This window comes from Eschscholzia californica, unplaced genomic scaffold (genome assembly GCF_041429995.1).
Source record: "Eschscholzia californica isolate CP2 unplaced genomic scaffold, dmEscCali1.0.p SCAF_6, whole genome shotgun sequence".
Taxonomy (NCBI): domain Eukaryota; kingdom Viridiplantae; phylum Streptophyta; class Magnoliopsida; order Ranunculales; family Papaveraceae; genus Eschscholzia; species Eschscholzia californica.
Genome location: NW_028238483.1, coordinates 7,603,397 through 7,674,958, shown reverse-complemented (window position 1 = coordinate 7,674,958; position 71,562 = coordinate 7,603,397). Strand labels below are relative to the sequence as shown.

Below are 71,562 nucleotides of genomic sequence, written 5' to 3'. Positions count from 1 at the left end.
GGTGAATATTTAACCGAGTCACGTGGCACCGGATTAAGACTTGAGCCGCACTCCTTTTTGACCAGCCGCGAAGCACTGGAACCGGAGCTTATAACCTCCTTAACGACCGTCGTCTTTTTCCTTCTTGTTTCTCTGTTTCTAAAAAAACAGAGCAACCGACTGATGAAAAAAGTAAATAACCGACTGATGGAAAAAGGAAACAACCGACTGATGGAAAAAGGAAACAACCGACTGATGGATTTAGTAACTGACTTGAGGAGCAAGAAGGCGAGCTTTTCGATTCTATAAAAGGGGGGGAGACACAGAGGAGAAATCATCCTCCATTAAAGAACAAAACCGACGCTAGAGAGAGAGAGTTTGAGAGCTTTTCTGTTTCTGTTTCTTTTTCTTCTTCTGATTCTTCTCTTTGTGAGAGAGAGAAGGTCAGATTGAAAGAGTTAGAGAGAGAGAAAGCTACTGGTTTGTAGAGAGAGAGAGATTGAATTAATTATAAAAACTCCATAAAAATCATCTTTTTCTTCTTTTTTCTTTTCTGTTACTGTTAGATAAAGAAAGAGAGAGTTACTGTTCTGTTAAGAAAGAGAAAGAGAGAGGATAGAGTTATAAAGAGAGAGAAAACAGTGGGTTAGAGAGAAAATCGAGAGGTTGAAGAAGACCGCGTTTGGTTTGCATGGGAAAATTATTCTCCTTGTGGGAAAATTATTTTCCTTAAGGGTCTGTTTGGCTGCGCAAAGGAAAAAAAGTGAAAAAAAGGTGTTTTCTTCTCCGATTCTTTTTCTTTCTTTAATGTTTTTTTTTTTTTTAATTGGTCAGCATGTCTCGAACCCTTAACCTCTAGGATGGTAGACTCTACCTCTTACCACTCCAACCAAGGATTGTTGACATGTTATTGTTTTTATTCTCTCCCATCATTATTATGCTTTCTTCCATCATGAGTAACTAACTTTCCCAATCTAGGGTTAGGGTTAAACTTTAGTTTTGTGCGATTATCTGACTTAATCACTTTTACGTACTTAATACTTTGATTTCTTCGCGTATCTTTCACGATAACCCCTTTCATTAGTTATGCTTATGTTTGATGTTTCATATTTAGGCTTTAGGTCTTTAATGTTTCATGCTTACGTTTGATATCCGTCAGTTTATGTTCCGAAATTGAAAGTTTTAAAGTAAGTGTTCTGAAAAGTCTAAATCATCCGAGGTTGGTCATCCTTCCTTGAGTTATATAAGAAGAAGATCTGAATTGCATAAGTCAGGTTTCGTACGTGCTAAAGTAGATCCCGAAACTCTAGGTTCTCCCTTCTCATAAGTTTCAGTTTATCATCTTTTTCTTGTTTCTGTTTTAGTTATTTTACTTTTAAGACTATCTTTAAAAGAGGAAATTGCCATAGATACGAGTTTTAGAATAGATTATACTTAGTCCCTGAGGATTCGATCTTAGTCTTATCAGGTTTTACTACTTGACGCCCGTATACTTGCGGGTGTACCCTTTTGGGCTCATCACTGTGCCCCCTGCTTCAGTGGTTCGTTCTTCGAGATTCAGCTCTGTCTGTCTAGGGGCAACTGGCCTTCGAGGTGGTACGGCTACAGACAGCTCCGTGATCTTTTCCTGTAGTAATTGATTCTCGGCTCTGACCAGGATGTTATCCTCTTCCAAGGCTTTGTACCGTTGCGTGTTCTCTTGCATTTGAGTTGTTAGCGTTGCAAGTTGGGATGCTACGTTGATGGGCCTAAAAGGTTACCCTAAAAGGTCTCCACCCGCAAGTATACGGGCGTCAAGTAATAACCCGGTAAGACCGGGATCGATCCACGAAGATAGGAAGGTAATACGAATATCGAGAAAGTCTAACCCACCGGTTTAAGTGTCAGTCACTAACTCAGACTAAAAACGAAAAGATAATAATTGGGGTTTTGATTGGTTTATAATAAATAAACAAATAAAACTAACTAAACTAAAGGTGAGAGATTCGGGAAGAGTCGAGCAAGAATCGAATGAGAGGGATACTTCGATCCACAAAATCGATAGTGACTAGTACTAATGATCTATAAGCATGAAAAGTTAGTTAACTTCACCCATTTACTTGGATTGGTCAACGAACTCTTTGTTTAACTCAGATTCCAGTCCATGAACGGTCGGAAGATTTTATCATTAAAAGCAATAAAACTCTTTTGTCACATCAAAACATGTTTCACGAGTATTCGACTACAAAAGCTAGCTAGACATGGCAATACAAATAATAAACGGGAAGAAAACAAAGAAAGACACGAGTTAAGGTGAGAATCTCCCTATTCCAATGAGGCGCGAGACTAAGATCGACGGGAAATATAAGTGTTCAAGTGTTGTCGATCTCCCTGTAACAGAATGCAGGGGTCCCCTTAACAGTGTATAATAGGTGTCCTGTCAGCAGAACTTGACCTCCCCTTATCGGTCAGTATCATCTTCTTCCTTTAAAAAACAATCCACCATTAAAGCTATAACTAAGCTTTCTCTCTCAAGAAATATTAACCAAAAACACAATAGGATAACAAAGGAATCAAGGTAATGATCAAGGGAGCAAAACCCCTAAACTTTCCGGCCAAAATAATGGCCGGAAGTACCCCAAATAGCTCCGGTTAGGTGCTGTTTTTCCGGCCACGAAGTGATGGATTCCGACCACGAACTCGAACCGAGATGCTTCCGGTTTGCTGCCGAGCCACTGCCTTAATACCGAGCTTTCAAAAATCTCGAGCTGGTGAAGGAGACCCGAGCTGGTGAAGGAGACCCGAGCTGCTGTTCACCTCTTCCCGAGCTGCTGTAATAGCGGTCTTGCTGTGCACGTTGAAGGCTGCTGGTCTTCTCGGCTGCTCCGGTCAGCTGATGTGCCGGCCAAGCTTGTCCGGTCTTTGTATGACGGTCGGCCAAAGCTTGGCCGGTTTCCTCCCTCCTATCTCTTTCTTTTCACAAACCCTAAAACTCTAATGTAGAAGATGAAGTCTGACCCTCTTTTCTTTTATCTCAAAAACCCCCAAAAAGACCAGCCCTTGACTTGCTTAGCCTAACTTTGACTTGGGCTTGTAAAGATGAGTGCCCTTAAATTTTCTCATTTGGTCTTCTTCCTTGGGCTTTTGGGCCTGACTTTGAGTCTTATTACAAACCAAGGGGTGCCTTCAAATGTGTCTCTACTTCCTCTAATTTTCAGAAAGACAAAAATGACCCTCGACTTCTTTCTTACATAACTTTTCCGTCCGAACTCCGATTCGACTTTCGTCTTCGCCGTCGGACTCACCATTGGATCCACTTTCCATTTAACCTCTGAATTTCTCAAAATGACCAAAATACCCCTGATGCTCTTTCCTTCCGGTCTCTTCCACATGAGATAAAAATGTGATAAATGTTCCGTTTTATTCCGAATGAGCGTCAAACTCCAAATAAGGTACCTACCAAGAAAAATACATAAATTATTAGAAATAAAATCCAAAACAAACTAACTCATCGAAGTTAAGCGACCTAAATGTGGCATTTTAACGCCACATCATACGTCGAGTGGAGTGTTGGTCATCTCTTGTGCCCTTGGGTTAATCTCAGTAACTAGTAGTCGGGCCCCTCCTTCTAGCGCCAAACTGTGAGGGTAAGAAATCGTGGGTCAAGAAGTCAGCTGGACCGGGTCGTTGACCGGATGTCGAACCTCCACCTGTTAATAATTTTGCGGGCACCGACGACGTCTTTGGGCTTAACCTGTGACAAAAGTGGCAACAACACACGTGACCGTAAGGTCTTAGGGGACACCAGAGGGGCTCCGACGGTCAAGTCAGTAAGCTTGCAAGGGAATTAAAGTGTACGTGGATATTAGCCTTGGAATGTTACGTTGGTTGGTTAATGGTCAGAGCTTGGGCACGGCTCGTAGAGTGGCCGGAGCTCGCTCTCTACGGAGGGTAAGAAATCGCGGGTCAAGAAGTCAGCTGGATCGGGTCGTTGACCGGATGTCGAACCTCCACCTGTTAATAATTTTGCGGGCACCGACGACGTCTTTGGGCTTAACCTGTGACAAAAGAGACAACAACACACGTGACTGTGAGGTCTTAGGGGACACCGGGATGGTGCCGGCCTAAGGGAGCTCTGACAGTCAAGTCAGTAAGCTTGCAAGAGAAGTAAAGTGTACGTGGATATTAGCCTTGGAATGTTACCGTTGGTTGGATAATGGTCAGAGCTTAGGCACGGCTCATAGAGTGGCCGGAGCTCGCTCTCTACGGATGACTGACTTAGTTGGAGATTGATTATGACAGCCTATGAGGTTCGTCCTTACGTAAGGCAGCCCTGGAGTGGCTTGCCTTGTCCAAGCGTATGTATCATAAATAAGCGGAAAGCTTTAAGGTATCAAAGGGTATGTATCGTAAATAAGTGGGAAGCTTTAAGGACTATTGACCTTGTAAATTTTCACGTGGGTGAGATAAGGAGAGCCTGACCTCCAGGAGAGGTAAAATAGCCTGCCTACTTGATTCGTCAGGAGAGATAATGGTAGGTCGCCTTAGAGAGAGAAAGTAATGGCGGACCTTCCTTGGTTATCTGGTCACCATAGAGAGAGAGAAAGTAATGGTCGACCTTCCTTGGTTATCTGGTCGCCCAAGAGAGAGAGAAAGTAATGGTCGACCTTCCTTGGTTGTCTGGTCGCCCAAGAGAGAGAGAAAGTAATGGTCGACCTTCCTTGGTTGTCAGATGATCGAGTGTGTTAGTCGGGAATTCGATGACGATGTTGAGTCTGTACTCGATGTGTTTGCCCGGAATCGGATGATATTGGAGTGTTTGATAGTGATATCAGTGGAGTATGGGTATGTTCGGCGATCCCCAGATGATCTGTATCATCTTCCTCTTGGTCCTTTTATAGTGTTTGTGGTCGGTCGTTACCTGTCGTGAGCTGTCGCCTTCAATGTGGTAACGTTTGGAGCTATCACCATTAATACGAATATTATAGCCCGTTAACGGGTATATTCGGGATTGTAACGTCTCCCAACGGATATGCGAAGGGAGGTCTGTTGGTCAGGACGGACCTCTTCTTCCAGGGCTGGAAGTAGTTACGTATTTCAGCCTGGTGAGGAGGCAAGGGCGGACCTCTTCCTCCAGGGCTGGAAGTGCATATTTACTTTGGCGTTGCTTCGGGGTGCCCGAAGATAAAATGGGTCGGGCCCATTAGCCATTAGTTCATGGGCTTGGTCACCGAGTAAGCCCATTAATCGTGAATTTTTTAGGGCACCCCTGGTGACGTATTTTGGCCCATACAACGTGCTTTATATCTTTCAACGTTACCTTTTGAGTTCCTTTTGGTTTTAAAAATCCATTTGCAACCAATTGGCCTCGTCACTTTTGGTAACTCGGCAAGATCCCAAACATCTTGTCAGCCATAGACTTTAACTCTTCCTTTATGGACTCAATCCACTTTTCACAATTTGAGCTTGTTTTGACTTCATTAAGAGAAGTTGGATCGTTTTCCAACCCTAAGTCATATTCATGCTCATTAAGATAGACAATGTAATCATCAGAAATTTCCTTTCTTCTTTCTCTAGTGGAACTTCTAAGTGGCTCCTCAATTTGAGGTTGTTGATTTGAAACCTCCACAATTACTTCCTCTGTTTCCAAAGGTGCTTGTCCAGCTTGTATAGGGAAGGGTTCCTCATCTATTACAGGATTAGTTGGCATGATTGTATTTGATGAAATACCTTGATTCACGGGCTGAACAATGAGAGGTACAATGACTTGATCATTGTCAGTAGTCACTATAGGAGAAATATTTGCATACTCCTCCTCAATGAACTTAACATTCCCTGTTTCGAAGAATGTCTTGTTTGAGGGATCATAAAATTTATAACCCCTCGATCTTTCAGAGTAACCAACAAAATAACAACTAATTGCCCTCGTGTCCAGTTTCCTTTCGTTAGGCTTGTAAGGCCTAGCCTCAGCTGGACAACCCCAAACATGCAAGTGCCTAATATTAGGTTTCTTGCCTGTCCATAACTCGTAAGGGGTTTCAGTTATTGCTTTACGTGGTACTCTATTCAATATATAAACTGCAGTTTTTAGGGCATCGCCCCATAGTGACTCTGGTAAAGAAGAATGACTAATCATACTTCGTACCATGTCTTTGAGGGTACAGTTTCGTATCTCAGCGATACTATTTTGACTTGGAGTTCCCGCATGGTGTATTGAGGGACTATAACACACTCACTCAAATATTGGGCGAATGGTCTTGGACGTTGTTCTCCTGAACTGTCGTATCTACCGTAGTATTCACCTCCACGGTCAGATTTGACGGCTTTAATCTTCTTGCCAAGTTGGTTGTCAACTTCAGCTTTGAAGGTTTGGAACTTGTCTAGTGATTCTGACTTCTCCTGGATAAGGAAAAAGTATCCATAGCGCGAGTAATCATCGATGAAACTAATAAAATAACGTTGTCCATTCCATGATGCCTTAGGAAATGGACCACATATATTTGTATGTATAAGTTCCAACGGTTGAGTAGCTCTATATGCGCCTTTACCTCGTTTGTTTGTTTGTTTTCCCTTAACACATTCTATGCAAATTTTATATTCAGAATCGTTAAGGGAGTCAAGAAGTCCTTCAGACACAAATCTTTTGATTCTCTCCTGAGAGATGTGACCTAATCGTTTGTGCCATAAGCTGGAATCTCATTACCTAATCTCCCTTTGTACCCAAAGTGCTAATATGTAAATTTTCATCACAATTAGACTTTATGGTGTTTAATAGATACAATTTATCAATTAAGTTACCAGTACCAACAATATCAGACTTTAGAGAAATACTAAATAATCCTTTTTCCAAATGAACAAGTAAAACCATATTTGTCTAGACAAGAAACAGAAATTAAGTTCCGTCCAAATGATGGTAAAACAAAAGTATTTTCTAAATACAGATAAAAACCAGTATATAACTGAGTTCTAAAAACACCAATAGCTTCCACTTTAACCATATTTCCATCGCCTACGAAGATGTACCTTTCACCATCAGACGACGTTTTGTAGTGGAGGCAATCCTGCATAGTGACACTAATGTGAGTAGTAGCTCCTGTATCTATCCACCATGTGTCACTTGGTACAATAGCTAAATTAACTTCAGAACAAACAAAGTTCATAAATATACCCTTCTTAGCACGCCAAGCGGCGAATTTGGAACAATTCTTCTTCACATGACCAGTCTTTTTACAAAAGAAACAGGAAGGTCCTGAGACCTGTATTTCTTTCCCTTTAGTCTGTGATGTTCCACCAATTGTAGTTGCTTTATCTTTAGCTTTGTTTCGCTTAGCAAACTTCTTGACTCCTGAGGTTGAGGCGAAGTAAGCACTTTCAGATATTTCCCGATTGATCCTTTCTTCTTCCTGAACACACTGTGCTATAAGCTCATTCAAACTCCATTTATCCTTCTGAGTGTTGTAAGAGATCTTCAGTGTGTTATTCTGAGTAGGAAGTGAAATGAGGATCAAATGAACAAGGATGTCATCTGATAGTTCCAACCTGAGTTTGGAAACCAAATTAGACTTCTCCATAATGTACTTTCTTATGTTTTCCTTTCCTTTGTACCGCATGGTGACAAGCTTTGTTAATGCGGTGCTTATCTCCACCTTCTCACTCGCTGTGAAGCGATCAAAAAGTTGCTTAAGGAACTCCTTAGCACTCGTCTCAGTCAAGCCACTGCTTATTGAGTCTGGAATTGGGTTTTGCATGATCATTAAGCTCATACGGTCAGACCTTTCCCATTTTTCAAAAGCGGCCCTCTGTTCAGAGTTACTTAAGTCCATCAGAGGTGCTAGGCTGTCAGTCCTGAGAGCAACAGCTAGATCCATACAACCAAGCACAATCATCACGTGCTTTTTCCATTTCTTAAAATTTGTGTCGTTAAGCACAGGAATGTTGTTCATGTTTGCAGACACTCTAGATACTATAAAATAAAGAATAACAAAAGTTCATAGACGCTCAATTAGAGTTCAAATTACATCGTACAAAAATTAATAGCAATTAAAAAAAACCAACAAAATTGCAATTTGTGGGCCCATTTCAAGATATCAAGTGTAGCATTACTATCTGGTCTTTGGACAGAGATAGTAACCTACTAGTGATACTCTCGGATATTGATACAAGATCTGCCAAATATTGTTCCTTTCTTTGGACCGGCATAATACTCGCATGACAACTAAGTGTACCACATACCCTCGTCATAAAGCAATTTAAGGCTTCCCTTAGACCGGTTAAAGTAACCTTCCTTTGGGCTGATCACTTCACATGGGCTAAGACATGTTTATCTACACTAACTATGACAGTTTACCCAACAGAGGTCACTTTGGCGACATGCAAGGCCGTGTGGTGGGGGGTGCGGGCCGTGCGCCCGCACAGGGCCCCCACCGCAAGGGACCCTCAATTTAACTCAAGGTTGTAGAACTAAATGAATTAAGTATCAAAAATTACAAGATGGACATCAAAATTGTAGTAGCTCCACTGGTTCCTACCTTAGTTTCCCGTGTATAAGGTCTCGAGTTCGAGACTCTGTGTTGCGAATTTGCCTTCCATTTCTTTGAAAAGCATAATACTTGTTTCTTTTAACCAATTGTGTCATATTAAGTTTTATAGTTTAATTCAAAAGTTTTATAGTTTGATTTTAATACTAATTTTAATTCGTATAGTATTCGTTCATCAAATAAGAAATAAAGATAGTAAATCACAAATTTCTCTTCGCTCTTTAGCATATATTTCTCTCCAAAATTTGTCTTATTTTTTTGCTCTTGGACATAACCTCTCTTTCAAATCTGTTTCAAGTCAAAATCATAATTCTTAGAGAGTTACACATGAGAATACGATAGTTCAATCTCTCAAGAATCTCACAAGAAACTAACATTGGATTATCTTAAAAAATAAAAATTTATTATTATGGAAAAATAAAACAACTCCGAATGTGGATTCCTTATTCTCATAGTTTAACTTTCATCTCTTAAATTCCAAGATTATATTTATGAAAATAAAAGACTCGTCAAATGACAAATGTTTTACATGAAAAATGTTAAGTCAATTATATATTGTGTTGATACTTTGTGTTTATATTTATCAATGTTATAATCTAGTTAGGTCATTGCAAAATAAGAAAACTTACGCAAAAGTTTCTTTAAACTTTCGTGGTTTGCATACAAAGGGGCCCTGTTTGAAATTTGACACTGGGCCCCTAAATTCTCAGGCACGGCCCTGGCGACATGTCAGTTCAATGTTATAATTAGTGCAATAACCATCTAAGTTCTTGACAAAATAAAATAATAATATTTTGTACAAGATTAAATTAATAGCCTAACCTTATGTAATAATGATTATCAATATACTATTTAATCTCCATGAATGCATACCTCTTACAGTAGTAATTACCATGTACTCCCCATGTTTTATTATGTACTCTATATTGGATACTTCAAACTACTGGTTGTCAATATAGTAATTTACTATGTACTCTACATGTCTCGTGCTACTTCTATTGTTTTATTAGGTTTTGTTAATTACTACTTCCACTGGGTATGATAGGCTGCTATTTCATATCAAACATAATTAATATGTAACTAGGTTTTCACGGAGCTCTCCTACTTCATTTCAAACATAATTATCTAATTGATATGCTTCTTAGTGGTGATTTTAATTGGCAAGTCTCTAATGAAAGGGTATGTGTTCTTCCATATTTACACACTAAGTAATGATGGATTTTGTATATATCTATAATTAACAGAGATAGTACATATTAATTAAGAAAGAAAGTACACAGTAATTATATCTATAATTTAGGTGTGGATGCATAATAGTATTCATAGTCGATAAGCACAGGCAGGTTATTAGGTTAATTGCATGGTAAAAGTAATGCAAAAGCATAATAAATCATTGTCTAATGTCTCTTTTATCTTTATTGGAATACTAGTTCATTGTAGGTAAATTTTGTGCACTTTCAATTTTTTTTACTAGATGAATTCAGAGAAAAAAAAATATGTGAAACAGACTACAAATGAAAATGAGTTGCTACTCAAACTTGTTGTTGAAGCCTTGAATAGCGGTAAAGATGGTTCAGTGCCAAAGAACTACTATGAAGAAGTTATTATTCCAACTCTAAATAAAAAATGCAACGAGAATAAAAATGGGAGGACCAAAAACTTTTAAAAACACTTCACGATATTCCTGATCTGGTCTACTCAATGAAAATGGGAGGACCAAAACTTTTAAAAACCCCAGAGGAGAAAATGATGTTTTCCATGATGGATATAGATGAGCGAAGAAATTGGATACTACCTGAGCTTGATAAATGAGAGCTTAGAGTTTTAGGGTTTAGGATTTATTTTGGTTTGTTTAGTTTATGATTCAAACATTTTTTATGTTATGTTACTGCATTTACATCACATCTTTATTGAGACTTCGTATGTTATGTTTTCATGTTGATCTTATTAAAGTTTAATAAGTGTTATGGTTTAACTTTTTTTTTGCCTTACATATTTCATGTATATTTTTATTTATTAGGAATTTTCAGATGGATGATGAAGATGAAGTCTAAGTGATGAACACATAACAGTAATTAATAGTAAAAAATAAAACTATTGTTCGTGCAGTTGCAATCACTTGTGGTTACAATATTCATGTACGTAAACTTAATGTTCGACTTCTATGGAGCAAGACATCATTGCGTTATTGATCTTATAAAGAAGATTCAACAAAAGAATAAACAAGGGAAAGTTAAAACTTACTATGTTTTTGAAGTTAAATACTCCCCAAATCTATATGATAAGACTGATAATGAGTTTAGTCCCTCTAAATTGGTTATAAGGTTATTTAAAGACATATGCAGAGGGTTGACCTTTCTGCGGTGAAAGGCATAACTTGTAGAGATTTTTCAACTCAGAATGTTGTATTAGTTCAGGTTAATGACGGGTCAGAATGTTGTTTTAACGCCAAATTAGTCGCCCCATTCACCAAGGGAGTAAGATCGGCAGAATGTAAGTATTCTTTTGTATTAATTATATTTTTAATGATGGATTTTGATTTTAAAGAATTTTACATATTTTATTCTATTTTTTGTAGATTTTCAAGGTGTGATACGTTTCTTTAAATAATTTCCCAAATTCGCTCTCAACCTAGAAGCAAAAGAATTATTACAGAGATTGAAGTTCTTTAGGAATCACGAGAACTGTAGGACTACACGAGAGCTTTTCCTAAAGCAATGAATGTGGAGATCAGAATGATAGTACGACACCCGTTTTTCTTTACAGACAACGATCGCATTGAGTTTCTTCGTCGGTTCACAGATTTTCTTTTAAGTTGGGAAACTACTCATTACTTTTATATATGAGTCAAAAACCCCAAATACTACAAATGGGATACTAAATTTACACCGAAATTGAAAGCATTAAGTGGCAAGCCAAGTAATCGGACTGTTGATATAATACGATTTTACCGAAACAAGTTCATTGCCCATTTTTATAAAACTCTGAAAAGTGATCAGGTAAGTGGCTCTCTAGGTTTAGAAGTTTTCTATTTTTCCGTTTCGATATACTTGCTTCTTATGGTTTAATATTTACTCGTAGATGATTTTTTTCCTCCAAATCGAAGACAAACAGCTTCAATATGGACAACGTTATTTTCTAGAGACAATCCGACATATCAAAGAAGTTCATCCAAATTTATTGATAAAGTTGTACACAAATTATGAAGAGAGAATGTTTTGCATAAATAACATGGTAGAGCCAAATTGTTTAGGTAAATATTTTATCCATAAAGTTTTAATCTTAAAGGTTTTAATATTTAAATTTTTAATATTCAAAGTTTTAATATTTAAATTTTTAATATTTAAAGTTTTAATCTTAAAAGTTTTAATATTTGAAGTTTTAATCTTAAAAGTTTTAACATTTAAGGTTTTAATCTTAAAAGTTTAATATTAAAGTTTTAATATTTAAAGTTTTAATATGTTACGTTTTAATCTTAGAAGTTTAAATGTTGCCCATTTTTATCAAACTGTGAAAAGTTACTCTTTAGGTTTAAAAGATTTATATTTGTCAGTTTTAATATACTTATATCCTATTGTTTAATAATCTGTATAATAATACTACGCCCGTTTTTCTTTACAAACGACGATCGTATTGGTTATCTTCGTCTGTTTATAGATTTTCTTTCCAGTTGGTACAAAACTGATTACTTCTATATAACGGTCAAAAACCTCACGTACTACGAATGGAATATTAAATTTACAACGAAATTGAAAGCATTAAGTGGCAAACTAAGTAATCGGATTGTTGATATGATATAATTTTATCGAAACAAGTTTCTTATGGATTTAAAAGTAATCCGATAAGTGACTCTCTAGGTTTAAGACTTTTCTACTTTTCCGTTTCAATATACTTGCTTCTAATTGTTTAATATTTACTCGCAGATAAATTTTTTTCTACAAATCGAAAATATATAAAATCCGACATAGAAGGAAGTTCACCAAAGTTACTTGATAAAGTTGTACACAGTTTATGAAGAGAGAATGCTTGGCACAAGCAACGTGGTAAAGCCAAATTATTTGAGTAAATATTTTATCTACAAAGTTTTAATCTTAAAAGTTTTAATATTTAAAGTTTTAATCTTAAAAGGTTTAATCTTTAAAGTTTTAATCTTAAAAGTTTTAATATTTAAAGTTTTAATCCTAAAAGTTTTAATATTTAAAGTTTCAATCTTAAAATAATGTACCTTTCGTTTTAATATTTAAAGTTTTTAAGTAAATGTAACTTTTGTTTTATTTATTTAAAGTTTTAATCCTAAATTAATGGTGGTTTTTCTTGAAGATAAAGAAGATAAGTAAACAATTAATATTTAAAGTTGAACTCTTAAAATAATATAACATTCGTCTTAATCTCAACTATAGGTTTGAACGGTTTAGATTTAAAGCAGACATTTTAGAGTTCTAGCAAAAAGTTTGGATTTCTAAAATTTTAATAAAAATGTCTTACACCTTTAAAAGTTTCAAAACTTAAAAATTTTCGAACTTTTAAAGTTTTAAACATTTATGTATCAGAACGCTTATAAATTCTAAGATCTTTAGAGGTTCGGAACAAAAAAAGATCTAATAAAAAGGTGCTTAAGAATAACAGGCCCTAAAAGCCTTCACAAATTCCAATCAAAACCCTAACCTTGAAAAGAACAAAACCCTCATTAACCCATAACCAGAAAACAATTCCTGGGAAGAAGACGATGCCATTGACTTCAATTCATCAGTCAGTGGTAATAAAACCCTAATTCTTGAAAAAGGGATGAGATAGAGAGAAAGAGAAAGAGACATGGATCATGTCAGTAGGTCTTCAGTTGGCTATGTCAAAAACTTTATGAACCAAAAGAATGACGTAATGTAACCGTTAAAGATTTGAGAGCAGATATATAGTTGTCGCGTCATGTAGACCGTTGATTTCAATATAAGGGTTGTTAGTGATCAAATTTCATACTTTTGGCGACATTCATCTACCTTCAGTGACGCTATAAAGGCATCAACATTGATATTCTGCCCATCCAATATCTCGACTGAACCTCTCTAAATCCTGTTTGGATACATACCCCGGTTGAGATTTATCCGGGAGACTTGCCAAAGAGAGAAAATTTTTCTAAAGGCATTTGGGTTTAGCTAGCAAATAGGTGGTTGAAAGTGCATATCGCTACTAAAACAATCACTGAAACCGCCCAACAAAAGCATGTTAAAAGTAAGTGGGAATAAAATCAGAATTGCATGAAAATACGTCATATATGTTGCCAAAAAACTATCTGCAAAGGCACGTATAAAACTGAAGTAACAATACTAACAAAAGTGGTACACTAATGTTTTTCAAAGTGAATGTTCAAAGTGACTCGTCTAATTATCAATAAAAACTCCCGGCTTTCAAAAATAGACCAAACCAATCAATATAAACTTATCTGTAACCCGATACACTAGGTTTCAAATCAAAATGGGGTTTGGTATAGGTGAATTTCTAAAAAATCGAGCGCTTTAGTTTGATAAATGGATTTTTTTTTTTTAAACCGTGAAACGACGTACCGAACCAACGAGGTTCAATTATAATACAAATAATGGATACGGAAGCACCATGGAATGGTTAGTGAATGACTTCAAAATTCTAGATACTGAACCAATCAACACCCATAATAAAAATCATCTTATATAAAGTGTTCGCGTAAATGCCTCTTAAATTACTTTAAAAAATGTTTTGAAATTACTTATCCTCATATTGATTACTCGGTCGCTTTACTTACCAAGACAAGAGTGTTACTCACACTCCACATGATCGACCCTGACCCAAAACAAATAAAACGTCGCTTTAGACCACCGGTTTTTAGAAGCCACCAAACTATTGTTTTCTCAAGAAATACATAAGAAACTCTATAATAAGAGAAAACTATAAAAGCCACCAGTTATTAAATCTTTAAGTAAAAAAGGACCACCAAAATATATGGATCTTTTACGTATAGAAGTGGGCCCTTAGTACTTTGGTTTTTAAATAAAAGATTTTTTTAGTCAAAACCCTGCGTCTCTTTAAACTGAACAGTGAAGTAAACTTCCCGTCCCTCTTTAAATCGTTAATTCGAACATAACATCATTAAAGATGTTTAACTGTTCAAAACTACCTCTTTCTTTTAATGTATCTGTTTCTTCTTCTCGATTGACCATTGTTATAAATTAAAGGGTTAATTCCATTTTGGCCCCCTAAAGATGACCAACTCATCAAAATGATCCCCTAAAGATGACCAACTTCTAATTTAGCCCCCTTTTTTATTTTTCCATCTTCTTTTCTGTTTGACGTTAGTGAGATGTATTTTTTTTACCAAAATTGCCCTTAACCTTGTCAGCCAACTTTTTGAATCCCTAGGCCCATTAATAATGGTCAAATCAAATCAATACTTTTTCAATTTTCAAAACCTTTTGAGACATACTTCCAACTAAATCTGCTTTCTTCTATTTCTCTTTCTTCTTTAGTCACTCTCTCTCTCTCTAACTTTTTTTGATCTGGGTAATCTTCAATTTTTCAAATTCTTTTCCATGCTCTTCTCTATTTAATCAACGCATATTGATTTGTTCATGATATCATCATATATTTCTATATCTAGCTAGAGTTTTCATGAAATTATGATAAGTTAACTTTTTTTTTCAGTTTTATTTGAAGTTTCAGAAATGGAGATTTTTTTTCATTTGAAAAACGATGAAACTCAAAATCTTCCACCTGGTTTTCTTTTCCACCCAACTGATAAATAACTCGTAAATTATTACCTCATCAAGAAAGTATTTGATAGTAGTTTCACAGTTAGAGCCATTGCTGAAGTTGATCTCAACAAGTGAGAACCTTGGGATCTTCCAGTATATATATGTTCATCCATCCTTAGCCCCTAAAACCTAAATTTTATGTACTATTTATTTTGAAATCTTATGAAGTTTCTAATCATGGGATATTCTTTAAAATTTGTAGGAAAAGCAAAGATGGGAGAAAAATAATGGTATTTTTATAGTCTCCGAGATAGGAAATATCCGACCTGTCTACGAACAAACCCTACTTGTACTATTTGATTTTGTATTATTATTATTGTTGTTGTTGTCTTGATGATGAACAGAGATTTTTCCACCATGTTGATGATGATGAATGTGTAATCCTCATTCTTCTCCATCACCAAATCTAAAGAAGAAACAACAAAACTCAATTTCATAAATTAATCATTCATATTCATATATTCATATAAATATATATTATATGAAAGTGTTAATTATTGATACAAGAGGCTTCATTTTTCTTTAAGTGTTAGCGAGACAAAAGGAGATTTAGTAGAGAGAGAGAGAAACTCTTTTAAAGAAGGGAGAAAGGAAGAGGGGGGAGGTATAAGTGTATCGGACAACCTAAAACACATAAAAATTTAGGGTGCATCATCCAAGATATGGGGTAGATATGGGCAGGGGTAAATGTGGCAAGAAATTGCCAGCTCACTAACGACTAACGGAGAAAAAGACGGAAAAACGAAAAAGGGGGTCATATTAGAAGTTGGTCATCTTTAGGGGGCCATTTTGGTCAGTTGGTCATCTTTAGGAGGCCAAAATGGAATTAACCCTAAATTAAATTGTGAGTTAAATAGTTAGTGTTTTGTTTCATAAAGGATAAATGGTAGCTTCATGTTTGGAATTGGTGGTGTCTACTAATGTCGTTAGCGGAATCTCAGACATCACATGTCTAACATTAGTATCCCAGGATCACATGCATAAACTAATAATCAACTAAGAGTTAGAGATTACCTTAGTCGCTAGTTCTCCCTCGAACCTTTCCAATCTCTTTGAGAAGACCAAGAGTTCCAATTGTAGCTCCTATACTTGGGACACCAAATGGTCTACTTAATCTCCCACCTTGTAAGTTAGCTAGAACTCCGATGGTAGTTTGGTAATTAGCTCACTCTCTCCTCTCTACTTGATGTTGTAGAGTAAGAAAGCTTTCAGAGAAATTTAACACCTTATTCACTTCCCTAAGGGTCATTATATAGAACCCTAATAAGAGTCCCACTCAAATTTGATTTTCTAAAAGACCCTTTTGAATAAGATTAAGGAAATAGTCGAAAATACAAACTAGTTGTTGCTTTCTCAATTCCTTGATGAGGGAACGTCCAAACCAGGCAAAATTTGGTAGATATAACCTTCCCTATTAGGGGAACCTACCCTTCAATTTTCATCCCAATCCGAGTCCAAAAAGTCCCTTTTTGGCTCTAGGCCCAAAATCCCTCTTTCGGGTCTTTTGTGCTATCTTTGCCCAAACTTCTTTTGGGCCTATGAGACATATTTATGGGACTCTCCCATGATTATATGTCTCACTCCCACTAGTCATATCATCTGATTAAATAGCCATTCTTATGTGTAACCTGTTGTAGGATCCGGTCGAAGTTAGCCGCGAATTACATCGTAATTCGACGATCGTAGTTGGTTTCTAGCTAAAGACTGCGACCCCTAAATCAACCGGACTTGATGATCTTCTTCATAAATTTTCCTATCCGACAAATTGCTCGCGTTGCATCTTTGGTCGAAGGACAACTCCTTCAGACTCACACTTGTACTTAAAACAAGTGCAATGCTCAATTCCCGTGTCAATTTGTATCTCATCTGATACGTCACGTCTTTCAGACTTTCTTCAGACCGAGCACAACTGTCAAAGACAAACAATAAACTTTTTAATATGTTTGAGCGTAGCCACACATTTTCAGTTGCTACTCATCAAGCGGCCTTGAAACACTTTTCCTAATAGAATTAGGATGACACAATTCATTCTTGTACTCCCACTCAACTTCATGTCTATCATGTCCTTCCCAGTATCCGCCTTTATAACCTCCTTTTACGGTGCGACGTTTAACGGAACTAAAGTCGGACATTCCTTACATAAGATGAGTGGAGCACTCATGTTAATCTCTCCAATTTTGTCAATGAAAAGTGTTTGACGTTCATCACGAGTGATGTACTTCTCATTTGAGGGTTATGCAGTGTATAATCTTCATTACACACCCACGTAGTCGATTCAAATACTCCTATTCCTTTAGCCCATGTAACTGCGCTATCTCATCGACCTCACGTGTTAGTCTTCCTTAGTGATTGTTGTCCATGCGACGACCTGGACTAGAGAGATAATAATAAATATTCGAAGTTCACTTAATAGGGTTTCATTCATCAGATCACTTATGTGACAAACCTATTCGGAATGTTTTATTATCAGTGGATTGTCGTTTAAATACTAAACCAAATTTAGACGACTACGTAATAACTAATTTATTTCCGATAATGAGAGTTTGTAAATTTGAGCCTCTTTCATAAAACTCCTTTTACACACTCAATTTACTTGTCAAAGTTTATTCAAAATATACCTCATGCCTTAGACTTGTGTATGTGTCTCATACTTTGTCTTAGGTGACAGTTTAGTTTGACTACGGATGTAGTCAGTTTAAACTTTGTCAATTATCAATTAATTTGAAGATCGCTTTCTTCAACCTTGATAATTTCTAGTAATCTTTATTAGTATTTAGGCTTTATTTCTTTTGTAGAATTTGCAACAGTTCTCGGCTAGAAACACTTTCAGCCTACTTTCCTTTCATGTCTGGAAAGTTTGCTACGATGACTTGTTCAACTTTAATCGGGTGTCTAAATGCTACGATGACTTGTTCAACTTTAATCTTTATTAGTATTTAGGCTTCATCCTACAGTCTTCTAGGATGCTCTTAAGTAGTGTTTCAAATTCTTCAATCCGAATTTGGATATTGACATCATTTCTCTAGATGTCTAAATGCTAATCATGTCCTACATGACCGACTTTATATTTTGTACATATATGTCTCTCTCATGCGTGCTTGCTCATCGGTGTCTTTTGAACTCCGAGTCTTGCAACGCTCTCTGTCATGAGTTTTTGGGTCGAAGTTCTCATAGACTTTTCCGAGTCATGAATCTTTTGAATTTGGACTTCAAGAATCTTTGGCGTACCAAGGATTTTTAATATTATCATCTAATCGATCTATGCTTATACACCTTGTATTCCCAAAATGACATTTTATCCTTTTGTGTGTGGTCCTTTATTGAGTCTGTTCCTGTCTGTTTTATCAACATTTCTATGTTGTACTCAATATTTTGTATGTACTCTGCATACGGACCTGGAAGGTTTGTTACTCCCACTTACCTTCTTGAAATTTCGTGTTTTAAGACTTTCTTCATTCCTTAGGAATCAAACTACTTTGATTACTTTTATGAATTGAAGATTCCAACTCTTGCGTGCTTCAATCCGTTGATGGATTCCCGAAGCATGCGTATACTGGACTTGAAGAATCTTATTCTTCTTGTCTAGTTTTGGGAAACTCTAATGTTTCCATCCTTCTCAGTTTTCTCATCTTGAAAACTAATTTACGTCTTTCGTTGACTAAATTATCAAGCTTCATGGCTTGATGAGTTATGGATTCTATTGTGTTTCGGCTTGATGCCAAAATCTAGAGTCGGTTTCTGTCTCTCTACGCAGGTCTTTTATTTCTTCAGAAAGAATTTAATCTTCTGAGTTCGTGAGATGAACTTTTGACCTTAAGGGCTTTTGAGCAACAATTTGGATTACTCTCAGTAGCTACGTGAGAATTCTTAGCGAATCATATTCGCTATGTGCGGGTAGGTTTTTAGATTCCATCTTTACCTTTTGTTTCCTTTTGTGAGGAACCGCGGTTTACTGTCTTTTAACAGTTTTGTTGCTCTTGGTCGAACTTATTCGGCATGTACAATTTGCATGATTGTTCCTCATCACTCCTCGTGACTTTTCTCATGGTCGAATTAAATCGACTTGTACTTTTCTCCCACTTATTCTTGTAATAATTAGTACCTTGTTACGCTAACTACTACAAGAATACTATCACGAGCAACAAACACTTTGTTCTCTTGATCGTTTATAAAAAAAGCCCAAATTTCTTTCAAAGAAATTGCGTCAGTATTTTAGCTAATTTTTGTATCCTTGTAAAACGTTTTTACACAGGCTTAGCTCTTTAGACAGAGTAGGTAGAGTGAGAAAACGACCCTTTTCTAGAATGTATCCCAAAACATTCGAAAGATTGGCTTAAACCCATCAATGATCGAATCATGCATAGCAGTGTTCTATTACTCCCACTGAATCCACCATCCTCAGATGTGTTCCATAGAGTGAGTTGGGAAACGTTTCTCAACTCCTTTGATGGTTATCAAGTGTTTGACTCAAGTTTTCACCACTCCAAATCTAATCGGATGGCTTAAACTCTCTTGCCAAAGTGATTCTTTACTTCGGTTTGTACTTTGTTTGAACCTTTCAAACATTCCGACTTACACTTGATGACTTGTACATTTCCGTACTTCATTAAGTTTGTCAGGGCACGTATTGAAGTAACTCTCGTTAGCTTCTGCAAGTAAACTTATAAGTATGAGTCCTAATAGATTACTAGTCTCTATGCCTTTCTGATAAGGGTGACTTTGTCAATTCGTCCTTAAGACTTACGCGACAATGCTGAAGTTAACGAGTTTGAATCTCTTGATTTCAACCATTATCAATGTTTAACCTTCAGTTAATTTACCGCTGGTTTAAAACATCATATGTTTCTAGAAGAACAAAATAATTAATATTAAGTTCTAAGCTAGACCAGTGTCTAAAAGAAGGCTTCGATCCCTTTCAGCATCCTTAGCAATATTGCTTCTGCTCCCTCTTGGATCTTTACTCCTTTTAGTCAAGTATGTAGTTCCTTTGAGCTCCCACTGAGCCGCATATCTGGTCTTAAATACCTGATTAAGGGATTCTATGATACTTGCTTAACTTTGTCAACAAGGATACTTGAACCGGAATTCGTAATTCCGTTCCTTTTGTCTTCCAGGTGATAAGGGTAGTTTCCTCTTAAATGGTCTAGTCATTGTTTGGAAACATTCACAGTAATGAGGAACATTCATGATCATGAACTCGACAACTACTTGCCTTTTCATTGATCAAATATTTGTCTCACTTGGCTGACCCTTTGCCCTTTTTGAATCTCAAGAACCCTTTCTTATATTCCTTTTACCAAATCTCAAGAACCTTTCCTAGATTTGATATTCCCGTGTATTCTGTTCAGTTGTTCGTAACAATCTAAGTGACTCATCTAAGGTCTTATCTATCTTTGTTCAATCGACATTGAACTGGGTGATAGATGAATTCTGTTGTCTTCACTTAGGATGACTTTCAGATTGCCTTAGAGGTTTCATACCTCTCCATTTATGACTTCTGTAGGAACTTCTTCCTCAATTTTTCTTAATGGTCGTGCTAGCATCCATTACTCTTCCAAAGAGAATGTTCTACGATTGCTGGCAAAAGGCTTTTGACCTTCTTCGATATGAGTTAACAATGTGATTAGGTATTCTAGTATGCTTTCCTTTTGAATGTGAGAACCATTCTCGGATTCCTTTTTCCATTCTAAGAAGTTGATCAGCACCTCCCTTAGGTGTGATTCAATGTTGAACTCGTTTCCTTGTGTCATCTTAATTCTACATGAAAGAATTGCAAAGTTTTAAACTCGTTATCGTTTTTGAAAAATTCAGTTTTATCCCACATTATTCAATATAAAACCGTCCCCGATTGAATAACGTGATTCCAAGATCACAGTTCTTCGGAGTAAAGCGGACTAGGGCCCTGCCCTCGACTCTGTCGTTCCAGGTGAGCGAACTACTTAACTGATCATACCCTTATGACTCTCGGTTGATATATTTCATTAATGAATGACTAATCTATCTTTTTGCCTCGAGTACCCAAAACTCTTTTCCTGATCTCGTCGAGTGGAACCATTTAGACGTGTAGGCCTCTGCCATAGGCCTATCCGCATTGTCTCGAGGTAGAGATGGTACTCTGCGAAGGTCGACCCACCATCACGAACAAGGGCGCAACAAGTGTCTTAATCTAGATAGGCACTACACTAAAAATTACTTTTGGGGACTTTTACGCTAGTCTGACATGTGTTATAGTGAACTATTTTGCCTAACTAACATCCACGACATAAAGCGTAAATAAGTAAGTAAATGCGCACGAGAAAGTAAATCAGGCACACATGGATCCTAATATGGCCCCTAACCTAGAAAATCTAATATCCTTTGGCATCTTCTTGTTTCATCTTTGGTTCGCCTTAGATCGACATCTTTGAACCTCCATTGATTTCTCCCACTCGCCTTTCGATCTTATCCTCGAGCTTCTTCAATGGACTCATAGACCCTAAACTCTAATTACAAGACTCTAACGATTCGCAGATCGTATAAACTTGAAATTAAAATTAATTACTCCCTCAGTCCCAAAATGAATGACCTATTTTGAAAACTCAACTTATTAAGGAAACATCATTAATTGGTGTTTGACTTTCAAAAATAACATGGTTTTTCCAATTGTATCCTCATTAACTATTTTAATTTACAGTGAAAAAGTTGCACTTACCTTTAAATAAAGTTGTCATTAAATTTATAGTAATGTGTATTATTGGAAAGAGCGAAAAGTTTCTTTCTTTATTTTTAGAAATATGACACTAAAATGGGACAACCCAAAATAGAAATTAGGTCATTCATTTTGGGACGGAGGGAGTACAAATTTGCACCAATCCGTGCTTAAAACAAGAAATAAAAGAAACAATTTCTATGCGCATACTAGTTTCCCACATTCACATCACATGCATTCATATAATATTTAAAGGCTAAGAATTATATATGCATGATTTGTTGACATCTCATGTCACATTACGGACCTTAAGTCTAAATTCAAAGAACTCGTCTAATGGTGCGTTCCGGTTTTATCTTTTATGATTATTAAAATCAATTTTTAGAAAAACACCGTTTTGGGTTTTTGAAAGTCCGGGTCAATTTCGGAAAAAATTGGGTTGACTCTTAACGATTTTCAAAATCAATTTTAAGAAAAACCTATTTCGGGCCTTCGGGTGGACCGGATCAATTTCGGTAAAATTAAGGTGGAATTGGGAGAAAATTTTGACTTTCGTCCGAAAAACTCCCACTCGGGTCAAGACTCGTAAAATTTCGGCCCGTGAATCTAGGTCAAACTCGGAAAGGCCCGGGACAATCCTTGGTCAAGGCCCAAGACCCTAAGGTCACGGCCCAACAAGGTGGTCCGACCCAAAGAGCCCTAAGAAGTGTATAGGTCTGGCCCATGCACCATTCGACCCAAGGCCAGGTGCTCGGGCCGTGCCTAGCACGGTTTGGGCCGAGACTAGGTGTGTCTTGGCCCGGGCCAGACGCATCCTTGCTCTCGGCCCAGGCATAGGACACTTCCTGGCACTAGGCTAGGACGTCAGCCTAGGCCCAGACGCATCTTAGACACGTCTGGCCTAAGGCCGGGCCTTAGATTTTTTCTCGGACCAAAGTCCGAGACCCCTAGGCGGTCCCAGACGCATCCCAAATGCGTCTGGCCTTGGCCACAACTGCTGGCCCATCTCGGACCTAGTCCAAGATGCCCAGAGCACTCCAGACGCGTCAAGGACGCGTCTGGTGGAAGCTTCCTTGCGTCTTGGACAATCCGAGACGCATTCGAGTTACCCAGGGCGCGTCCTAGACGCGCCCTTAACTCGAGATGCGTCTATGACGCTCTCGGGTGCCTCCCAGGGCGCGTCCCGGATGCGCCCTTGACCCGAGAAGCTTTTGTCTCGGTCTGCTGATCGAGACATACAAACGCGTCCTGGTTAGCACCTTATGGAAACTTCTAAAACTAAAACTCTTAGTTTTTTTTTTCTTTTGCTTCTCAAGCATCAAATTCCAACTTTTAGACTCTACTGAAATCCCAAACTTTGGATATCATCCAATAAATGAAAATCAAAGTTTTGAAAACACTTTCCAGTACCGAAATCAATCAAAATTGAATCGTTCACTTTCAATCATCAATCTTTGATAATCAATTTGAAAACTATTGAATCCCATTCAAAACAATCAAATTGAATGTGACACCCCGTGTTCCGAATCACGGTTTGCCCGGCAGTTTATAAAAGAAACTCGGTCTAATACTAACTCAAACCAGTTTCAAATATAAACCCAAGCCAAAACTCTCATTACGGGTTACAAATCAAGAACAAACACAGCGGAAAATTAAATATAGTTTAAACCTTTTGAAAATATGCTCGGAAAATATGTAACCCAAAATAGTTTGCATAAAGAGAAAAACAACTTGAATTCATGTTTATGAATAGTTCACAGAAGAGACTGAATTTGGACAGAGTCTCCTCTATAAATTGAACATATCAAACTTGAAAAACCTGTCAAACATTCATACATATATCAATAAACTCCAACATATAAATAACATCAAATTCATTGTGATAGTGTGCATACTATTTACATGTGTACGATCACAAACAAGTGAGAGAACGATCTTAACTATACTAGATGATACATATATAATATTAACGTTGTGATTGTATCGAAAATATAATAGAAATTATAATCTTACATAATGTGAGCCGTCGAAGAAAACTATGTCACTCCGGGTCACCAATACCTGCAACTGAAAAACAACAAATAGGAATGAGATAACCCGAAGGTCAGCTCAGTAGGATACCTAGACATCCTACCCGCACCACACACATCAACATTTTAATATATTAATAGTTATAAGTGTTACATATATACAGATATATATACAGAGATATCAATATGCACACGAAGCAAAATAATATAGCAAGATAATTCTTCTAGCTTACCAAGATCACGACTGAATACGCCCTCAGTTGGGGTCACCTACTATTCGGCTAAGAAGAACCGTTCGGCCTTTGTTAGTGCGTAGGCAGGCGGCGCCTTATCGAACGTTTGACTACTGCAGTGTACACATGGATCCACGTAATACCCCGGTAAGAGCTTCCGTAACTCTCCCTTCGTCATCATCGCCCATCGGGCTGGCTTGTGATCTCAATACGCATCGAATAGTAAATCTCACCCAAACAATGATACGCTTAGAATATGTCATGACTTACCCAGACGACTATAAGAGCATCGTCGTGTAGCAGAGCCATATACCCACGACGATACAATTATCTCATCTTGAGGCGCGTCTTATCTCCGGCCAGATCTGACGCTTCCTCGCAAGGTAACTCATTGACCATTCGAAGAATACCCAAACATATGCATGAACCTATAATAGTATTAAATGATCTGATAGGCTCCCAAAGCTACAAGAACAGAGCTCTCCCTAAAGGTCCCATCAACCAAAAGGAGAAGAGCGTTCTCATGTCTCAAGGTAGGGTAAACCCTGTTTAAAGCCAAGCTTTTACAAGTGTCCACTTTCAGGGAATTAGTATTTTCTTATTAAGAAAACTCGGGTAAACACCCTCTTTCATTTCGGTGAAAACATTGTAAGTATCATTCACAACAGAATTCAAACCACACACACCAGTGGTTTAGAAGAATAAATAAACAAGCATGGCATTGGGTCAGTCCCCTAATCACTCCAAGGGTCGGAATACCCCAACTCCCATCCTCTCCGGACCCCATTCCGGGTAAACTAGAATGGTCGTTACCAAACGGCTGGCCACGCACCGAGTGTAACCCTTGACATAATTCATGGCTAATCCATAACATAAAAATAAACAAGGGGACCAACCAATGCCCGTGGTAAAATAACCATTACACGTAACACAGATCAAGCGATTCCGCCTCCATGTTATACACGCAGCTCAAGCGATTCCGCCACCACGTGTTTACAATTCACACAAAACGATCACACAGATCAAGCGATTCCGCCTCCATGTGATTATTTTTCAGAAAAACCAATTTGTTTTGAAAAGAGAAACATCCATAACATAGAGTGCACCACATACAGACATATCATACCATATCATATCATAAATTGAACTAGAGAACTATAAAAAGAAGAAAAACGACTATATATATATATAATGGTGAAACGGGGAATACCCGTGCTCCAAGTAAGATTCGTAGGATCCTACCTCTTCTTGCGCTTCCAATGGTGCTCCTGACTAAGCTCCACTTCTCCTCGAACTCCCTATTGTAGTTCATTAGTTCTACTGAAATATGAAAGGACAAAACGGTCATTTGACAGTTACATAACTGTCAAGACTCCTCTTGCAAAGCAAGAATGCATAAAATGAATGAAACTATACTAGGAATGTCCCATCGGTACTATAGAGTCCACTGAGATGTTCCATCGAGCACTTGAAATATATACAAATCAACCAACCAACTTCCCATAAATTCTATTGTACATTTCCGAGTCTTCATAAGCTGACAAATTATATAACGAACTCAATACCATGAAGCTAGAACTATCAAATCATAAAATTACCCCAACGTTACGAATCCATAACTCAAACTATCCATTTAGGTGAAATATGACATAGTTCGGGTAACCATTTCTATTCCAATTCATTTCCAAACTATTCCAAATATGAAACTCGAAGACTAAAATAATTCGGCAGCACCCTTTCTATATTTGGACACCCCGAATTAGTCCATTATCTCTTAAACATGTTTCTGAACACAAATCATTCGAAGAAATATAACTATAACTATCCCAAATAGTTCTAAATTACGAACCCAAGAGATATTAGACCCAACTATACAGTTATCGAAATAACTATCGTAAACTCACCAAAAACGGACGAAATAGAAAATTCTAAATGGATAGATATGTAAAACAAGTCGAGTGGAATTACCTGGAAGAAGTTTTATAGATTTCGGACCAATATTCGCGAAGAAATCGACGACAAAAACTTGAGACACTTTTACGGCCAAAACGGTTTGCTTCTTACCGCTCACGGTTGGAATTGATTTTGCCTCTCAAAATAGAGAAATGGGTAATTGGGTTTAAAGGGGAATGGTAATTTGGGTTGGTGACGTGGGCAACCATATGGTGGGTGAGTGTAAAGTGGGAAATGAATTAAAAATTCATTTAAATAAAGTGGGCTGATGGTTTTCTATCCAAAACGGTTTGGGCACCAAGTGTCACCCATGCAAAGGCCATGTTTACATACAACTCATAAGCAAGTCCATAGATTTGACCGGATTGCAAAATAGCCACTAAAATCAAAACAAGTTGTAGATTTAGCCCTTATCTTGACTTGCCCCAAATGTAAAATAGTCCTTCTAGTAACCTTTAAAACACGGGATGTTACATTGAATGTCTAAAACACTTTTAGACAAAACTATCAAGCTAATCAATCATGGATTAGTCGGAAACTTAGCAAAAATTAGTTATTTGCAAGAGGCTCTGACGCCACTGTTGTGAATTGGTGGTGTCTACTGATGTCGTTAGCGAAATCTCAGACATCACATGTCTAACATTAGTATCACAGGATCACATGCATAAACTAATAATCAACTAAGAGTTAGAGATTACATTAATCGCTAGTTTTTCCAATCGCTTTGAGAAGACCCCTAAATCAACCGGACTTGATGATCTTCTTCATCAGTTGTCCTATCTGACAAATTGCTCGCATTACATCTTTTGTCGAAGGACATCTTTTTCACTTCAATCTGTAGAACTCTTTCGTTTTATGTTCCTAATTTTTTGTATTTAAGGAGTTCTTTGTCCTTTTTTTTTCTCTTACGACTTTCAATATTTGAAAAATCTAATTTTATTATTTGATTTTTTGTTAGTTTCTGTGTTTCCATTACTAATTCGGAGAAAAATCTTCTTCTTTTGTATGTGCCAGATGTGTGAGGTGTGGGTGCACGTCAAGGTCGAGCATACACTCAGACACGCATGTATAGTGGTTTCTATTTCTTTTCCACTTGGGATCACACAGGTATTTGTGATTCGCATAGTTGCTAATACAGATACCTGCATAATGTCGGATGGGGAAGGATGGAAACCACGGTACATGAACGTCTGAGTGTATATGCTCGACCCCGACTTACATTCAGACACCTCACACATTCTAGCATATTGTACTATAACGACGTTAATCAAAAGGGATCCACTGCGCATGTAGGGTGCGGTGGACACCTAGTAATAATTCGTATGGTATAGACGGGCTAGACTTATTTTCTCAACTGAAACAGCCGAAACGTCTTTTACCAAAATGGATCCAAAGACCAATTGAAATGCAGAAATAAAATTTTCTAATCTGAAGTTGATTAAGTCTTATATTCAATCTAATATGTCGAAAAAAGGTTGTGTGAGTTACCTATATTATATATTGAGAAGGATACGACTAGCTGTCTTGATTATTCGGTGATTATTAATGACTTCGCATCTAAAAACGAAGATGAACAAAATTTCAGTGATTGTAATTATAAAAGAACTATTATTATTATATAAATATGATGAAAATATTGTGGGGTACTTATATTTTTCTTTGTATTATTACGAGATAAAATACAAAAAAAATCTATATAATAAAACAGAAGGGAAAACGATGACTGGGACAAACATCTTTATTTAATTATGCATATTATTTGGAAACCCTTCATTATTTACAAAGTGATCCAATTAATTTTAATTTAGAAGTTTTTTACGTTATTTTAGTAAGATAGTTTGGATTTTACACTTCGGTCCACAATTATACCCTGGTTACGGTTAAGTTCCTCCGCAAAAACAAGCTGCCAAAATGATTCACGTAATTTACAATTAGGTCCACAACTATCCCGTGTTTAAGGTTAAGTCCCTTCGCAAATACTAACTTGAAAACCCTTAATTTACACTTCGATCCACAACTATACCGTGTTTACGGTGAAGTCTCTGAAAGAAAATGATCTGCACCATTGATCCTCTCAACTAATAATTTGAGTTTGAACCAACTCGTTGGTTTCTCTCGGCATTTTTTTTCTCCTACTAAAAAAAATGATTTGCTATATGGTAAACCACTTGTATCAATACAAAAAAGTGTAAATTTGGGTTATATAAATAATACAAAAAAATAATAACTAATTAAAAATCTCTATCTCTCAATAAAATTTAACAATAAATTTCGTAACATTTGTTTGATACAAATGTCCGTGCCGTAGGGCACGGTATACCCTAGTAACTATAAAAACCACATTTTTGGACCTCTGCTTTGGAGCACCTAAAAGTCAAGGGCCGCCTTGACACTCCGTAATCATTGTGTTAGTGACTGATTGACAATCTTCAATTGATTTTTTCCTTTTCCTCTCCTGTGCGATTATGGGCGAAAAACATTATGTTGCCGGTTGTCTTGGAAGCCAGCCACAAAACCCTAGTGCCTGGTTCCACCCCAATCGACCACGGGATGTTTCCTGGTGCGGATTGTCGTGGGAATGGATCAGGAAACCCTAGAGGACGGTAGGGGGTGTCTATAGAACAGCCCAATTAAAAGTTAACGTCGGGGCGCCTTTGGAATGCTTAATCACTTTCTCTTTCGTACCTTTAAACTTGAATCAAATTCTAGGGTTTTTGCGAAGAAGAAGAAGAAGCTGAACCTGAATTAACTATTTTTCGTGAAGTTCTTCTTCATATTACCTCTATAACTGGTTTTCAAACCCTAATAGTAGTTATACGACTACCTTCACACCAGTTTATCTTTGTTTGTCATTGTTTATTTATCTGGTAATAGAATCATGGTGCGTCCTAAGAAAAATGCATCTAAAAAGCAGCAGAAAGGCGGTATTGATTTCAAAGTAATCATTTTTCTTACTCTATACCTCTTTATTCACTCAATTTTAGATGCACTTTTAGGGTTTCTGTTTAACTTATTAAAATACTTATATTCATGATTGAATTTGCAGAAAATAAAGCGGAAGATTGGAAGGAAACTACCGCCTGCTAAAAATTCAACAAATACTGAAATAAAATCTAAAGGTATTTAATAACAAAATTGTTCTTTTAACTTACAGTTTAGAGTAGTAGTCTTTAATGGGTTTGAGTAGTTTTTGTCAATACTGATTAGAAAAATGTTATTATGAGTTTAATGGAACAGCAATTATTCTTCCTGAACAAAGTGTGGCATCAGAGAGATTAGGTTTAGCTCTGAGTAGAAAGGGGTTAAGTTTGAAAGAACTACTTCAGCAAACATCTCATCATAATGGGAAAGTTCGAAAAGGTAATTCCTTATGGATATATGATTTTTTGACAGTAATCTGGTGGAATTAAGGGCTAACATTTAAAATTATCTCTTTGATATAGATGCATTGATTGGTATTAGGGATTTAACCCATAAGCATCCAGAAGAGCTGAGAGTGCACAAGCTTGCTATAATAGAGAAGCTTCGTGAACGAATAAGTGATGATGATAAAGTTGTTAGGGAAACATTGTATCAACTTCTGAAAACTGAGATTTTTCCTGGTTCCATAGAGGTAAGTCAAGACGTCCTTACTTCTGAAAACTGAGATTTGTTAATTAGATATCTGGATGATGACATGAAACATTGTGCAGTTATGACTTGTTCTGTTCAAACCCCATTAGATTTTACTGATTATCAACGAACATGGAAGCAGAACCTAAGTTTTGAACTTTGATTATTCTGTCGTAATCACTAATTAAAATTTAAGTTTCTTATGTATTGATCATCATGGGCATCTCTTCTTTTTGTTATGACAATACTCTGATTTTTAATCACCATTAGCACTCGAGTGTCTTGTAAAATGTGTCTGTACTCAGCTCACAAATTTGATCTCTATTTTTCCCCAGGATATATCAGGACCATTTGTCTCTTTGATAATGGCATATATTTTTAATGCGATGACACATTTAGCAGTTGATATCCGCTTGATGGCTTTCAAATTTTTTGATCTTGTTGTTCAGCACTATCCATCTTCATTTTTATCTCATGCTGAAAAGGTATGTTAAACATCTATGAGTACAAGTTTTGTTATTTTGTTGCTAAAGTTGCTGGCTGTGCTGCAGTTTTGATGGTTAGTGTCCTCGAAGTTGATCTCAAAGATAACAGCATACCCAACTATTTCCTTTATATAGCACTATCAAAGAAACTCTTGGGCGTATGTAATTCTTTGAAGTGAGGTTGTTAGTGAGTGTTTTCTGTATGAAGACCTGCACTATTTTTTTTAATTACGTATGAGCCCATTGTGTAGAGTTGACCTTAGGTTTTTTAGAAGCTCGATTATCCAATTTTGGCTGTCTTTATGAGGGGCCTGATTAACTTTGCATACTTAGGTACTTGTGATCATGTGAATTCCTTAGGCTGTCTGTCGTTAAACCATTAGAATTACAAGCCTAGACTCTAGAGAGGACGGCTACTAGATTTAGCATACAAATATCAAACTAAACCTACTGAAGCGTACATGAATAATGGTGAGCACTGATCCAGAATAATGACATGAAGTGAAAGGAAAATACTTTTTTAACGCATTGTATTGATCTGATATGTTTTTTCCATCATTTCTGCATGCAACAGATTCTTCAGAATTATGGCGACATTCTGCGAAAGAACCACATATTTTTAGATGACAAGAGTAAACTAAAGAACGCCCTAGCTGGACTAGTTCGCTGCTTGTCACTGTTGCCTTCTATTAACAGACAAGATGACTCATCACATGAGATTGTAGGTTACAGTTTGCCCTCCATTTTATGTTGAGAATTTTGGTAGGCTTGTATCGTGATCCGTTCTATAAATTTTCTTAAAGCCCCTTCGGAGTTGAGATTCTATTCACTTTTTTGCATTTGATTGTTGACAACTTGTTACTTTATGATGTATCGATCCTTTTGGAAATATGCCATGACCTAATACCGGTGCCAACTTCATTGATCAAATAGCTGGCAGCTAATTGTGGATTGTTCCGTTTCAAAAGAAAAAAAGAGAATTATGGATAGTTATATTTGCTATTATGTTTAGAGACTTAGAGTACTGATGTCCCTGCTCGATATATTTCTGGCACTACCGTTAACCTAGTAACTACTTGCAAGTTAGAGGTTTACTGCACCATTTGTGATTAGTTGAACATCTTGATATTGTCTTGTTGAAAATGATTGCCTGAACTCCGGTGTTTTTTCTTGAACTTATTTAATTTCCTTAAAAGCTAATGGAATAATGAATTTAAAAGGGAAGATGTAATTGCTACAAGTCTAATTTTATTATGGTAATATGGTGACCATTGGTTGTTGGATTTGCATATTGCTGGTTACACCTTCACCTATTTATATAAATTTGAACAACCGCTTGCTTACTGATCTGATCAAAACAATCAGAGCCTTACTTCTCCTTTCCTGGTTCTCTTACACTTATTATTAATGATTACTACTCGCGGAGTCTGAACTGGTTGGTGAAAGCAACCTGGTGGATGTTCGATTACAGAGGATCTCACTTAATTGCTTGAATTTTACATTCGTTTTGAGTGTTGCATTTCAAACCAGATAATAAATAAATAGAACAATGACTTTACCTTAAGGTTATTACGCTTTTTTTGTTGCTTCTTATTACTATTATTACTCAGTCTTTAGAAGCCTTTTGACTGTAGTTTTCAGCGTAAGATGCAACTAGTTTTGATATACTTTCTGATTACCAGTAGTGTTTCTTTACTTTGTTAGATCAATAATGAAATGAGGGCACTGCATGCGTTCGAGCCAGAAGCACCTAAGGAGCATACCGGTATGTGCATCAATGATGGATAATGGTTCTTTTGCTTTTTGATGGTTATCTTCATATCTACTTTCTACCCATTTTAAAGAACTTCCTTTGTCAGTTTGTTGGATATCATTATTAATGTCTAAATATGTAGTATTAGAATGACTACCTATGAAGCATCATGAGGTTGATTGGGTGCATAGAGTTTCCTTGAAATAGTGTATTGTGGTGGACTGGTTTTTTAAGAACTCCTGTATTAGTGGTTGATTCTCTTTAAGAAATGAAGTCAATGAATCCTTACCATGTTTTGCAGGGTTTTCTTCTATTGGTCAGACACTTGAAGTCCTTTTGCCAGTTTTGCTCAACTGTTTCCAAGAACTTATTCCTTCAGTTCGCGCGATGCCACAAGTTGATGCTCAGTCATTTGATTGTATGTCATCTGCACTTCACTGCATAGATATTGCAGTAAGATTCTTTATGTATGGGAATGGAAGTCGCCAAGCGGGTGGTGAAGTTTTTGTTCCTTCTATGACTAAAGGAGCTGATGTAATAATCTCGGGGAAAGGTACCTTGATAATGTTACTGAAGAAGTTCCTGGAAGCTTTTCCCTTGGTTCCTGTTCACCATTCTACAGAAAAGGTGGGTCCTTGAGAAGAGGGTGTCATGCATCATTCTAACATATTTGTAGGAGTTTGGGTCATCTGTGCCTCTTATCTTTCTAGGCAGTGAGGGTGGTATTTGTCTGTCTAATAATTTCCTCTTAGAATTTTTTGCTATCCGGTATGTTCTTGTACAGTTTCCTTAGTTCAGTTGCTACCGCCGGCCTTAGAATTGATTTGATCACATCTTATATATATTCCTTCAACACAAGATAGATCACAGGGAGGACCTCAAACACCTAATTTAGATCAACTGCTTGTCGAAAGCGCCTTTTGTCGAAGTTCATAATTCAGTTCAGTACTTGCGAAATGTTCAGTTACTCGAATTTATTTACACAAATATTTGATTATTGGGGCCAAGTTTAACAAAATTAATTTGTTTTGCGGAAGGGAAAGGTTTATCATCAAAATATGTGTCATTTGCAGGAATTGTGATTTGCAAAGTATGATCATACAGCAGTGCTTCTGCTTCATCCTTTTCACTAACTATGTTTATTTTGAATGATAAATAACTCAATTTGATTATTTTGTTTCTAAGTGACTACTCTGTCCTTTGTACAAAGCTGTTGTCGGTCTTTGGTAGAGGGATCGTTACGTGAATTAGCGAACACTCTCCAGGATCTTGATTTTTGTTCTTCCGTTGGCATTATTGTTACTTGCCGCTCACTCTGCCTAACAATATCATTTGTGCAGGATCATGATAGATATTATGCTCTGAATGTCGAAATAGCTGAAGTCCTTATCCACTTAAGTGAAATCGTTGATCCCCGTGCTATTTTGGTAGAAAAATTCCTAGCTTTCATCGAAAGTGCGTTGTCTGAACAGGTTGGCTTTTATCCATTACATTCTCTCTGTTACCTAGTTGAGATTGGTCATTATTAGTTCTTATTGTTTTGGGTTTTTCACCAACCTCATGTGCTTCTTTTGTTCTCATTTTGGCCTTACTGATCTCTCTTGTAACTGTTTGGTCACCTCATGACTGTCTCACTGAACCAATGTCAGTATCAGGTTCTTCATTCATCATTTATAAAATCAAATGTTTCTTTTCTGCTTATTTTTCTGGATTAAACTGGTTTTCTTTAGCAGCTTGACTTCATTTTGATGGAGCATAGGTTTAATTTTGTTAATCTGTTTCTAATCAATGAGTGTTGTCTTTTTCAAGATGTCCTGTAAAACGCGGTCTAGTAGATCAGTCCGTGAAAAGCATGTAGTTACTTTGCTTCCTTTTGTTCCACAACTTGTATCACAAGTGACAAGCGTCTGGAAGTTTCGTCTTCTACAGGTTCGGTTTCTCTTTTCTTTTTCTCCCTTAAAAAACTCATCACTTTTATTTCTAGACGCTAAACACTGCTTCTTTGTCATCAAGGATTTGTCATTATTTGATTTATAAAGGGGTATATATATATATATATATATATATATATATATATATGTAAACCCCTTTATACTAATGGCCATTTTAAAGGACTAGCAAATTCTATGTTTGTTTATAATCTCTCTTCAGTGCATTAAGGAAGTGCGCAACTGCCTTGACCGATCGTGATACCCTTGGGAGAAATAAGCTATTAATATAGATCGCATCACTTTCTCTTCTTCCTTTCTCCCTTTGTTGTGAGTAAAAGAAATTGGGGTGTCGAATTTCTCCCCCATCTCACTTTCCTTTTAATCTGGACCGTTGAAGAAAAGTTGGATAATAGTCATAATTTAGCTATAGATAAATCTGAATTGTCAAATGTCATTGCTTAAATTAAATCTGAACCGCTAGTTAGCAAAGATTAAATGACCATTAGGATTCAGAATTGATCAACTATCTAGACTCAAGTAATTTAAGCCTTTTTTCAGGATTATCTAGCATGTTCTTTATAATTTAGAAGTTCCTCTATGGTTTTAGGTCTCACCAAATTTTCAATTTATACAACTTTGATTGCAGGCATTTACTGACGTATTTAAAGGTTCCAAACCAGATTCCTCCCTGAAATTAGCCTGCTTATCTGCAATAGAAGAAATGCTAGTTCCGGTAATCTCTCGTTCCGTTCTTTTAAGTGAAAAGGGTTTGTTTTTTATGTCTAATTGGTATGCTTTTATTTTGTTATCCTACTGCCTGTATGTGACTGTAACGTAGTTTATCATATTCCTATGCAAGGCAGATGTTTCTAAACCCCTTCTTTGACTTTCTTGTTGCAAGTCCTACAGGCAAGATACAGTAGTTTTAGATACAAATGAGCCGGAAGTTTTAGGTTACCAGATAAGTTGGATTCAGGAGCTTCCTCGGTTGCTGATCCAGTTGGGTGATAAACACCCTTTGTCTTCTAAGGTATGAATTTGTCTGTCTTATTTTGCCGGTACACAAAAACCTATATTCTCTTTCCAGATTTTTGGTCATTAAAAGAGGGTATTTCAAATACTTGAAATGCTGGTACTTTTCTTTTCTTGGCATGTAATAATCCAAAGCTTTTCATATTTTCTACATTTTCTCATTGAAATCCTCTTTGCAGTTTATTTTACATCTTCAACTTCGCCTGGGGCAATGCGCTTCCATGAACTCGCCTCTTGCTTGGGAGTACGATAACATGCAAAATTCGTTAATAGAGTTTTACAGTATACATCCGGATGATGCCAGAAATGAAGGTAATCAAGTGATTGTTAATTTAAATGGTTTCTTAGCCATATAAATCATAACTTACCTTCTCTGTTGGACTTGCTCTCCTTATTCCAGAAATTGTAACACAATATGGTCCTTTCGTAAAGCTCCCGAGAGATTGCCAGGAACTTGCAGTTTCTTCCTTATATTATTTCTCCAATTTGGATCCACTTCTACTCCAGTCAGTAGCCTCGTGTTGCCTGTGTGAGTACTACATCCTTTTCTGTTCTAGCAACTTATCTAATAGTGTTGAAGTAACTGCCTGTAAGATTCAGAGCAGGACTGCTTTTTCCCTTCTAAAAGAGCTGCATGCTATTGCTCTACGTGTTCTGTATTTTTAGACTTTTTAGTCAATGCCTTTTTTGGTTTGTTGGTTTGTCAGAGTTTTTCCTACAGACCTTTGTTTACTTACCAAAATATAGGTTGAATGGAAAGGGTTTTCGCTTTTGGAGTATCCTGAGTTATGTACTTTAAATCGTTAACTCTTTTCTCTGTCCCTTTCTTTTTGTGTATGAACAACAAATATAACAAGTTGAACTGTGCTTATAGTTAGCATGAACTCTATAATTTCTAACTGTTAGTGGTTTTAACTCCTCTTTTACCATCCATAGCTACTTTATATATCTCTTACCTAATAGTGCTTAGCTAGGGATTGGTTCACGACTTCACGTTTTAATCCGAGTCCGTACGCCTTTCTCATTACCTTTTCTGATGTGGAAGCAGGTAACTGTTTGGAACCACATGTCCTCATACGGATCGTAGAGGTACTCCATTCATCCTATAAGGCTGGGCACATACAGATTTCAGACCACATCAGTTTTCTTTTCACCTTACTCTCGCGTTTTAAAGTTATCCCCGGTAAGCTGGCTTCACCTATTCTATTTCCTGTAACTATTTTCTCTTAATTTATCTTTTCCTAGTTTATATATGCTGTTCAGTTAACTTCCCATTTGACAAATGACTTTATAGTTGCAGAAAATTCCAGTTCTGTCACAGAGGACAATGAAAAGGTTTCAGACCGTGAAATCTTCAAGGCGGTGACAGATATTGTCTGTTCTTACCTGTCTCAAATTGGCGACGACACTCTTATTTTTCAGATTTTACAAAAAAATATCATCAATGAGTTGGTAAGTTCACTGAATTGCTTTTTATTGCTATGCTAGAGAAATTAGAGATCTTTCTTACTTATCCTTTTCTTCGTCAGATCCTATAACATTTTCCTGAACTGTTGGATTTGTTAAGGGTTTGGCCCGAAGAGATGCAGCCTTGACCTCTTATCTTGTGCTTCAATTTCAGTCTCAAAACCTACCTTTGGAGAACAAGCGTATTTTGCTCAGACTACTTACTCTAATGGACTCAAAACAGACAATACTTCCACAGGACAGTGTTAGCAATTTAGCCAACTCCCTTTTCCAATACTTGATCGACGTTGCATCTGTAAGTACTTCTTCAACTAAACGTTTCAATCTAATTTTCTTCTTCTGAACTTTTTCTCTTTGTATACTGAGAGTGAATTGTACTTTTTTTTTTGTTCCTTGGTGCAGTATATTCCAGAAAACATTGACAAGTCTGAAGACAATGATAAGATTCGCAGTTGTCAATACTATTTTGTTCCCTGTTTTTTCCTCTTTTATAGAAGCGATAAACTTCTATCTCTTGTGTTAAACTTGATGGGGTCCTCAATAGCTGAAGTTATGTCATCCAATTCTAAGCGTGCCACTGTTTCTGGCTTTGATCAGTCAAGTAGGATTTGTTCAATCGCTTCTATCGTACTATTCCTGCACAACGAGGTGAAACTCCAGCAAGTTTTTTCTTCATGTAAATCAGGAATGAACTGTATTTTACAGAACTTGCAATCTGTAAAGGTAAGCTTCTTGCTTAGGCATAATATAATGAAAACGGTTATGGATAAGTACGCCGAACTTAGAATTCCAATAATTTCTTCGAAATGTTTTCTGGAAGTTATCAAATATAGTATTAACCTGTCCTTTTCGTAATCACTATCACTCGATTAGAGGCTTGTATGAGAAATCAAAGGGATTAGTGTGCCGATGAATGACTGGTTATATACTTCTATTTTAATGCAGTCTTCAACAGAAATAAAGATGAATATTGAAGAAAGACAAAAAGTAAAACATGCATATGATCAACTTGTGACTATTCAAAAGAGATATAATGCTTGAGTTCACTGAAGATCTCAGTGAAATTTCTGAAGCTGGAGGACTACTTCATGTAAGTCTTCGCATTTTATTTGCTCATCATTTGGTTCAGTATCATCAAACCATCCATGTGTGGTAGAACTGCTCCTCGTTCTCCTGAGTATCACGTTTATTTTCTTTATTTGAATGACATTCTCTATTTTTTTTATTTCCACATTGAACACCATGCCTCAGTTATATAACGTTGAACATTGATCTAGCAAAAATTTATTTCCCATTCTAACAGTGATTAGCCTATTCTTTATATTGCAGTGACTCGGCCATTAATGAGTAACAGACAGCATCATGAAACTGGTATTAACTTACCAAGTATAAAGAGTTCAGCCATTTAAGTGTATAAGCGGGTAGACTCTCAAGCGTTCTCCTCAATTATACTGCTTCCTAATTTTTGTAAATAGTTTAGCAAATACTCAAATTTTTTTATTTTATTTTTAAGTGAAATCTGCGATTTTGAAGTTGTTGACATCAGCAGGTGTAGAGGTTTCATAGAGCTAGTATGGTCAAGAGAGTGAACGAACTGTAGAAGTATTGAGCAAGACCCGTGTCTTTCCATTAATCTATCGTGTTATTTACAAAGTATCATATCTTGTAAAATTTTAATCAGATTGCTTTTTCGGCTTTTCCTATAAGTTTGATTAGATTGAGTGGTATTTATAAATGATCCATGAGGTGTTATGGCAGTCCAACTATGGTCGTCTTAAGAGAGCCTAGGGATTCTTCATTGGATCTGGATTATGACTATGAGAATGACCTCAATGGGGCAGTGGACTCGGTTGAATATGGTTTGATTAGACACGACCGAATACAAACGTTGTAGGTGGATTTGGTGCAATCGAGCCCTTATGTCCGGCCCGAATCGGAGGCCCAAGATGACATGCCTAATGGTCCTATCTCATATAGGAGGCCTCTAGAGAAGTCAGACGACTGGAATGGACCAAGTCTCCGACAAATTATTGGAGCTAGGAAGAGATCTTGTACATGTTTTTCGTTCATCTATTGGGTGTGCTTGCGGTATTTTCTGTATTTGGGATCCAACTTTCCTCGTTTTATACGTTTTTGTTGGTTTTTTTTTTCTGAGTTTAGTTTAATGATTCTTACGTTTTGAGAGACCTTTTAATCTGAGTTCTCTTCTTCTACGAAAGGAAGAACTCGTTAAATATAATCGATTCAGTTTTTGTCGCAAGAGGGCCAACACACTGGTATGGGAAGCTATCAGAGGCCTCGGCAGGGGTGAAACCTAACCCCTTTCCATTTTCTCTCTGTTGAAATGTAATTCATTCATATAACAAGGGTCCTACCTACCAAATACATAAAAGGAATATATAAATGGAGAAAAAAAACAAAAGCGTGCTTTCTCCATTCTAGATGGTTACAGTTCACACACCTCTTAGTAACCTATTCATATTTTTTGTGGCTTGTTGGGATACTATTAAATTGGACTCTATGGATATGGGGAATCAATTTAACGGACCAACACTGTCGTTGGCGTTTCAGTGAGACTTTCTTGGTTCCCCAAGAATTCACAAAATTGTAAAGTTTTCTCTAATGGGTTGGCTAATGCACTTAATGATCTCATCTCTCCTTTTCAGAGAGCTTTTGTGATCGGGCGTTAAATCTTTGATGGTACCCTCATTGCTAATGAGATTATTGACTCTAGAATTCGAGAAGGCAACACGAGTCTTTTATTGCAAATGGACTCAGGAGAGTTTCTTTGGGATTTCATCTATGGGGTGACGGAAAGTTGGGGTTTGCTTAAGGTGCGCGTGGAAGGACTTTTTGTAGCTCTAAAGGCATCCTTCAAGGTCACCCACTCTCTCTCTTTGTTCCTCTTGGTGGCCCAGTTCTTGTGCTTCTGATTCAGTAGAATAAGAGGATCTACTGGATCAGAAGAATAAGAAGAGGAGGATCTTATTCTTCTGATCCAAACTAAATACCTCAGCAAGGTCAACTTCTTTTATAGACTTTATTCACTCTTGGAAGCTCTTACGACGAATACCTCCCACAGCCATCTACTAATGTTTAATCTTCGACACACGATATCAAACTCGTACGCCTTTTCTTTGTAGTCTGGATATTATGGGTAGACGTTAGGTCTACCCGACCCGGCTGGGTCTCACTGACCCGGTCGGTTAGTTTTAGATAGCTTAGGATTTTAACCTTGTTACTTTTAGATAAACAAGAATACCATTGTATGTATCCTAGTAGAACTCAAATACTACTTGTATAAATAGGGCATTGTATATTGAATGTAACACATAAGACATTATTTACCAAGAGATTTATTGCTCTCGGTTCACTACTCTCTCTCGCTCTATTCACCTCGTGGGATTACTCAATTCACATGGTATAAGAGCAAGGTTCGATAACCTCTTGGTTTTTTTCGTTCTCTCAGTTATCTACACTATGACTTCTTCTCTTTATCATTCTTCTGAAACAATCAATCCAACAACTGGTTCCAATCCGAGTTTTGATGTTCATCATTCGGATTCTCCGACAACTATTTTAATTACCCCACTTTTAAGCGGAGATAACTATGCCGCCTGGTCCCGTGGGATGAAGATGGCTCTCCGAGCTAAAGATAAATATGGTTTTGTTGATGGTTCGATTCCAAAACCATTGTCTTCTTTTGACTTACATGCTTGGGTACAATGTAACGATTTAGTAGCTAGTTGGCTAGTAAATTCGGTTGCTCTGGATACCCTTGAGTCCATTCCCTAGAATGAAACTGCGGCTGACATATGGCGAAATCTATATGAACGCTTTTATCAAACCAATGCACCTAAAATCTTTCAATTAAAGCGTGCTATTTCTTCCCTAAAAAAAGACGGTCTTGACGTCCTACTTTACAACACTTAAATTACTTCAAGACGAACTTCAATCTCTTTTGGTCATTGATCCCTTTCTTTATGGACAAGGTATATCTCTTCTTGATCGAACTAACCAAAATCGTGCCATGGAATTTCTACAAGGCTCCATGATCGCTTCTCGACAATTCGTAGCCAAATATTGTTAATGGATCCTTTTCCATCGTTGTTGAAAATTCATAGTCTCGTGAAAAAAGAGGAAACACAAAAAAATATCATTCATGATACTACTCAAGCCACCGAGGCTGCTGCCCTTGCTGTTTCCCGATTCGATTCCTCTCGGCCCGATCGAATGGACCGATCCAACAAGCAACGAACAAAACCTCCTCGTCCTTACTGTGACCGTTGTTGCATTCTTGGTCACCATCAATCGACCTGTTATAAACTTCACGGCGACCGAACCATATTGCTGCTTCGCTGGTTTACCAGACCAGCCAAGCGGTGTCGTTAGCAACATCCATGACCCAGGAGCAGTTTACCTTTCTAAACACGCTCCTGGATCCGAAACGGGCTACAATGGGTCAACAAACTAGTGTGAATCACGCAGCAGCTACATGCACCTCCAATGATCCTGCTATTTGAAGGAGATGTCCTTTGACCAAAGATGCAATGCGGACGATTTTACGGATAGGACAATAGATGAAGAAGATCATCAAGTCCGGACGATTTAGGGATTGTAGTGTTTAGCTAGAAATCAACTACGATCGTCGAATCACGACGCGATTCACGGCCAATTTTGCCCGAATCCTACATCGGGTTACACCAAAGAGTGTCAATTTGATCAAAAGTTATGACTAGATGGATGAGACATATAAACATGGGTTGGACCCATAAATATGTCCAAAAGGCCTAAAGGAAGCTAAGACAAAGACAGTACGAGAACAAGGTGTTCTTCGTCTAACCACCATTGAAGTTCTAGCTAACTAAAAGGAGGGTGATCAAGTTGATTACTCGGGTGTTTCAAGTAGAGGAGCTACAATTGGAGCTTTTGGTCTTCTTAATCAATTGGAAAGCTTCGAGAGAAAAATAACAATTAAGGTAACAATCTCTATTTACTTAGTTCATATTTAGCTTATGCATGAGATCCTGGGAAAATTAGTGTTAGACGTTAGATGTCTCAGATTCCGCTTAGAACACTAGAAGACACCATAACCAAACACTATCAACCTAGGAGGTACGTTTCTTCCTTATTCACCTTGGGTCGTCGATTCAGGGGCAGCTAAGCATATTTGCTACACTCTCACCTCTTTATCTAATTATGTTACCGCTCATTCAAACTACTTTGTTCGTTTACCCGATGGGTCATGATGTCGAGTTTTTCATATTGGATCTGTTTCCTTTAACGATGATTTAATATAACCGACATTTTACATATTTCTGCATTCAAGTTTAACTTGATATCTGTCTCTCAAATTACCAAATCGCTTTCTTGTGACGTTAACTTTAACTCTTCTTCGTGTGTCTTTCAGGACCCAACGAAGAACAGGACAATTAGAGTTGGTGATCAACTTGACGGCTTATACTTTCTACGCACGGAGCCTAGGATTTTTTATATGGGTTAATTCTGTTTTGACCCCCAATTTGTGACCAACTGGCCATTTTGGCCCTCATATGTGTCCGACAGTTCGTTTTGGCACCCAATTGTGTCTGGCAGTTCGTTTTAGCCCCCATATTTTGTAAAACATACTAATTTTGTCCTAATGGCGTTTTAGTAATTTTTTTAGTTTTTTTATGTCAGATCTTTTTCTTATTTAGTTTATCTTTTATTTTCTTTTATCTCTTCATTATTTTTTCCCCACAAACCCCGTCTTCATCAACAACCACCACCTCCATCTTCTTTCCTTTATCTTCATCTCATAACTCAATTTCTTACAAGAAAACCCCCAGAATTATTTCCCGTTATTAACTGCAAAACAAGGGACGGATTTCTCTATCTTCAGGTCAAAAAGACTATTTCTCATTATTCATCATCAAATCAAAAAAAGATTTTTCAGATCCAGATTCTCTACCCAAATTTCTTTTTAAAGGGTGAAGGATGAAGTCTTTTAGTCTTCCTCAAACATTAGGGCTCTTTGTTGTTGGATTTCTCTATCTTCAGATCAGAAGAGATTTTTCTAGATCCAGACTTTTGGACGACTAATCAAATCATGTGAGTTGAGTTTGATTGGTGCAATGATTAGTAAGAAGGTTTTGCTCATTAAAAAATAGGACTCTTTGTTTCAAACTTTTTTGTTGTTGAATTTATGTAAGATTTCAAGTTTGATTTATGTTTAGGGTTTTGCAATGTTTGATATTTGTGCTTGTGGTTTTTCATTGTTTAATTTTTTTTTCTAGATTTCAAGTGTTGATTTCTTTGTAGGGATTATTAGATTTCAGGAGGTTAGTCGAGAGAATGGGATACTTATTTTTTCTACTATTTACCAATGGTCGGGGTTGACAAATCGAGTTCTTTTATGACTAGGGTTTCTAAATTTTTATGTCCCTATATAATAAGCTTCAAGTTCTTCCATTAATCTAAATTTCTATGTAATATGTTTAATCTATGTTAGAATGTCGAAAAGTAAGAGAAAAATATAATGAGCTGAGGAGCTTCTGGATCTACCTGTGTGTGGAGGTGAAGGGTGGTGTCCATGGGTTCAGTGGTGGCATCTAGATCCTCGTCAGAGGAGTTGGACATAACAGGACAATTACTGAGAGGGTGTTCAACAATGTGACTGGTTTGGCATATGACTTCAGAAAATATGAAGTAGTTAATTTTGATTTCCTTTTTGCCATCAGAGAAGATAGGGTTTACAACAACAAGCAATGGGGTTTCAACATCGTACAAAAAATGTACCCTAATGTACTGGTTGTTGACAAGACCGAAATTCTTGGGCTTAATTTGAATGATCTTACTTCCCATGCAATTGAAGATGGTATCAAAGTCTCATTTGTTCTGCAAAGCTTGAGGGACTTCGTAAAGAGTACACCATATGGGTTTGAAGAAAAGATCATCCACTTCATCTATTATAGGGAATTCCATCGTCTTCAATACAAGTAGCATTCCTCTAAGGATCCAAGGTCTGCCAGAATGAAAACACTCTTAGGTTTAATGATAAAAGTGTTGAGGTGGCCCTGGAGATGATAGTGGTCGCAATCCATAAAGAACCTTGACTGGGGGAATAATAATCTCTTGATGAAGGAGAGGCCTACACCATAAGGACAACACCAACGTGCAATAAAACCAGAGTTAGTGGGTCAGAGATCCTGGTTGGAAGATGGTTTAGTGAATTTAAGAGTGAGTCGGCCATGAGAGGTAATTGGAAATTAGAAGCCATGAGTATGTGATCTATTAGAGGAAGGTAAGTGAGGTGGTACAGAAAGAGGAAATTAATCAGGTTTTGTATAAAAGCTAAGACTGAGAGGGTTTAAGAAGACGTGAAGAAAGTACCAAATCATCATGATTGCTTTACATGCAGGGGTTGGGAAGAGTTGCGCACCAGAGAAGTCTAATCACTAACGGTGGTGGTGACGGATGACATTCTAGAGAGAGAGAGGGGTCGTAATGTTAATAAAACGATAAACTAGAAAAGGTAAAGAGAGAGAAGATCAACGAAAAAGCAAGAAAGAATTGATAAAAGGGGGAACTTATCTGATACGACCTGTTGTTTTGATTTTGCGTGATTCACTTTCTTTGGCTTCGATAATGGTGTTGGCTTAACCTTGAGAAGGTTCCTCGACTGGATTGCTGCCCGATCCCTTTTGTTCTTGCCTCGGAAATGACTTAAGGCGTGCTAGGCTGATTTATGATGGTTTTCGAGTCTAAGAAGTAGAGTTTTAATATGTTGGTTGGGATTGAGATTGAATTAGGTGAGGGTTAGTGATTGTTCTTGCTCAGCTCAGTTATTGCATGGGTATTATGGATTTTAATGGAGGTTACAAGATGATTTAGGGGACTGGATAATGGATCTAAGTTGAAAGGAGAGGGAGGAAAATCGCCAAGGGCTGACGTCACTCGGGACTACCCCTCTCCTCAAAAACCCTTAAAGCCATTAGTTCACAACTTAGGACAAGAAAAAAAGGCATTTCTTCCGCTGTAAGCCTACTATTATTTATTTTATTTTTTTTGGAAGTCGACTACGATCTACGTAAGTCGACTACGATCTACGTAAGTCGTTACATTTGGCACTTGATACATCATAGATATGATAAGCTCGATAACCGCCCACTCAAACACTAACAGAACCGGGCCTATTGCCCAACAAGACATGGCCTAAAACCCAACAAGACATGACCTAAAGCCCAACAACATTATTTACACCCTAATAACCCCAATTCAAATAACCAAAGATTTCACCTTCTCTGGATTCGAACCTGGGACCTTCAAGGATTTCTGGATTTCTCATTTTTAAATTTTTGGGTATGTTTGACTTAAAGGAGAAAACAAGACCTTTATGGATCAGAATTTTGTTTTCACTATTCATATATCACTAGGTGCACACAATTTTTAAATTTTTGTGATCATTCATTTGTCTACTGTTTCAATTCATAAGTATCTTGGTTTGGGCGTCTTATCGCACACACATGTTTATCCATATTCAATGAGAAAAATTTATTTTATGAGCATAAAGTGTTTGATAAAATGCTTTCCTAAGACGATAAAATAACAATAGATTTGCAACAGGTTTGCAATTGTTTGCAGCACCTTGTAAGTTTTTTCCGAAATTTTATGACGAAGAATTCACAAATTGTGAGCAACAACCGACCGAACCTACTAAACTCGCCCGATTGTCAGAAAACACGGAAATTTCCCGTGGAGGGGTAAAAGAGGGATAAATAAAATGAAAACCAGAAAAGTGTGAGCTGTCCTGATACTTTGGACTGGAAACGCATTTCTGTTCGAGTTTGAACTGGACGCGCATTAAACCCCCAAAATTTGGACCAAACACTCGTTTTTCCTAAAATATTTTAAGAGATCGTACCGTGGTTGTTAGAGAAGCTTCTTATCTACTGTACTCCGTGAAGTATAGGATCTCAAATTCAATCAACTACCCCAAAGGCCCAAAGCCAGAAAGTCTGCCGGTCGAGAAAAAGGACTTTTGGAGCGACGAAATAAAGAGACAGGGGAGAGAGTAGAGAGATGGAAATTTCAAGCTCTGGTTGTGGAAGACGACCAGTAATTTTGGGTAAGATGCTTTCACTGAGAACAATAAAAGCGGATTTTATCCCTTATTTTACCAATAGAAGAATTACAAATGGTGTTAGGGGTTTTTGTGTTAAAGCTTCAATATTGGATTCCTATGGAAACTCTTCTAATTTCGTTAAGCGCACGGAACAAGCTTGGGTTATCTCCGAGGTATAACTTTTCATTTCTTGAATATCTTTTAGTTTATCACTCTAGGGTTTGCTTGCTTTTCAAATGGGTATCTCTAATCCAATATAAAATTTAATATTTCAATTGTTTGATTTTTGTTATAAATTGCAGTTATACTCTAGGGTTATGGTTACTTCTCAGCAAACTAGGGCTAATGGTTATGGTATTTGGTTAGTTTTAGTTATTACAAATAGTTTCACAGTCTGTAAGAAGAATTTGATTTGAAAAAAATTTAGGCTAGTCCGGTATGGGTTCAAATCCTGGCTCCGCCCTTGGTTTCACCAGTCCACCACCTCTTGGTGTAGTGGTTGGACACCGACTCCGTCCGAGGTTCGACCCCATGGAAATGCAGATCCAGGATTTATTGAACTTGGTATAAACTAAGTTATTTAGATAGGCTTTAGGCTCTTTAGGAAGGCATTTAAGGGGCTTAAATCAGGCCGTTATAGTGCTTATCGTATTATCTCTTCATGATGTATCAATGCCTTGTAATGACTGCCGTAGTCGATTTCGAAAAAGAAAAAATAGTTTCACCTCCCCTTGATCAAATTTTAGATGAATACTTCTCCGTGGAAAAGAAATTTTGTCTTCAGAAGTTGATCGAACAAAGTCAAAAGAGAAAATGATGGATTTTACAAACAAATTCATACCAAATGACTTCTTTCTAAAGAAATAGAAAGTTTGTATGACTACAACAGTTTCCACATTAGTTATCCCTTTTGGTTATCTTTCGGCTCCATGTATTCATCTTACAGGTCGTATAACTTATTTTCTCGAATCACTAGGATATACCTGAAGATTGAGAAGTCGTATCTTTTGTTAACAAGTATTGTTGTAACCCATTGTCCGAGTGCTCAAAACCTTAATTTTGTCAATTTTTGTCATTTCATCTCGTTTGAGTTAGTCTGCTTGCCCTTTATTATTTTTCCACCTTTTAAGACCATGTAGTCATGTACATAACTACATATAGTCCATTAGTACATCGAAGGACTTAGAAGTTATGTTTTCTTGGGTTCAACAACACTTACGTTTCTAAATCTAATCACATAGAAAGTTGAGGTTAGGTAATATCGGCAAAGAAGATATTAGAGTTTGAAACAAATTAACCTAAGCTTGAGCTTCATTAAATGGAGATGGTCTTCAAGGCTTCATCTAGCAGGTTATACCTTTTCTTGAAGGCAATGCTTGACTAATGGGGTAAATCCTGCTGCTGATCTTTTCATGTGCTTTTTGTTTCATGTCCTAGTAGTACTAAGTTATGATTTGATGATATCCATTGTGATTAAAATTCTCTATAGAGTATCGTAGGTTGCTTAGTCATTTTTGTCAAGGATAAGTCAGTAACCTTATAGTCGTGATTATTTTGTTGTCGGCTTGGTCGTGCAGTGGAATGTGGACAATATACCTTCATCATAACATAAGTATATGGTGATTACTATAGGACCATTATTGTTAAAAAACTAACCTGAATCCAGCCCTAAAAAGATGTATTGTACTATTGTGTTTATGACTCTTGATCTTTACAAACCAAAGCTCCAAATATATGTCCTTTATTGTATAATGCAGCAACCAACGCCAGTTGCTTGTTCATCTTGTGCCTCAAATGGGCACGTCGAATGCCAATGGTGCAGAGGGACAGGCTTCTTCGTTATAGGTGATAATATGCTCTGCCAAGTACCTTCAAGAAACACTACTTGTGTTATATGTACTGGAAAGGTAAAAGAAATCAAATTATTAGACCCTTGATTTTTATTGTAATGCATAAATTTGGTGAGCAATTTTCTAAAAGAAAGCGCTGTCTTCTTATTAATCCTTAGGGTTCAACGTGTTGCTCCGACTGCAAAGGAACAGGGTTTCGTGCGAAATGGTTAGGAGAGCCTCCCGTCCATAAGTAGAGCAGATAGAAGAGATTGATGAATTTCTTTTGCAGTCAAAAGAAACCAAAGAATTTCTCTTGTAACGTTGGTAAAGAGTTTATAAACTGTTTATACTATTAAATTCGATACTTCGTCACAAGTCATCAATGTCAGATACCATTCTTGTATTATTTCATATTTGTACCCCATAAATTTAAACTCATTTATTTGTATTAGTAAATTTGTACATGAAAAAAACTAGTCTTGTTCGATTTATGTGCTTGTTTATTAAGCATATTAGGCTGCATGAGTCTTATATCATAAAAATAAGCTGTATGCTTCCATTATATGTGAGAAATGTTATTAGAAATGCTATCTGCAGAAAAAGAAAGAGAAATGCTAGGGAGGGTGGAGGTTTCAGACCTACTCAGACGTCATCCGTGGCGCGAAATGATGTGGTGGAACTTCCTTTTTCGCTGCAGATCCTTCTGTCTCATCTTCCTGGGCGAAAACAGACTTTAAAACCCTAGTATATCTTGCATAAGTTCATTACCATTTGTTTTCTATCATATACTTTTTCTTTTCCTTTTCTTTTCATATACTAGGGTATATCCCGTGTCCTAGGACACGGACACTTGTATCAATTAAATATTACGAAATTTATTATTATATTTTATTGAGATCGAGAGATTCTTATTAGTTATTATTTTTTTGTATTATTTTTTTTGTTTCTTTTCTCTTAAATTATTTATTATTTTATTGAGAGAGAGAGATTATAATTTCTTTTTTTAACCTTTGAAATTTTTTTTGTTTCTTTTTTTCCTTAAATTAGTTATTTTATTTCTAAGAAAGAAACAATTATTATTTTTAAATAAGTAACTTTATTTTTACGAATGACTATATTTTAAATTTTGAGAAGGGCTTCTAGACAATATCCTTTATTAAAAAATGATGTTTGTTCCAGTCATCGTTTTCCCTTCTGTTTTATTATATAGACTTTTTCTTTTCACTATCCTAATATTGCAGGACCATATGATTCTGTTTAAAATAAAGAAATTATAAAACAAATAGCCCTTACCCTATCTTTCATGCTGAAGTTCAATAATTGTCTTCATAAGTTATTGTCACATTGAATTGCAAACTACTTATATACATTGATACATTATGAATAAATATCTTGACAACGATTAACTACCTGTGATGAAGGCCGCTCGAAAAATAATATTGTTCAATTTCTTTTTCTCATTTTCGGATATATATATATATAGATATATCTATATAACAAATGACATAGGTTTTGTGCCATGTCATAACTTTCTTCTATAAATCTTGGGCGTTCATACATTTTGAGTAAATCTTAACCTCTCTTTTTAGAGGATCTTATATCTATATAACAAATGAGATAGGTTTTTTGCCATGTCATAACTTCTATCTATAAATCTTAAACGTTTAAATATCTTAAGTAAATCTTGACCTTTCCTTACAAAAGTCTTTTACAATATTTAAAAGTTAAAATAACTACCCACTTCCTATATATTCTCAAACTATTTTTCTCTCTCCTATCTTAAAACTTCCACACGATTCTTTCTCTCTTTCATCTTCTTTCTTCAAAAGAACTCAATAAAATCTCCATGATTGTTATTCTCCAAACTTAATTTAATCACAACTATTATTTTTAATTTACTTTTATTACTCTCTCATAATATCAATATTGAAAAATCCGTGTCCTACGGACACGGGCTACCCTAGTATTTATATATTATAGACTCCGCAAGAAATTACATTCAATCAAGTAGGATATATTATGAATAAATACATGAATTGATAAGTCCGATAACTATCATCGTTAAAGACATCTTGGGCATAAAAGCCATATAGAGATTAGAGACCCTTCAAACCATCACAGGGGCACGAAAATCCATTTCAATTTTTTACATTATTTTTACCTTTTAACAAAAGTCAATAAATAATGGATTCCACTTTCATCGTGAATCAACCCTCTGGTTTTTGTATTACAAGGACACAACCAACTGATCAAGTAGTTGTTGGCGAATCAGACATTTGTACAATAATAAAAGTACAGCAGCATTTATCTTTCCTCACTGACGTTCATATTTGATTTAAAGAAAGACATCTGACATTTGAGATTATCTAATAGAATGTCTCTAACTAACATATTTTTTTTGTCTTTCACAAATTAAGCAAAACTACCAACCTCACCTTCTGGGATGTCAACCACGGTACCAATATCAATATTTGGGAGGACTTCTGGATCCCCAATCACAAACCGCCTACCCCAAACCTTAACAACTGTCCTTTTCATACGGTGAACCAACTGATAACAGATAACAAGTGGGATGAAAGCTTGCTACAACTCTATTTCAATGACGATATTCGTAAAGCCATCCTTAGTATCAACCTGCACTTTGGGGCAGAGGATACTATGATATGGCCTCTCACCAACTCTGGCAATTTCACGGTTAAATCCATGTACAATTTTCTGAGTAACGAAAATGGAGAAAATGACACGATTGACTGGTCGTTCATCTGGACCATCGATCCCGAGAATCAAACTCTTCCTCTGGAAGTGCTGCACCAACAGTTTACCAGTGAAAGACAAAATCGGAAAATATATCGGCAACAGCTATCAATGTGCGTTCTGTGAGGAGCGGGAATCCTTGTCACACTTGCTGCTCCACTGCACCTTTGCGCGATCTATTTGGTTCTACTTCAACATACGCTCGGATTTCGTGACCTCGGCTTTTGAATGGATTAAGTCATGGCAACAATGGGATGACCCCACTAAAGCGATCCTTGCTAAAATTATGTGGTTTATCTGGAAGGCGAGATGTGAGAAATGTTTTGGTCGGAAGGCTCACACGCCACAGCAGGTGATCAGGCAGATTCTATGTTACTCAACCAGCCTCCAGGAAGAGCAACACTCCACTGGCGGGGACATACCCGCGGCTCGGGAGCATCAATCCAATCGCCTCATCAAAATAAATGTAGATGCCTCCTTCATCAAACTATCAGATCTGGCGGGTATAGGTTGCATCATTCATGACGCAAACGAAGAATTCATGATGGCAAAAGCAGAGCCTGTGCGAGGACAGAATGCGGAGGAATGCGAATGTTTGGCGATTCTGAAGGCAATTCAATGGGCGAAAGATCTCAATATCCACCACCTTTGCATAGTGAGTGATAACAACAATCTCATTCAACATCTCAAAAATGAAAAGCGATCTATAAACTGGCAGTCACTTCAACACATGAAGAGTATCAAAGCATGCCTTCTCCATTTCGAGAACATCCAATTTCAATACAGCCCGCGCCAAACCAATACTACCGCGGATGCACTAGCAAAGTGGGCGAGAACTCGAGGGGGCAGTCGTACGTGGCAGTCGAAGGAGAATTTGTGTTTTGAGCTGAATGTCTAGTTCGGTGTATTTATGTTTGTTTCAACAAAAAAAAAAAAAAAAAAAAAGTAATCATTAGTGAAGACAAACCTCCAGATTACGGGTCAAATCAAAAAAGGGTTTAACAACATGTATTAATAATTCTGCCCTAGTCATCGTGCATATCACATCTTGATGATGTATCAATGTCATGTAATGACGAACGTAGAAAGTAATCCATTTCCAAAAACAAAAAGAGTTCAAGTTACGTAATGTACTATAACTAGGTGTCCGCTGCGTCCTACGGGCGCAGTAAATCCCTTTTGGCTAACGCCTTCAAATAGATTATGTAGGTGACAACACATCCGCCGCAGTCAAGGCAGCCTCTCTGGTGCATATATATAGAATTCGTGTGTACATCTACACATTTGTGTATCTCAGTGTTCATTTTACACCATCAAACATCACATCTATATTGTAAAAGGCGACGCTTAAGCGAGCTCAAGCGCCCATAGGGACGGGTTAAGAGAGGAGTCGCCTTATACTGAGACGAGAATAGCAGATTTCCCTTGGTGGCACCTTCAGACGCTTAGGCGAGCGCCTTTAGGCGCCCCAGGGGAAGCGAGAGGCGGCCCAAGTCGATTAGGGTAGTGCCCACAGTTTTTTTTAGGGCTTTAGCCCAAATCGACTGCCATCTAACCTAATTTGTTTCTCTCTCTAACTTTAACGACCGAGACCTCCATGAACCAGAGTTCAAGACGAATCTTCATCTTCTTATCCTCCATATTTCATCAATCATCATTAGGCAACTCGTTTCTACCCTCTTCATATTCTCCTTCTTCTTGTTTCTATTTCAACAACTTTTTACACTCTTTTTTTGTTGTTTTTTTTTTTCTAATTTTCAATAACTTTTCTTTTTCTTTTTTACTTATTCTTAATCTTAACTTGTTTATTTACTCTTAAGTCTTAACTAATATTACTTACTAGTTACTATTAACTTGTTTTCTTATTATTAACTTGAAAAATAAAATTACTTGTTTACCTACTTGTTTACAACAATTTTCAGCAATTCTTTTTTTTGTTTTGTTTTTTTTCACTTATTCTTAACTTGTTTATTTACTCTTAACTAATTTTACTTACTATTAACTTGAAAATAGAAAATTACTTGTTTACTTAGTAATACTTACTTGTTTACAACAATTTTCAGCAACTCTTTCATACTTTTTTTTGTTACTTCTTTGTATATTGTGATGTGATTATGTGAATTATATAGTTTGTGTGCTGGTCATAACTCATAAGATATGTTATCTTATTCCTGATTTATGAATTACTGAATAGTGAATTAGTGATATGTCTTCTTCGGCTTCATTGGCTCGTGTGAGACCATCGAGTGATAAGGGTTGGGATTATGGACAACCGGTGGATGGTGACAAGAATAAAGTGCAGTGTGGATTGAAAACGAATGGAGGGATTAATAGGCAAAAACAACATCTTGCCGGCGGTTTGAAAGATGTAAGAATTTGTCCTAAGGTGCCTAAGGATGTACAAGAAACGGTACAAAAGTATATGGCCGAAGGAAGGAAAAAGAGAGACGAAAAGACTCGATTGAGGATGGCTCAATTGATAGTGTCAATATTTACAAATCACCTAATGCACCTTATGAGAATGACGAAGAGTCGGAAGATCACTATATAGATTTGGACGGTACACAAGCTAATGGTGGAAGTGGGTCTGGGAGTGTGACACCAACTAGTAGAATGACTCTAAAACCACCTAAGATACATGGTCAAATGGATAGTTATTTCAAACCAAACCTGAAAAAGTTAGTGTGAAATCCTATTGACAGAAGAAGAGACAATGTGGCTGAGTATATTGCTGGTTTCTTTTAAGATAATGGGATCGTCTTCAATGTAATCAAAAGCCTTAGTTTTGCTATGATGATTCAAGCGGTTGGACAATTTGTTCCGGGGTTAAAAATCCCTACTTACCAAGAATTGAGAGTTCCTTTTTTGGTCAAAGCAGTCAATTCCACCAAGACGTGGATAGATACATTTAAACCCCTCTAGGTTTCATATGGGTGTACTATCATGACGGATTGGTGGACAGATGGAAAAGGTAGATGTCTCATCAATTTTCTAGTGAATTGTCCAAAAAGAACTGTCTTTCTGAGATCACTTGATGGTTCTGAACATGTAAAGGATGCAAAACTCATCTTGAAACTATTGACCGAAGTCATCGAGGAAGTAGGTCCTGAGAATGTGGTTCAAATAAGACTTTAACCCTTCGTATTTGGATGTATATCTTAATTCTTATTTTGGATGTATATCTTATTTCTTATTTTGACATATTTAACTTAATCACTTAATTGCAGGTTGTAACAGATAATGCATCTAATTACAAGCTTGTAGGAAAGTGGTTCATGGAAGATAAGAAATATAACTTGTATTGGATTTCATGTGCAGCACATTGTGTGAATCTTATGTGCCAAGATGTATCAAACATCGCTAGGATTCACAAAGTTGTACAAGATTGTAGGAATATTGTTGTTTTCATGTACAACCACAATCAAGTGTTGCATATGATGAGAAAGTTCACTAAGGGGAGAGTGTTGGTGAGGCCTGCAGTAACTAAATTTGCTACTAGTTACTTATCAATGGACAGTATTTTTAACCAAAGAACGGGGTTGAGGACAATGATGCTTTCCGAGGAATGGACTTCGAGCAAATGGGTGAAAATGCAATAATGGAAGAGAGTATCAAAGATAATGGGGAGGTCTGATTTCTGGACTAAGTTACATCTTTGTCTTAAAATTATCTCACCGTTAGTGGATATTACTAGGATGGTCGATCAAGAAGAAAAACCGTGCATGGGTTACATTTATCTCGCGATGACTGAGTGTAGGAAGAAGTTAGATGCTCTCTGGGAGGGAAAAAATGATGTGGTGATTGAGGAAGTGCTTAGAATTATTGAGCATAGGTGGTCTGATCAACTACATCAACCTCTTCATGCAGCAGGATTTTATCTTAATCCTCGCATTTACTTTGATCCATTATTGAACCTACCTATGGAAAGTAACTCGGAGATAAAAAGAGGGTTGAATGCTTGTATTAAGCTCTGATGCCAAATCTTTCTACTCGGTCATTGATTTTTGATCAAATTGTAGAATACCGTTCTGCGACTGGAGAAATGGGGGATGAGGAAGCAATTGCAAAAGAAAAGCGTTAGCATCAGGTATTAAGCAATCAAATATTATTGAGAACTTTTAATTATCTTTTAAGTTTAGTATTCGATAAATTTGTTATCCGCATAATGCAGCTCAATGGTGGCTTAGTTGGGGATCAGATGTGGTAGAACTTCAGAAGTTTACTGTAAGAGTGCTTGGGCTAACTTGTGCTGCATCTCCATGCGAAAGGAATTAGAGTGCCTTCGACCATGTAAGTGATGAATAAATATGCTCATAATTTAGAATTTCCAAAAACTAAAATCATTATTTTTATAAGAATGTTTATCCCGTGATATAACAGTTAAATACAAAGAAATGAAACAAACTAGATTATCAAAAATTGAATGATCTTGTATTCGTCCAATACAACAAGTTGAAAGCTCGTTTCCTGGATCGAACTAGCCCTGGTGGAAGAGATTTAGATCCAATCATATTGAAGAATGCTGATTTAGATGAGTGGATTGCTCCATTTAATGCATCGGATGAATTCGTAGTTGGCACCGATATAACATATGGATTAGTTGAAGAAGCTGAGGGAAATGAAGGCGATCATGTTGGTCCGAACACTGGGTTGAGATTTTATAAGAGGAGAAGATAACCCAACCAAAGTCAAAGGCAACCGACGGAACCACAACGTCATTGATGAAGACTCTGAATCCGAGGAGGGTCAAGATAACAATCCTGAACATATAGAATAGCAAGAAGGAGACAAGTCAGATAACAGTTGTGGTCCTCATTCAGGAGATGATGAAGATATTGACTTTTAGATCTTCACTAGACTTGAGTTTTGATGGTTGATTGCTTGTGTTTTGATGGTTAATTGCTTGTTTGAATACTTTTGAATGTTTTTGAATTATTTCCAATGTTTATGAGTTGTTTTTTAATGCTTGGATGTTAAGTTGTATACCTTTAATTTTGGCATTTGAGTGTTTATTTAGTTATCTTTATTTGAATGTTTTTGAATTATTTCCAATGTTTTTGAGTTGTTTTTTAATGCTTGGATGTTAAGTTTTATACCTTTAATTTTGGCATTTGGGTGTTTATTTAGTTATTTTTATGTTAGGTACTTAGGTATGTATGCATTACTAAAAATATATACTATTTGCTTGAGGTGGTTGCCTCAGCTCGCCTAAGCTCGCTTAAGCGAGGGGCTATGGGTCTGTCGCCTCGCCTCCTCACGCCCAAAACAACATAACATTACATAGAGACCTAGATGTACACACGACTCTGATGTATATGCACCACCAAGACTGGCTTGACTGCAACAGATGTGTTGTCACCTACATAATTTATTTGAAGGCGTTAGCCAAAAGAGATCTACCGCACCCGCATGGCGGTGGTGGACAGCTAGCTAGTTGCATAAAGAAGATAGACTCTCATCTTTTTGTTTACTTTTTCAAATTTACCTAATAGTAAATATTTAGATTCCAATAAATAACAAAGAATTAAGAATAAAAAACAGTTATCCAGACAAATTACTGTCAAGTTTTACATCGATAAAAAGTACGGATTAACCATTAACATTTCCACATTTCTTCCTCACAAGCTTGAAAGTGTAGATTTCATCCAGAGTAATCGGCACTTTATATGTAAAGTGGAATCCATGATTTATTGAACTTGGATTATTAAAGATATAAATTATGTAGTTAGATGGGCTTTAAGTCGTTTATTTCAGTGGGCTCTAGGCCATTGGTTTAGTAGGGCTATAGGCCATTGGTTTAGTAGGCTATAGGCCTGTTCATTTCAAAATTTAATTTGGCAGTATCGTGCTCTGATGTATCAAATGCCATTATAGTGACTTTAGTAGTCATTTTCCAAAAAAAAACTAAGATTTTAGAGTTTTTCTTAGAGTGTTCCTTTGGAGATGCTAATGCTCTTAGTTTTGCTTTGGAGATGCTCTTAGGTTTAGAAGATTTTACCAAATTCTAAGGAAATATCAAGATCTATCAAATCTTTTAGCAAAAGACTCAACTACCTTCATTTATTCCATCCCATTTATTCATCAAATAGATCGTAGAAATGGCAAACGATGGCACTCATAACAAAGATGTGACAACAAGAAACAAAATTAAAAGATATTTGATACACACATATACCACGGAATGGAAACTCCAAAGCAGACAAAATAGCAAATTGGACAAGACGACAGAAAAAAATCCAAAGAGTGGACTACCTAACCTACGTTCCTGTAATGAGAGCTAGGTGTTTTGTGTTTTTGCGTTTCTTGTATTCCGCTTGTCAACAAAAAAAAATAGATCCTAGAAATATTTCATTGTGCGTGTTTGATATTTTTTCTTTTATGATTTCCTTTTTACATCATACATCACTTGTAGCAGTCTACTTACTGAAAGAGTCCTAATCGGAATTGATTTGGAAAATATCAATTATACTTCCTTTAAGTTTGAAACGCGAGGTCAATAAAAACTAAACTAAAATCACCATCTTCGTACAAGAATCTGATTCAGACATTGAATAAACACACCACCACTAAATGCTGTAATAACTCTAATTGAAAAGGCTGACATATGAATATTTACAATACAGTGTCTCTAGTTTTCACTTAAGACTGAAGAATTAACCGAAAGTACAAATGTGAAAACAGAAGATTGATCCGGTACCTTACAAACATACAATTAACTCGAGCAGCTCCTACATGACAGTTTATGCATTCTAGCTTTCCTTCTTTAATCTCGTTGAACTATTGCTGAAAAGAGCAACTTGTTGATATCTTCCGCTTCAGAATCCAGATTATCATCCCCTGCCATCATCGACATGAAAATTTCCTAAGACATGAATACTCAAATTGGAAATTAAACAATAGGCTACAGTTAGCTGCGTGACATAGACACCATGTGTAGTTATTAGTACTCTAAACTCTAAACGTGAGCTAGTAGGTCGAACAGGCCGAAACAAACTGGATAGAAGAACAGATCTGTTTTTAGGCCAAACCAAGACAGCTTGTGGCTTTGGCTTGAACATGTCAAAACCAACAAAACCGTTGATCTATGTTACGTTAAACGATATTTTCACTAGTAATGGACTGCAAGAGAGATTTTCAACGTACTGACAGGATCCAAAAGCAAACTTAAGAAAACTCCCAAGACATCTTCCCCCACAATAAGACCAATTTAAAGCTTGATTACTACCAAGTTGTCTTATACATAATGAACTATTTAAAATTTCATTGTAGAAATAAGTCATTTACTTGCAAGTTTTATAATCATGTGATTTCTTATATGGACAACCTTTTAGGAGAGACATAGCGACATGCAAATTAATCATAGTAATAAGAATCATATGTTCGCACATAATTTTTTAGAATAATCAAATCTCTTGAGAAATTAGTAATAAGTCGACTGGAGCAACTAACCAACTCAAACCACACCAAAAATAAACTAGGTCAAACTGGATAAGCCAAGGTCTAGGTATGTTAGGGCGTTCAGCTTTAGTTAAATGATCGGCAATCAACCGATGTTGATACCGAGTACCTGACACCTGTATGAGGATGTAACATAGGGCGAGAGGAAAAGGCAAGTACGAGAGTAAGAGGTATCAGTTGTAAGAATACATCTTGTAGTAGTTATTGGGTCCACTTTTGCATGCTACATCCCATATCTTTTGGACCAACAAGTATTACATTATACACAAAAAACTTTAACCTAGAATTGTACTTAATGGCTCTAACAAAATTTAATGCAAGTTAGGACAAGAGATATGTAAAAATCTTACAAAGGTGACTAGAGAACGGGAGTGCCGGAAACAATTACTCGGAATCGGAAGAAAGTTTAAGAATGAGTGTTCATGTGATCTCGTCTGGAGAACTAGTGGATATTAAGTGATAGTTTTAATGTGTATTTCGATGTTCAGTGATATAGTTAAGCTACCCAATAAATGAATTCTTACATACTAAATAGGTTGACCTGAAGATGTAACTATTAAGAGCAGCTCCAACGTGATGGGGGCTGGGGCTCCCAATTTGAATTTGGGAGCCCCAGCCCCCAGCCTCATCCCTCCAACCCGGGAGCCCCCAGCCCGGGCTCCCATTGGGCTCCCGGGCTCCCAAATGGGAGCCCGGGCTGGGGGCTCCCAGCCCCAATATTCTTCCCGTTGGGAGCTCCCAACGGGAATATTGGGGTGGATCCCCTTTAAAAGGGGATCCACCCCAATTTTTTTTTTAAATTCAATTCTCTCTCTCTATTTTATCTCTCTCTCTCTCTATTTCATATTTTCATCTCCTCTCTCTCTATCAATTTCTCCTCCATTAATTTTTTTTTCAATGGATCCAAATGTCAATTTACATAATTTAGGCTATATGGAAATGTTGAACTCCGATTTCAATTATGTCGATGAAGTTAATTTATCCAATGATGGGATCGAAGAAAGGGTCGAAGAAAGTCTTGATTGTAATGAGTTATACTAATGATGAGATTTTAAGTTCGAACATTGTTATACAATTTTGAAAGACCATCCCAAATGGTCATTAAATTTATCTCAATCTTCGTCACACAAAAGAAAAAATTCTTTTGACCAAGACGAAGGATCTCCCTCAATAACCCAACAAAGACCACTTGGAAGAAAAGCAAGCAAGGAGGCTAGAGATAAATCCAAAGGTAGTGAAATTTCCGCGGTGCTTGAATTTTGGAAAGAGAAAATGGAGAAACAAGATAGTAGAGATATACTTATCAATGAAGCCATTATTTCGCAAAAAGAAACTCGACTACTTCAAAACAAACAATTAGAAATGAAAGAAAAAGAATTAGCCATTGAAGAAAGAAAAGTAAATGCTAAAGTGCTGCAAATGGGGATAGACTTGGTGGGCAAAGATACTTCGAACATGACTCCCGAACAACTTGCTCTTCATAGGATGTTGATCTCAAATTGGCAAAAGGAAAATCTATGAATTTTAGTTGATTTGATTATGTATGACTTTGTTTTTTGTTTTGATTATGTTTGAATTTTAGTTGTTTTGGTTATGTATGAATTTTAGTTGTTTTGATTATGTATGAATTTTAGTTGTTTTTTATAAAATTTGAAATTTAATATATTAGAGCCAAAATTTAACATCAACCCTCACACACATACACCACACATGTGCATATTTTGGATTTGGGAGCCCCTCTTGGGAGCCCAACATTGGAGTTGCTCTAAGCCCCGGGGCTCCCAAAATTCAGGGGCTCCCAAAATTGGGAGCCCGAGCCCCACGTTGGAGTTGCTCTAATGGATTAAAAATTTTGCCCACAACCTGAACCCGTAACTGAAAAGCTCGATTAGTCCAGATGCTCTGAACATACCATTGTGCAAAAGAGGTTCATTCTCCAAGAACTCAGTAATTAAAATTTTAATTCTTTAATGGTTACGGATCACAAACACAGTAGTTACCACAAATTGAATGCACTATATAGTATATATACTTAGTCACATGTAGATAAGAACAGTGAATGAATTTGAAAGATACCTGTCTTTGAGCTTACTTGCACCGTCCACTCATCTATGATCTGGAGAGTGGAGACAATTAAATCGCAGATAAAGGGTTGAAGGAAGTATCAACATGTTGAAAATGACATATTTTTCCAAAATATCAATTTAAAAGATAAATGTAATACATACCAAGAAGGAAAACATAATGTATCGAGGTCATTGCCATAAACAATGAACTATAACACCAGGGAAGATCCTTCCGCCCGGGTAATAAGTTCTACCTCGCTTAGATTAATCTTGGTTGCTTGCTGGCAAATGGTGCAAATACTAGAGGCACCACTTGGAAAATGCAACCCACATTGTTTGAAATGGATAATGAGTACTAAACTAAGGCCTAGTTTGGTATTGCTGTGATTTTTACAAAAAGTACCCCTTAATCCTTATTAAAAGATAACCTGTTACATGCCTCTTATAAAACACCATTGCTTTAGAAAATATCAATTGGAGTAGATTGCAGATTAAAAAATGAACCTGACATGATGAGTTCAACATTTTGGGTTATCAACAATACAGTAACATATGTAAACTCCCAACTTTTGGATAAATGCAAAACAAAGATTAGAATGTTGGCAAGCGGCTATTTGGAATCTGGATAATTGGATTTGCAGATCTACATATTACTCTTATGCTTTGTTACAAGGAAGCGTCTTCCTATATATACAGATCCAACGCTAAAATTTGAATTTTAAGAAACATAGAAGCGTGCTAAATTACCTGATTCAAGTTAGTATATGCTGGATCATCAGAGTCACTAGTAGGAGGGACACCAGATGATGCTTGCATCCGCTGCAGTAGATTCCTATTACTAACTAAACTTGTTCTGGCCTTGTCTATCAAATCCTGCGAGAAGATACAGAAAGGGTTAACTTCAAAACAAAGATTACACTAGCGATATTCAGCCTACCACCCAATCACTTAGAGCAGACCTAACCTACCCTTTTCTACTTGTAGTTCTATGTATATGTAAAGAACTCGAACATGACAAAGATATCGATATGATGAAAACATCAAAGAAGAATTTTTGTTAAGCTCCACCAGATATATGGCATGGTCTTTGCTACTCAAATTACGTAGTGAAGTCACTTGCAACCCGAGTACCCCAAATGTTTAATTATCCATAATGTCTATTGATCGAAACCTAACATTCGAAATCAAATATTAAGTAAAAAAAAGAAAAAGAGAACAATGCCAAAGGTTTCCAGCTTATTCACTGTTCGATAAGAACTCGAATTGGATTGGGTTAGAAATAGAAACTTGCAAATATGAAGAAGAAAAGGGAAATGGACCTGCTTTGCACCGAGAAGTTCTCGACACTGTTCTTTTAAAGACGAAAGTTCATCCTGTATCTTTTTTATTCGAGTTACCAGCTTCAACGGATTCGCCTGCAAATACAAAAGAAAAAATCAGTCATTAAACAGGGAGAAAACTCAGAAACCCTAATCATAAGGTTTTTTTTTATGAGAAATTAAACCTAGAAGAGAGAGAGATAATTACGTTGTCAGGGTAGATCTGTTGGAACTCCTTCTCAAGCCTATTATGAACAACAGTAAGTTCATGGCTTGATTTGTTTAACAAATTCACCAAATCATCCATCGCTGGATGATTCTGCTGTTGTTGTTGTTTTTGATGCCCCATTCTCACCCTCTCTCTCTCTCTCCCTCTCAAAATTTAAAAAAATTGAAAAGGGGAAATAGAGTAGTACCATTAGTACTGCGGGGAAATGAGGAAATAGGTGAAAGAAATACGAAATAGGTAAAACCTGACGTTTCTTTCTCCCTCTATTTCTACATCTATTTTTGGTGGATTCAATGCGGAATAAGAAAAGGGGTAATTTCTAAAAAGGTCAAAATAATATTGAAAATAGATAGAAAAGCACAAAATATTTAAAAATTATTATTTTGCAAACACAGTTTGTAGTTTACATTATGCAAACACATGTTTGCAGTTTACATTATGCAAATACATGTTTGCAGATTAGATTGTCGCAAACCCGTTTGCATAACAGATTGTCGCAAACACATTTGCATAACGGATTGTCGCAAACACGTTTGCATAACATATTTTTGCAAACACGTTTGCATAACAGATTGTTGCAAACACGTTTGCAGAAAAACGTAAAGGAATCATGAATCCGCGGAATCATGAATCCGCGGGATTCATGATTCCACAGATTCATGAATCCAAGTAATATTTTTTGGTTTGTTTGGCAACTAAGAATCCTATGATTTATTATTATTTGAGTATTTTTAAACGTCTTTAGAAAAAATATGATTTTTGAAAAAAACAATGATTTTGAAAAAAAAAATAATGATTTTATAGAAGAAAATATTTTTTTGTTGATTTTAAGTTTGAAATTTAGATTCATTAATCCAAAATCCTAGCAAATCCTAGGGGGTAGGGTGGGATTTTGGTACAATACAAATTCTAGAATTAGAAATCTTTAGGATTCAAGAGTCTTAGGATTCTTGGTAGCCAAACAGACCAAGGATTTACGATTCCTACCAAATTTCAATTTTGATAGGAATCCTACTTAGGAATCCTGCAACCAAACACACCATTAGTTAATTGAAATTGACTGTGGGGACACATTTCTTCTTTAGTCCAAAAAATCCCATGATTGTTATTAGCTCTATAATTTTCATATCCTATCAACTTCATATTAAAATTGCTAACAACTAATATTTTTAAACAAATTCCTAACTCCAACCTCATTATAAAGCACCTGCTTTTCGCGGATGATTGCATCATATTTGATCAAAACACGCTTGATAACATCTACAACCTTAAACAGATCTTTAAGATCTTCAGTGCAGCGTCAGGACAAATGATCAACTACGCGAAGTCCACAATTTTTCTCCAAAAACTCTCATCCCAAATTCAAAAGAATGATTATTCGCAATCTCAAGGTGCATCAGTCATCTACCCTCGACAAATATCTCGGCACGCACCTTTTCATTGGTGCCAACAAGAAACAGGTTTCCTCATCTCTCCTTGTGTAAATCAAAACCAAGTCGTCTAAATCGCAAACCAACCTCCTATCCCAAGCTGGTCGCTCTATTGTAATTTCAACAATAGCAGCGCCCATTCCCTGAGACCAAATGCAGTGTTTTTTCCTCCCAAAAAGTATAGGTAACCGCATGGAGACCATTCAACGGTCCTTTTGGTGGGGAAAACTCAAAACCATCCACACCATAAAATGGTCCTCTATCTGCCTCCCACGTAAATTGGGAGGGCTGGGTTTCCGTCTTCCTTCTCTCGATAACCAGGCTTTTCTTAGCAAACTGGTCTGGCGCATCCTAAAAAACCCTCAAGACCACTGGGTGAAATTGCTTAAAGCCAAATATTTTTTGAAAGATTTCAAACCTACTTCTTCTAAACCTAATCAGTCCTGGCTTTGGAAATTCATTGTTAAACATTTTGATCAGGTTACCGACCTTATATTCTGGGATGTCAATGAGGATACCCACATTAATATTTGGCATGATTACTAGATCCCGGATCATCCCCCCTACCCAACACTAGTAACAGTGCCTTAACTCAGGTGGCCCAACTCATTAATAATAACGAGTGGAATATGAACTTAATATGTCAATATTTTACTAATGTTATATGCAATGCTATCTTAAGTATAAACTTGCAGGAACACAAAGAGGATACAGTCCGATGGCCTCTAACAAAATCAGGTAACTTTACGATAAATTCGATGTATCATAACCTGAGAAACAACAGGTATGCAAATCAAAACGATCTGATAGAATGGAACTTTATTTGGAATATAAACACAAATCTGAGAATCAAACTCTTTCTATGGAAATGTTATAGAAACAGTCTACCAGTCAGAGACAAAATTGGTAAATTCATTGGTAATTCTTATAATTGTCCCTACTGCGATAATATAGAAACGATTGCCCACGCCCTCCTACATTGTTGTTATGCGAGATCTATTTGGTTTCACTTTCAGATTCCGAATGGTAACCTTACCAATGTTAAGGAGTGGATTCTCCAATGGAGCGAACTAGATGTTGATATGGTTAATTTATGTGCTAAAATTCTTTGGTTTATTTGGAGGGCTGGATGTGAGAAATGCTTTTCGTTGTAGGATCAAACCCAAAACAGCTCTGGTCCAAGTAAACCCTTTGTCTTCAGGGTCTTCTATGTTTAAGAAACACGAGTTACTTCTACTCCTCAGTCTCGTTACTTTCGACTGAGGAGTGGTGGGACTCATGATGATGCACAAAATGTCCAGACATTGACTAACGTCTGAAGAGTCAAGATCAGACCTGAAGTCCATCGGGTCAACCCGGCTTAAGGTAACAGATCAGCTGAACCCTTGGCGATCCGTCATGTACTCCCCTAACTGGGAGGTCGGCTAGAGGAAACCAGCCCTGTAACGCCTTTGGTATGAACGGATCAGCCCTGGGGTTTCTAAAGTAATGAGGGGAATCCACGTAGGTTCGGTCGATGCCTTACGCCCAGAACTGGGAAGGCAAAGCACACCAGCAATCTACCGATTTAATCCCAGAATCTGCACAAAGATCTCAGTCGGCTACAGATCTCTAAGTGTTTAAGCAAGTGTGGACTTCACGCGTCCAAGGGAGGAAACTTCTCCCCAAAAATCTATCACATCAGCATGATATCCACGAAAGATCCTTGAACTTAGGAACTTTCCTCTATCCTGTAAGATAAACACAAAGGGAAAGTTTCCCTCTACGACAATCATCGCCGCCTCTTAAGCCAATAAATGGCCCCCAAATCGTCCTTCAAAGGAAACGATAAAAAAACCCTAGAAGATCACAGTTACCTCTGAGTTCTCATAATTGGCCCCCAAAATGATCGATCAATATTCATTCTTTTACTGCAACGAGCACCCTGGCTGGCTTGAGCGTCGGAGCGGTTTTCGAACCCTTTGCAGGTTTTCCCCCCTTTAGGAACAGACGAACATGAGCAATAAGCAGAAGCAAGGATAAGGAGCAGGAGCAGGAGCAAGGAGCAGGAGCGATGAGCAAGGAGTAGGAGCGAGGAGTAAGAGAAGCCGAGAACCAGAGTTGGAAGCGAATTCAATCGATAAGATCTATCCTGACTTAACGGAACATTCAACTTAACATAGGCTGTCATGCATCAACTCCCTACTTCATGCTGATATAACAAAAGGTCATTTTTTGACATCAGCAGTGGGGTCTTTGATTGACCTAGTCAAGTGTCACGTGGCGAAATCTTTGGAGTTGAGGTCGAATCGACAACCTGCAGGCTCGGTTGAGGGCGACCAAGGGGTGCTTGGATTATTATTACTTTTGATGGGTTATTGTTCATCTAGATGGACGTTCACATGGGCTTGGAGCCATTTAGACTTCTAACGGGTTGGATCCCACGTTGGAGAGTGTCCAACAAGTAAGGGACTGGGCTGGGCCCAAGTGATACTTATGCAAAGTAGGTTGAGCCTAGGCTGCGTTTAGGCAAAGTAGGTTAAGCCTAGGCTGCGTTTAGGCAAAGTGTGCCTAATACGATTTTTGGCCACTACAATTCTAATAGAAGGATATCATTTTTAAGCTTCACATAAGAAGGTCGCAACTTTGGGGCATAAAGAAAAATCTTCGGGGCATAAAAACTTAGTCAGTCAAAATTGACTTTGGGAACCTATTTATTTTATAGCCTAGAAATTCACTTGATCGAACTTTAACCCCCTAATCTTCATCTCCTTCTCCTCCCCTCTCTCCTACTCATCCTTTCTCTTATCTTTTCGTCTCTTGTTGATTATGTTTCTCTCGTTGTAGTCAAGTAAACAAAGCAAAGCTTCATTCTTTCCAATCAAAGTAAATCTGAACCTATATTTAGTAAGAAATCAACTTTCATCTTCATCTTTCTATTCTCTCTTCTTCTTCTTCGGTAAGAAAATCACTTTGAGGGTCAAAATCACTTTTTGAATCCTAAAAGAAGAAATTCAAACCCTAATAAACATGCAAAAGAGAAAGATCTCATAATTAAACAAACAATTTATGATCTAAACTATTAACAACTAATAGGCAACTGTAGAAACAAGAAAATTCTAAAAGAAAATTTGATCTTTATCAAACCTAATATAAAATTAAGCTGACAATTTTTTTACCAAAATAGAAATCAAAAAACAAAATTAATGGCACGTGCCCTGAAAATGAAAAATGGAAGTGTAATGGTGAGTTTAGTGTCAAAGATACTTATGAATACCTAAGGCGAGAAGGACCGAAAGTGGAATGGACTAAGATCATCTGGTGCAGAGAAGGTATTCCCCGTGATAGTTTCATCGCTTGGATTGCCATGAAGAGGAGACTAAAGACGAAAGCTAGATTGCGATCATGGAGCCTTAATGTTGCTGCTGAATGTATTTTTTGTCTTAACCATATTTAGGATGATACTCACCTATTGTTTCAATGCCCCTTCTTTACGTCGGTGTGGAAGGAATTGATTCGACTGCTTGGGTTTCAAAGATTGTCGTCTGGAATATGAAAAAACGAAGAGAGATGGTGCATTACTAATTTTAGTGGCAGCCATATAGTAGCACGACTTGTGTGCCTTGTATTTAATGCCTTCATTTATCATATATGGCGTGAACGGAACTACAGGTTATACAAGGGTATTGGTAGACCTCAGTAAGTTGTGATTCGGAACATTATTAATGATGTGAGAATCAAAGCAATGACATGGAAGGCAAAAATCATGTTCTCCGCAGAAGGAATTAGAGTAATGGAAGCATGGAATTTGAACATTCCATTAGTTCAACCAGTGTCCAAATCTTGTAAGTGGTTGGCACCGGATGGGCCTCCAGTTGGCTCTTAGGCATGGTCAGCTTAAGGTTTATGTGGCCACGACAGTTAGCACTCTACTATCGGGTGGGGATCAGATCCCTCCCTGGAAGGTGTTGAGAATATGTAAAGAGATTGCAACATTGCGGAAACAATTTGAAGAATGTAAAGTGCACCATGTAGTTCGAGAGATGATTGAAGCTGCCGACTTTTTATCAAAGCTACGTACTACTAGAGGAAAGGTGGAGTTATTAGAAACGACCTTCCCACCAGACTTGAGGAATATAGTGGAAGCTGATCGGGAAGGTGTTATTAGGTTTCGTACCACGTAAATTTAGTTGTGTCATTATGATTTTCTTTATTGTTTTACTTTTTGACTTTTTTCTCGCTGTTTGGGCTTTGATTTGACGTAGAACTTTTATAAGGTCGAGCCCTTTACCCCATTTACCAATGCAAAAGAAAAAGGTTTGCAAGTGGATCTAGAGCGACAAAGAGCGGGAGACAGAAACAAACCGTTTAATGTTGTCGAACCTACCAAATATTAGTGCGTTTGTGATTTCAAACAAAATCTTTTCTTTCCGGAACTAGATAGAGAGAAGAAGAACAACCGTTAACCCAAATATTAGTGGGTTTGTGATTTCACATGTTTGTCATGTCATAATTTGTATTTATAAGTGGGTTATTTTCCAAATATCCCCAAACTTTATGACCAGCTTCCTGTCTAGCCCTCTACTTTATCGAAAATACCCATATGGCCCCATTTATCAGTTACCATTATAAATCCGTTAACTATTCATCACCTTTCTCTCCTCCATCTCATCACCTCTCTCTGCCACCTCATCTTCTCGTCACCTCTCTCTGCCACCTCATCGTCTTCATCGTCGTCTTCATCGGTGAAGGTCGCCTGCCGGCCAATTTTCCGGCTGGTGACGTTCAAACATAATTTTTTTCACTCTCTTCTTCTTCTTCCTCTCATTTCTCTCTTCTGTTCTCTATCTTCCTCTCCTATTTTCTCTATCTCTAAACACGCCAGATCTAGAAGATCTTTTTTAGGGCCTGTAGGAGGAGGGTTTTCAAGTACAAGCTAGGTCCCTTTTAGGGCTATTGTGCTCACTAGGAGAAATTGGGATTGCAATTTCTTCTGTTTCTTGAACATCAATTATCGGGGAAACAAAATTTACAGCAACAACAACCGGCATTGGTACATCATGAGGAGAGGAAGTAGCAAGAGGAGAGAGAGATATACCTTCTGATTGTTCATCGACTTGTTTCTTTTCCTTATCTTCTTCATCTTCACTGCAATCAACATGACCTAAATCTCCATCTAGGGTTTCAGATTGTTGATGTTTCTCATTTTCTTCATCTAATATCATCTTATCACTTAGATTCAAAATTTCTTCTCAATGAATCTTAATTGCCAGTATTCTCTTTAAAAGGAGTCGAATCAACTTCAATAATTTTCGGATTAGGGTTTTGGATCGGTGAACTCAAATCTTCAGAAATCTGCAAATCATACAAATCATTGGTAGAGCTCGAGGAAAGTTTTAATGATCTAGGGTATTTGCCAACAAACATTGGTTATGAACTAGTGAATTTACAAAACCTATTCGTTAGCCTCAATAAGCTTTGTTCGCTTCCTTTTTCCATCTGTGAAATGAAATCCTTGCGGCATATTGATGCGCACTTCAATGAGTTACACTGTCTGCCAAATGGTATTGGTCGATTGACAAATTTTCAGATCCTTGATCGGAGTAGCGACTTGATAAGCCTAAAATAGGTCTATTCCCCAAGTGTAGGGATCAAGTTATAGTAAAGTTTGTAAATCGAGAAATCTTTCCAAGGGACAAGTAATTTTATCTAAATCTTAAATCAACACCACCTTTTGATTATTTGATTTGATTTTGAAAATAATAAAACACTGACAAACTAAATAGGAAGGGGGTAAGATGAGAAAGAAATCTAGGATTTAGAATCCACCATATTAGTTCACTTTTTAACACATATAATTAATCAACTAAGCCTCTTTCTTTACAACTCAAAATTTAATATAATGAACCATATAAATTTAGGGAGGTATTCTTGATAAAAGCATTTCATATTCATGTATTTAAAGACATTAAAGCACAATCAAAAGGTTTAGTTAATCAAATCACATGTCTTAAAAAGATCCATAATAGGTTTCATCATAAACCCTAAATATAAGATTAGCTATTCATTGGATCTAGAGAAATATTCATTAAACTACAATTAAATGGAATTACAAATGGAAAATGAAAAGAAATCACCAAAAGAGATCTAGATCCATACCTTCATGTGCCTCCATGTTAATGTTCAATATCAGCTCCAAATGTGTTCAATAATATTACACCAAAGATTCCAAATAGTAGCTTTTTAAGAAGATGATAGAAGAGAAATAGATTTAGAGAAGAAGTTATGGAGAAATTAGAAGTTTAGATGAAGAAATTAGAAGTAGAAAGAAATTAGAAAGAAGAGATGAAGGTGATAGAGAAAGTAGAAGAAGATGGGTTTTTAGGGTTACAACTAGAAGAAGAGGGAAAGCATGAGATTAGAAATTAGAGAAGAGAGAATAGGTTGGAGAAAGAAATAGGTAAGAGGAGGTAAGAAGATGATTTTAGGGTTAGAGAAAGAGGTAGGTTAGAAAAGAATGGAGGCTAAAAGAGGAGAGAGAATTGAGAGGGTTTTCAAGTCTAGAGAGAAATGAAAGAGGTAGAGATTTATTTATAGATGGGTTGATGGCTAGGGTTTTAGGAGTTAATTGGGAGAAAATGGGAGAAAGAGGGTTAAAATAGGAAGTTAGGGTTGCTTTCTACTCAAGAAATGATTTCTTATTGGTTGAACATAAAGTGAGACAAAAAGGAGGGGCATAAAAGTAATTTCCGGAGGGCTTAAAAGGAGAAAAGAGGGGACCACGGTACTATCCGTTTTGTGCATTCAGGACGTGCCACGTCGCCTACTTGTGTCCCACCTGCCAGAATGGTGCCCAACAGTGTCCCACTGGTCTACTTCCTTTGACTCCAACTTTGACTTAGCATATTTCACTCATCCAGACTCCGATTTAACCTCCGTTTTCTCCTACGGGCTCGTCTTGGACTCTACTTTTCACCCATGCACTAACCTTGGTCAAATTTACCAGAATACCCTTGTGTCCAAAAGACCAAAATGCCCTTCAACTAACTTCCTCCCGTTTTTAATCGCTTTTCACACATAATTCTACAAAAGACACCTAATCAAGAAAACCAACCATTTTATTACAATAAAGGCACGAAACAAACTAACTCGACTAAATTAAACGACTCATATGGGACATTTTCATGACCCATCACGACTTCAGCGATCTTAAAGTTTTTCCTGACTCACTTGGTGATCTAACCAATCTCAATGAGCTTAATCTTAGTAACAATCAGATCCATTCTCTTCCTGTTACATTTGGTCGTCTAAACAATCTCAAAATCTCACGGGATTCTGGCATTGAACCTAGGTATGAAACTTCATCATGCTATTGTTTGTAGAGAGAGAGGAGAGAAAGGAAGAGAGGAAGAACAGGAGAGAGAAGAAGAAGAGAGAGAAAAAAATGTTTGAAGGTTGCTGACTGGAAAATTGGCCGGCCGACGATCTTCGCCGGTGAAGACGATGAGGTGGCGAGAAGATGAGGTGGCAGAGAGAGGTGATGAGATGGAGGAGAAAGAGGCGATGACTAGTTAACAGATTCCTAACGGTAAGTGAAAAAGGGGGTCATCTGGGCAGCTTCCACCAGACGCGATGGTGGCGTATGGGCAGCTTCCACCAGACGCGATGGTCGCGTCTGGTGAGTCCTAGGTGTCTCGGTACTGGACCGAGACACCAGGAATCCCAGCCAAAGGTCAGGATGCATATAGATGCATCCGGACGGCCTAGGGTGTCCCGGGCACCACCCGAGACACAAATAAGGCTCGGCCAAGGGTCCAGACGCATCTAGATGCATCCGGACCTAGGCCAAACGTCCTGGCTGCGGCCAGAACGCGTCCAAGACCTAGGCCGAGCCCGAGACGCATTTAGATGCGTCCGGCTCGGCCATACCTTGTGAGGGTTGGTCTCCGACCAGACCTACACTAAACCCGACCATCTTTGGGCCGGACCAACCTAATGGGCCTTGACTTCCAGGTCTTGGGCCTTGACTAAAAGTTGGTTTTGGGTTATTCCGAAGGTGACAAAGGGTCTAAAGGCCAAAGTTATACGAGTCTCGACTCTCGTGGGAGTTTTTTACGAAAGTCTCAACTTTTTCTCCCGGCCTCACCAAAATATAACCAAAACTAAATCGGGTCAACTGAAGACTCGAAAAGGTTTTTCTTAAAAACGAATTTCAAAAATCGTTAAAAGTCGAACCATTTTTTCTGAAATTGACCCGGGCATTCAATACCCAAAAACGGAGTTTTTTCTTGAAATTGATTTTACGATTATAAAAAGATAAAACCGGAACACGCCATTAGTCGAATTCTTAGAGAATAGACTTAAGGCCCGTAATGTGGCATGTGATGTCGAAAAAAGTATCTCCCGGATCATCATGCATATATAATTTTTAGCCTTGATATATTATATGAATGCATGTGATGTGAATGCGGGAAACTAGTATGGCCATAGATTTGTTTCTTTATTCATGTATTAAGCACGGATGGGTGCATAATTATAATAAATTTTAATTTCAAGTTTATACGATCTGCGAATCGTTAGAGTCGTGGGATTAGAGTTTAGGGTCTATGATTCCATTGAAGAAACTCGAGGATGGAATCCAAAAGCGAGTGGGAGAAGTCAATGGAGGTTTGATGGGTCATGAAAATGTCTCATCTAAGTCGTTTAATTTAGTCGAGTTAGTTCGTTTCGAATCTTTATTATAATAAAATGGTTGATTTTCTTGATTAGGTGTTTTTTGCAGAGTTAGGTGTGAAAAACGGTTAAAAATGAGAAAAAGGATGCATGAAGGATATTTTGGTCATTTGGAATTGAGGATATTTTGGTAATTTGGCCAAGTTCAGTGCATGGGTGAGAAGTAGAGTCTGAGACGAGATCGTAGGAGAAAACGGAAGT

General features: G+C 37.1%; 4 protein-coding genes across 8 annotated transcripts; 3 read left to right on the top strand and 1 right to left on the bottom strand.

Annotated features, from left to right (window-relative positions):
* The first annotated feature begins 28,536 nt into the window (after positions 1-28,536).
* LOC147531532 (uncharacterized) lies at positions 28,537-38,111 on the top strand. Of its 4 annotated transcripts, none has more exons than XR_015227421.1 (21): positions 28,636-29,116; positions 29,225-29,297; positions 29,416-29,538; positions 29,622-29,791; positions 30,126-30,275; positions 30,850-30,996; positions 31,980-32,040; positions 32,330-32,655; positions 33,369-33,500; positions 33,838-33,957; positions 34,606-34,692; positions 34,861-34,989; positions 35,171-35,303; positions 35,392-35,520; positions 36,040-36,174; positions 36,292-36,443; positions 36,613-36,753; positions 36,861-37,181; positions 37,404-37,548; positions 37,788-37,879; positions 38,008-38,111. XR_015227421.1 is itself a non-coding variant. In XM_086646961.1 (20 exons), exons 1-19 carry the CDS (start codon positions 29,057-29,059, stop codon positions 37,497-37,499), a joined length of 2,691 nt encoding a protein of 896 aa, XP_086503087.1. In that variant the 5' UTR covers positions 28,537-29,056; the 3' UTR covers positions 37,500-37,548; positions 37,788-38,111. The 4 variants fall into 4 exon arrangements, 2 of the variants coding, with proteins under 2 accessions (XP_086503087.1, XP_086503088.1); XR_015227420.1 differs by having other exon boundaries at positions 28,720-29,116; positions 36,286-36,443; XM_086646961.1 differs by having other exon boundaries at positions 28,537-29,116; positions 36,286-36,443; positions 37,788-38,111.
* A 7,348-nt stretch (positions 38,112-45,459) lies between these two features.
* Positions 45,460-47,884, top strand: LOC147531531 (DnaJ/Hsp40 cysteine-rich domain superfamily protein). The gene is made up of 3 exons (XM_086646960.1): positions 45,460-45,734; positions 47,319-47,468; positions 47,570-47,884. The coding sequence occupies exons 1-3, from the start codon at positions 45,519-45,521 to the stop codon at positions 47,645-47,647; spliced, it is 444 nt and encodes a 147-aa protein (XP_086503086.1). The 5' UTR covers positions 45,460-45,518; the 3' UTR covers positions 47,648-47,884.
* Positions 47,885-52,353: 4,469 nt separating this feature from the next.
* Positions 52,354-53,746, top strand: LOC147531530 (uncharacterized). Its single transcript, XM_086649734.1, has 3 exons — positions 52,354-52,557; positions 53,202-53,264; positions 53,375-53,746. Exons 1-3 carry the CDS (start codon positions 52,354-52,356, stop codon positions 53,744-53,746), a joined length of 639 nt encoding a protein of 212 aa, XP_086505860.1.
* A 2,894-nt stretch (positions 53,747-56,640) lies between these two features.
* Positions 56,641-61,492, bottom strand: LOC147531529 (spindle/kinetochore-associated protein). Of its 2 annotated transcripts, none has more exons than XM_086646959.1 (5): positions 61,199-61,492; positions 60,991-61,086; positions 60,419-60,544; positions 59,682-59,721; positions 56,641-56,984 (listed from the first exon to the last, which is right to left on the bottom strand). In XM_086646959.1, the coding sequence occupies exons 1-5, from the start codon at positions 61,337-61,339 to the stop codon at positions 56,911-56,913; spliced, it is 477 nt and encodes a 158-aa protein (XP_086503085.1). In that variant the 5' UTR covers positions 61,340-61,492; the 3' UTR covers positions 56,641-56,910. The 2 variants fall into 2 exon arrangements, 1 of the variants encoding a protein (XP_086503085.1); XR_015227418.1 differs by lacking the exon at positions 56,641-56,984 and adding an exon at positions 57,436-58,158 and having other exon boundaries at positions 59,440-59,721.
* Between the last annotated feature and the right edge of the window lie 10,070 nt (positions 61,493-71,562).

What these genes read in the sequence shown, in the direction of transcription:
- LOC147531530 (XM_086649734.1), top strand. Translation starts at nt 52,354, where the DNA reads ATGTCTTCTTCGGCTTCATTGGCTCGTGTGAGACCATCGAGTGATAAG. An exon ending in CTAAGGATGTACAAGAAACG is followed by an intron (nt 52,558 to 53,201) that starts GTACAAAAGTAT and finishes GAACATGTAAAG; the next exon opens with GATGCAAAACTCATCTTGAA. An exon ending in AAGTAGGTCCTGAGAATGTG is followed by an intron (nt 53,265 to 53,374) that starts GTTCAAATAAGA and finishes ACTTAATTGCAG; the next exon opens with GTTGTAACAGATAATGCATC.
- LOC147531531 (XM_086646960.1), top strand. Translation starts at nt 45,519, where the DNA reads ATGGAAATTTCAAGCTCTGGTTGTGGAAGACGACCAGTAATTTTGGGT. An exon ending in AAGCTTGGGTTATCTCCGAG is followed by an intron (nt 45,735 to 47,318) that starts GTATAACTTTTC and finishes TGTATAATGCAG; the next exon opens with CAACCAACGCCAGTTGCTTG. An exon ending in GTGTTATATGTACTGGAAAG is followed by an intron (nt 47,469 to 47,569) that starts GTAAAAGAAATC and finishes ATTAATCCTTAG; the next exon opens with GGTTCAACGTGTTGCTCCGA.
- LOC147531529 (XM_086646959.1), bottom strand. Translation starts at nt 61,339, where the DNA reads ATGGGGCATCAAAAACAACAACAACAGCAGAATCATCCAGCGATGGAT. An exon ending in CATATACTAACTTGAATCAG is followed by an intron (nt 59,722 to 60,418) that starts GTAATTTAGCAC and finishes TCCACTCTCCAG; the next exon opens with ATCATAGATGAGTGGACGGT. An exon ending in GCAAGTAAGCTCAAAGACAG is followed by an intron (nt 56,985 to 59,681) that starts GTATCTTTCAAA and finishes CGATGATGGCAG; the next exon opens with GGGATGATAATCTGGATTCT.
- LOC147531532 (XM_086646961.1), top strand. Translation starts at nt 29,057, where the DNA reads ATGGTGCGTCCTAAGAAAAATGCATCTAAAAAGCAGCAGAAAGGCGGT. An exon ending in GGAAGTTTCGTCTTCTACAG is followed by an intron (nt 33,958 to 34,605) that starts GTTCGGTTTCTC and finishes CTTTGATTGCAG; the next exon opens with GCATTTACTGACGTATTTAA. An exon ending in GGATGATGCCAGAAATGAAG is followed by an intron (nt 35,304 to 35,391) that starts GTAATCAAGTGA and finishes TCCTTATTCCAG; the next exon opens with AAATTGTAACACAATATGGT.